General features: G+C 42.1%; 1 protein-coding gene across 1 annotated transcript; it reads left to right on the top strand.

The window, feature by feature from the left end:
* Nucleotides 1-23,849: 23,849 nt before the first annotated feature.
* Nucleotides 23,850-68,507, top strand: TOMM70 (translocase of outer mitochondrial membrane 70; the record flags this gene model as incomplete). Its single annotated transcript, XM_081086742.1, has 12 exons — nucleotides 23,850-24,176; nucleotides 37,453-37,626; nucleotides 41,287-41,413; nucleotides 43,978-44,087; nucleotides 47,923-48,071; nucleotides 51,873-52,080; nucleotides 55,048-55,182; nucleotides 56,246-56,353; nucleotides 58,787-58,903; nucleotides 62,407-62,504; nucleotides 63,922-64,044; nucleotides 66,413-68,507. 12 exons carry the CDS (start codon nucleotides 23,850-23,852, stop codon nucleotides 66,564-66,566), a joined length of 1,830 nt encoding a protein of 609 aa, XP_080942868.1. The 3' UTR covers nucleotides 66,567-68,507.
* Between the last annotated feature and the right edge of the window lie 3,582 nt (nucleotides 68,508-72,089).

Raw genomic sequence — 72,089 nt, 5'->3', positions numbered from 1 at the left:
ATCAGCTGCCTTCTGCATGTCCCCACTGAGGATCAAGCCCAAAATTTGACCAGGAATCATACCGTGACCTCCTGGTTCATAGATTGATGCTCAACCACTGATGACCTCCTGGTTCATAGATTGGTGCTCAACCACTGAGCCCATTTTTATCAATATCAGACACATGAGGTACATTGGCAAGATCTCACTCCTAGATGAAAGTCTGAAATTGCCCAAACTCCTTTGCAGCTAGGTTTCTGGATATGAATTCATTTCTGCTGATTGGATGCGCTTGCACAATATTTTGAAGGCAGAAGTGGGGCAGAGGCATCTTCCCGCAGTTTGGGCTGTTTGCTGCTGGTGATCATGTTTGCGGAGATGTGGAGGTTTCCTGCAGTGGAATCCAGGCTGTGTACAGGCAGTTGTGACAGAGGCAGTGCCCAGTGACCTGTTTTGTGGGAGCTGGAGGGCACTTGCGGGGGGCAGCAGTTTCCCAATCCCCGGGTCACAACTGTGCCAGAATGTCCCAGAATTCAGTTGTGGCTAAGGGAGCAGCTCCTCCCGCTGGGCAGGGAGCCTTTCCTGGGGGCCCAGCCTAATACCCACTCCTCCAGCTTTCCGATGGTTTCCCAAGCACCAGCTCCCTGTGCTACATTCTTTCCTGCCTAAAATAGCAAAGATCTGAAAACATTTCAGATCCTCTTCTTTCAATGAAAACAGTGCTGCACAGGGGCAGGTCTGAGAAGCGGGTGAGGTGTTGTGGGAGGCTCCCTTCTTTGAGTCTCAGCTTCCTCTTCTGTAGAACTGGGACCAAAGATTATCTGTTCATTGTGAAGACCATGGCAGCTGTGTTTCCCGAAGATGGCCACAACATTGCCCATCCCTCCTGTGGCCTTGCCACTTTCTGCCACACCTCCTCTCTCTTGAAGTGGGGCTGACTTCTGAATTCCAAGGCCAAGGCCTAAAAGGCGCGGGGCTGTAGCCCTGCCCACCCTGCCAGGGTTTCCAGCTCCAGCCCTGCCCAGGCTGGCTGCTCGGGGCTCTGTCTGACCCTCCTGGCTGGGTTCCCCTCCCATCTGCGGCCCAGAGCCTCACTGAACATCATGGCCCACCTGCTGGTGCTGCTGGGCCCAGCAGGTGGGGTAAGAGCCCACATTGGGTCTCGCACCTCCTGGCTCCTGTGTGCCACTGCCCCCTGCATCCTGTGGCCCCTATTCCTGCCTCTGTTCAGACCGCGGTCAGAGCCCGGTGCTGTGCGCAGCCTGCAGGGACTGCTGTGGCCGGCAGGAAAGCCTCCGCACCTCATCCCCAACTCCAGAGCCCTGATCCCAGGTTCAGTTCCACCAAAGGAAAACTTTGCCTGCGCAGCTGCCCAAGGCTGAGACGGAGCAACTCCAAGGTCCCCAGACCCCAAATTTCTGCCAGCCAAGGCGGTGGGCCGGTTGGTCCCGCCTTGATTGGGGTGTTGGAGGCGATCCGGCCCGGATCAGGCCGGTTTGCTGGCTGCAGTGGGTGTCATAGCGACCAGTTGTTAGGTCATTATAGTCGTGATGGGAGTTACTGTCTCTGGCTTTTTATATACATAGATTATCTGGCCTCCATTTTTTTTTTTTTTTCAAATTAGCCTATTTCTTTAAAAGTATGAGAGAAAGATGTTTTCCCACTTTGCCTATTCTATTTTTTAATACATTTTTATTGATGTATTAATAAAATACATCAGAGAGGAAGGGAGAGGGAGAAATAGAAACATCAATGATGAGAGAGAATCATTGATTGGCTACCTCATGCTTGCCCCCTACTGGGGATCAATCCCACAACCCTGGTATGTGCCTTGACTGGAATCTAACCATGACCTTCTGGTTCATCAGTTGACACTCAAGCACTGAGCCATGCAGGCCAGGCTGGACCAAGGTTCTCATAACAAGCCTGGGGCAGCAAAGGGGCAGGAGCAGCAGCAGGTGTCAAGTCTCAGGCAGATGAGGGAGAGCTGTTCTCAGGCTTGTCACCCTGGCCCAAGAGGAGGCCCTGCTCCCCGCTGGGAGACCAGCTGCCTCCCTCCCTGGCAGGGGCCTGGGCACCTGCTGTGAGGAGATGCTCCCAGGGGCACAGGACCCAGGAGTGGCTCTTTTGGCCCTGCCTTGCCAAGCCCCCAGGGTGTCCCCAAAGTGTGTCAAGTGGCAGCAACAGCTGCAGTTGAAATGTGCGTTTTTATTATTTTTTTTTAATCATGCTTAATGTGAAAGGTACTACCCTCTCTGAGGATAGGAAGCCTGAGGTGTGTGTGTTCTCATAAAGCAATCAGACACCATGGGTGCGCAGGTAACCAGTGAAAAATTATCCTTGGGCCCTGTGAAAATAAAGTGCTTTTCAACACATTCTTTCACATTCACTGCTTCAGAACACTGCAACAACAAAAAGGTGATTCTCCCTTTATTTCATTCTCTTTCTTTTACTTATTTCCCTTTTTTTAAATTTTATTCTCCATAGCCCCTGTTTTGCAGTAATTTAGTTTTTTAATTAATTTTTTTGCTTACACTGCCTTCAAACTTACCTAAGTCAGTCCTGTTCTGAAAAAAAAAAAAAAAGTTATGTACAGAAGAACTAAGAAGCTACACCATTTTTATATATATACAATCAAAATACATCAATGGTTTTAGACAGTTTTTACTTTCTAGAAAGCAGTGTTTGAATATTCGAAATTGTGCACTGTGCTCTATTTGCTCTAATATCTTGATTGTTAGAATGTTCTTTGGTAGGCAAAATGTCATAATATAATCATCCCTTTCCATGAATGTTATCGTTACACTATAAAACTTGCCACCCTTTTGAGATGGTCATCAAAGAAAGAGATTGTTTGTTGTTTAACCAAGTGTCCTAAAGCATGTACATGAGGGTACATCATCACTATTTTTTTTTAAAATATATTTTATTGATTTTTTACAGAGAAGAAGGGAGAGAGATAGAGAGTTAGAAACATCGATGAGAGAGAAACATCAATCAGCTGCCTCCTGCACATCTCCCACTGGGGATGTGCCCGCAACCCAGGTACATGCCCTTGACCGGAATCAAACCCGGGACCTTTCAGTCCACAGGCCGACGCTCTATCCACTGAGCCAAACCGGTTTCGGCAACTATTTTTATTCTTAAAAGCTATGCAGCCTATATTATGAAAACTATTTTCTTTTTATATTTTATTGATTTTTTTTTTTATAGAGAGGAAGGGAGAGAGATAGAGAGTTAGAAACATCGATGAGAGAGAAACATCGATCAGCTGCCTCCTGCACATCCCCCACTGGGGATATGCCCGCAACCCAGGTACATGCCCTTGACCAGAATCGAACCTAGGACCCTTCAGTCTGCAGGCCGACGCTCTATCCACTGAGCCAAACCGGTTTCGGCAATGAAAACTATTTTTAAAATATATCACTGTTGCCTTGGCCTGTGTGGCTCAATTGATTGGGTGTCATCCCATGCACTGAAAGGTTGGTTGCCAGTTTGATTCCTAGTCAGGGCAGATGCCCCAGTTGTGAGCTCAATCCCCAGTAGGGGGTGTGCGGAAGGATGGATGTTTCATTCTCACACAGATGTTTCTCTCTCTCTAAAAATCATTAAAAAATTAAAAAAGAGATAAATGAATAAATAAAATATACCACTGTCAATGTAAAAAATATATGAGGGTAATAATGGTGTGTTTTCAGAGGTTTGCCTATAAGAATCTTAGTCACTAGTATAGTGTGCTGGTGTGGGTCAGTGGTTGAGTGTTGACCCATGAACCAGGAGGAAATAGTTCGATTCCCATTCAGGGCACATGCCTGGGTTGCAGGCTCAATACCCAGTAGGGGGTGTGCAGGAGGCAACCGATCAATGATTCTCTCTCATCATTGATTTTTCATCCCTCTCTCCTTCTCCCATCCTCTCTCTGAAATCAATAAGAAAAAAATATTTTAAAAAGAATATCCTATCTAATAAAAGAGGAACATGGTAATTAGCGTACGACCGCTACCCTTCCCATTGGCTAAAAAGCGAGATATGCAAATTAACTGCCAGCCAAGATGGCGGCCGGCAGCCAGGAAGCTTGAAACTAACATGAGGCTTGCTTGCTTCAGTGACAGAGGAAACCAATGTTCCCCGCCTGCCTTGCCGGCCTCTGAGCCTGCAGTTTGAAACATTGTAACAAATATAGAAGCTAAACAAAACCCCAGAAACCTGCTTTCAGCGAGCTGGGATCTCAGAGCTGGAGTTGATACAGTGTTTCGATTATAGAATCCAAACAAACCAGATACCTGCTTTCAGCAACCGAGGCTTCAGAGCTGGAGCCAGAGCTAAAGCTGGCCCAGAATTAAAAAAAAAAAAAAAGAACAAAAGGAGCAGTTGGAAGCTTCAGTCACCCACCAGCGTGAAAACAGCCCTCAGCCCCTCACCCAGACTGGCCAGGCACCCCAGTGGGGACCCCCACCCTGAAGGGTGTGTGACCAGCTGCAAACAGCCATCATCCTCTCACCCAGGCTGGCCAGGCACCCCAGTGGGGACCCCCACCCTGATCCAGGACACCCTTCAGGGCAAATCAGCCAGCCCCACCCATGCACCAGGCCTCTATCCTACATAGTAAAAGGGTAATATGCCTCCCAGCACCGGGATCAGCGGAGCCGCAAGGCCTCCCAGGACCGGGATCAGCGTGACAGGGGGCAGCGCCCAAACCCCCTGATCGCTCTGCGGCTCTGTGTGTGACAGGGGGCGGGGCCACAACCTCCCTATCCGCCCTGTTCTGTTCGTGACAGGAGAAGGCGCCCCAACCCCCTGATCAGCCCTGCTCTGTGCCTGACAGGGGGGAGCTCCCCAACCCCCTGATCACCCTGCGGCTCTGTGTGTGACAGGGTGCGGCGCCCCAACCACTGCCCCCCCACACACACACAGGCCCTGCTCTGTGTGTGACAGGGTAGAGCCATAACCTCCCCATCGGCCCTGCCCTGAGTGTGACAGTGGCAGCGCCCCAACCCCCTGTTCCGCCCTTCTCTGTGCATGACGGGGGGAGCTCCCCAACCCCCTGATGGGCCCTGCTCTGTTCGTGACAGGGGGGAGCTCCCCAACACCCCAGATGGGCCCTGCTCTGTGTGTGGCAGGGGGGAGCTACCCAACCTCCTGATCGACCCTGCTCTGTGCGTGACAGGGTACGGAGCCCCAACCCCCCTGATGGGCCCTGCTCTGTGAGTGACAGGGGGCAGCGCCCCAAACCCCTGATGGGCCCTGCTCTGTGCGTGACAAGTGGTGGCGCCGCAACCTCCCCATAGACCCTGCCATGAGTGTGACAGGGAGCGGTGCCCCAACCCCCCAATCGGCCCTACCCTGAGCGTGACTGAGTGTGACATCGCAACCTCCCAATCCGCCCTGCTCTGTGCATGACAGGGGGTGGAGCCCCAACTCTCCAATCAGCCCTGCTCTGAGCCCAACCAGGGGCTGCACCTAGGGATTGGGCCTGCCCTCTGCCACCCAGGAGCAGGCCTAAGCCAGCAGGGCGTTATCTCCTGAGGGGTCCCAGACCGCGAGAGGGCACAGGCTGGGCTGAGGGACCTCTCCTTCCCCCCCGAGTGCACAAATTTTTGTGCACCAGGCCTCTAGTTGATTATATAAATATCCAGTTACTTTGGCACTTATATCATTAAGTTCTATAAGATTTTAGCTACTAGTTTTATAATAGTCAAAGTTGTTAAATGTTGGAATAGGTTTTTATGGGACAATATATCATCTCTTCCACAGGAGACCTTTAATCACAGCATTGATTCTCATCTGCCAGAGGTGAAAGATCATCATCACAGCTTTGCTTCTAGGAGTCATTAATTGTATGACCTCTCAAGGCCTTTTTGATCCCTGAGCACCTATTATTCTAAAACAGACTGAACATACTATTTGTTAAAATTTACAACTATGGCCCTAGCCAGTTTGGCTCAATGGATAGAGCGTCAGCCTGTGGACTGAAGTGTCCTGGGTTGGATTCTGATCAAGGGCATATACCTTAGTTGCAGGCTCAATCCCTGGCTCTGGTTGGCATGTGTGTGGGAGGCAACCAATTGATGTGTCTCTCTCACATCAATGTTTCACTCTCTCTCTCTCTCCCTCTCCCTTTCATTCTCTCTAAAAATCAATGGGAAAATATCCTCAGGTGAGGATTAACAACAACAAAAATTTACAACTATGTAAAAACTTTATCAGTCCAGTTCATCAGTATGTTATACATCATCAAAACTTCCTATGAACCCATAATCATCCTATCCCAGTTATTAGCTGCTATTTCACAGAATCTGAGAATTATGTCTCAGCGCCCCCTAAAAGAAGAGAAGAGAAGAATGGGGGAATTAGAATCCTGTCAGTCTCACTTCTCTAAGGGGCAACATTTCTGCAATGTACAGTAATGGAGGGCACCATCAAACATTTAAAGGAAAGGTGGCAAAATACTTATGAGATTTAGGAAAAGAAACTGGAAAGATTTGTTTGAGTAAATAAACAATGGAAAGTCTTCAGATTCTTTAAAATGTTGAGTAAAAGAGCCCAATCTCAAAATGATACATACTGTGTGATTGTCTTTATATAACACTAGAGGCCTGGGGCATGAATTCATGCACTGGTAGGGTCCCTTGGCCTTGCTGGCGATTGGGGCTGATTGGGGCCAGCCGGCCTGGGGTGGGGTGAGGGAACTGAGGGAGGTTAACCGTGGGAGTGCACTGACCACCAGGGGGAAGCTCCTGCATTGACCATCTGGCCCCTGGTGGTCAGTGCACATGATAGCAACTGGTCGACCTGTCTTTCGGTCGTTCAGTCACTTAGGCTTTTATATAAATAGATTGTTTAACTAACACAATCTGAGAGATAAAGAACAGATTAGCAGTTTCCAAAGTTAAGGGTGGCAGGGTTGTGGCTATGAAAGTTTAGCATGAGGGAGTTTGTGGTAATGAAACATCTCTGTTTTGATTGTAGATGTAGTTACACACAAAGATGTACATGTGTTAAAATTACACTAAACTATAACACACACACAAAGGAGTGCATGTAAAGCTGGTGAAATCTGAATAAGTGCTGTGGATTGTATCCATGGCAACTTCCTGGTTTGATATTGTCCTACAGTTAAGCAAGTTGTCAATATTTAGAGAGGCCAGGTAAAGGGTACATGGATCCTCCATGTACATGAATATGTAACTTCCTATGAACCCATAATCATCCTATATAATAAAGAGCTAATATGCTAATTAGACCAAACAGCAGAACGACTGTCCGGACATCCTTCCAGAGGACCATCTGGATGACCTATAGGATGAAACTGGGGCTGCGAGGGCCAGCCAAGGCAGCCAGGGCTGTGAGGGCTAGCCGAGGCTTTGAGGGGCTGCGAGAGCCTGCGAGGGGCTGTGAGAGCCGGCCAAGGCTGCAAGGGGCTACGAGGACCAAGCCCCTTGCATGAATTCCATGCATTGGGCCTCTAGTTTTATAATAAAAGTAAAAAGAAAAATGACCAGTGCCAAGAAAAGAAGATTTCTCTAAATGGGTAGCTACAAAATCAAAATGCTATTGAGCTGCCAGGTATTGTGGGAAGATAATGATGAAGGCAGCATTGGTTTTTTTATCTCTCTGAATCCCCACATAAAAACTAATAGAGGAAAGGAAACACCCACGGACAACTCTACATCAAATATGGGTGACAAGATGTTTCCACCCCCGGTGGAGGGTGTGGGATCCAACCACCAAAAGCTAAGACCTAATATGATGGTCCATGCCAGAGAAAAAAGGAGGAAGCAACCATCTGCCAGACCTGAGAACAGAAGAACCACGAAATAGCCAATATTTTAGAAAACACAAGGGACTCATTTTAAAAGTGTTAGGCTTATCCAGCAACATTACAGAGTTATTTTACTGCTTCTACTAGGTTATAGAGTTTCTTGGGTTTTCAAAGGAGATAACCATATGGTCTATAAATAAGGAAAAGTTACTTTTTCCTTGCCCTTTTATTTCCTTATTTTGTCTTATTATATTGACCAATACCTTTAGTACTATGTAATAAAACCTGGAATCTCTGCCTGCTTCTTGACTTCAAAAAGAAAACTACTAACATTTCACTGTTAGGTATGATATGTATTTAGACTTTCAAGTGGTCTTTATTGGGTTTTTTAATAAAACTAGAGGCCAGGTTCACGGATTCGTGCATGGGTGGGGTCCCTCAGCCTGGCCTCCGCCCTCTCACAATCTGGGACCCCTCAGGGGGATGTTCGGCCTGTGGGGATTGGACCTAAACTATCAATCCGACATCCCCCTGAGGGATGTAGCAGTGCCGAAGTGGCAGGCGGCTGGGGTGGGGCCCCAGCAGGGGTCCAGAGCAGCTCCACAGCCCCTCATCCTGGGCCCCCCGCTGTGCCTGCCTTTTGGTAGCCTGGCCACGGAGGAGGGAGAGGCTTGCGCTGCCGCAGATGCGTTCACCAGCTTCGAGCCCCCTTCTGGCTGAGTGGCACACCTGCTGTGGGAGTGCACTGACCATCAGGGGTTGTTCGAGTCATTTTGGTCATTTGGTCATAATGGTTGCATAGGCTTTTATATATAGACTAGGGGCCCGGTGCACGAAATTCGTGCACTGGGTGTGTGTGTGTGGGGGGGGGAGTGTCCCTCAGCCCAGCCTGCCCCCTCTCACATACTGGGAGCCCTCAGGCGTTGACCCCCATCACCCTCCGATCGCCTGATCAGCCCCTTGCCCAGGCCTGACGCCTCCGCCAGAGGTGTCAGGCTTGGACAGGGGACCCCCATCTCCCCCCGATCACTGGCTCTGGCCCCCGCCCAGGCCTGAGGCCTCTGGCCCAGGAATCATGCCTGGGCAGGGGACCCCCATCTCCCTCTGATCGCTTGCTCCACCCCCCGCCCAAGCCTGACGCCTCTGACCCAGGCTTCAGGCCTGGGCAAGGGGACCATCATATCCCCCCAATCCCCGGCTCCGCCCCCCACCCAGGCCTGATGCTTCGGCCAGAGGAGTTGACCCTCATCACCCTCCGATCACCAACCACCGGATCGGCCCCTTGACCAGGCCTGAGGCCTCTGGCAGAGGTGTCAGGCCTGGGCAGGGGACCCCCAGCTCCCCGCAGTTGCAGGCTCCGCCCCTGCCCTGGCCTAACACCTCTGGCCTAGGCGTCTGGCCCGGGCAGCGGGGACCTGCAGTGGCAGCGGGGGGCGCCGCGATCGTGGGCTTCACTTTAGGCCCAGGCAAGGGACCCCTAGCTCCCGGGACTGCCAGCTTCGACTGTGCCCAGCTCCCATCGCTGGCTCCACCCCTACTTCCTGCTATCACTGGCCAGGGCGGCAAAGGTGCCTGATTCTCCGATCATGGCTGAGGGGCCGCCTTTGCCCTGCCCCCCAGCTCTTAGCTCCCCACTGGGTTTCCGATCACTGTCAGTGGCAGGGGGCTTCTTCCTGCTTTCCCTTTCGCCTCCCTGCAATGTGCCTACATATGCAAATTAGCCACCATCTTGTTGGCAGTTAACTGCCAATCTTAGTTGGCAGTTAATTTGCATATAGCCCTGATTAGCCAATGAAAAGGGTAGCGTTGTACGCCAATTACCATTTTTCTCTTTTATTAGTGTAGACTAGAGGCCCAGTGCACAAAAATTTGTGCACTTGGGGGGGAAGGGGGTCCCTCAGCCCGGCCTGTGCCCTCTCACAGTCTGGGACCCCTCGGGAGATAACGACCTGCTGGCTTAGGCCTGCTCCCGGGTGGCAGAGGGCAGGGCCAATCCCTAGGTGCAGCCCCTGGTCGGGCTCAGAGCAGGGCCGATTGGGGAGTTGGGGTGCCACCCCCTGTCATGCACAGAGCAGGGCAGATCGGGAAGTTGAGATGCCACCCCTAGTCACGCTCAGGGTAGGGCCGAATGGGGGGTTGGGGCACCGCCCCTGTCACACTCAAGGCAGGGTCGATGGGGAGGTTGCGGCTCCTCCATGTCACACATAGAGCAGGGCCAATCAGGGGGTTGGGGCGCTGCCCCCTTCACTCACAGAGCAGGGCCCATCGGGGGTTGAGGAGCTCCCCCCTGTCACTCACAGAGTAGAGCCAATAGGGGAGCTGGGGAACCGCCCCCTGTCACAGAGCAGGGTGGATCAGGGGGTTGGGGCGCCGCCCTCTATCACCCACAGAGCAGGGCCAATCAGGGGGTTGGAGCACCGCCACTGTCACACTCAGGGTAGGGCTGATGGGGAGGTTATGGCTCTACCCCGTCACACACAGAGCAGGGCCCATGTGTGTGTGTGTGGGGGGGGGGGGGTGTTGGGGCGCCGCACCCTGTCACACACAGAGCCGCAGGATGATCAGGGGGTTGGGGCGCCTTCCCCTGTCACGAACAGAGCAGGGCGGATAGGGAGGTTGTGGTCCCACCCTGTCACACACAGAACCGCAGGGCGATCAAGGGGTTTGGGCGCTGCCCCCTGTCACGCTGATCCCGGTGCCGGGAGGCCTCGCGGCTCCACTGATTCCGGTGCTGGGAGGCATATTACCCTTTTACTATATAGGGTAGAGGCCTGGTGCATGGGCGGGGCCGGCTGGTTTGCCCTGAAGGGTGTCCTGGATCAGGGTGGGGGTCCCCACTGGGGTGCCTGGCCAGCCTGGATGAGAGGATGATGGCTGTTTGCACCTAGTCACACCCCCTTCAGGGGGGGGTCCCCACTGGGGTACCTGGCCATCCTGGATGAGGGGATGAAGGCTGTTTGCAGCTGGTCACACCCCCTTCAGGGGGGGGGGTCCCCACTGGGGTGCCTGGCCAGTCTGGGTGAGGGGCTGAGGGCTGTTTTCAGGCTGGCAGGTGACTGAAGCTCCCAACCTGTCCTTTTTTTCTTGTTTGTTTTTTTTTTTATTCTGGGCCAGCTTTAGCTCTGAGGCTTGGCTCCAGCTCTGAGGCCTCAGCTGCTGAAAGCAGGTATCTGGTTTGTTTGGGTTCTATAATTGTAACACTGTTGCAGTTCTGCTCACCCCAGCTCTGAGATCCCAGCTGGCTGAAAGAAGGGATCTGTGTTTGTTCTATAATTGAAACAATGTTGCGGTCCTGCTGGCTGAAGCCCAGCTGGCTGAAAGCAGGTTTCTGGGGTTTTGTTTAGTTTCTATATTTGTAACAATGTTTCTTAAACTGCAAGCTCAGAGGCCGGCAAGGCAGGCAGGGAACAGGGAACCTGGCTTCCTCAATCACTGAAGCAAGCAAGCCTCCTGTTCACTTCAAGCTGCCTGGCTGCCGGCCGTCATGGTGGTTGGCAGTTAATTTGCATATTACCCTGATTAGCCAATAGGAAGGGTAGCGGAGGTATGGCTAATTACCATGTTTCTCTATTATTAGATAGGACTAGAGGCCCAGTGCACAAAAATTTGTGCACTCGGGGGGGTAGGGGGGGGTCCCTCATCCCAGCCTGTGCCCTCTCGCAGTCTTGGACCCCTTGGGAGATAACGACCTGCTGGCTTAGGCCTGCTCCTGGGTGGCAGAGGGCAGGCCCAATCCCTAGGTGCAGCCCCTGGTTGGGCTCAGAGCAGGGCCGATTGGGGAGTTGGGGCGCCACCCGTCATGCACAGAGCAGGGCGGATTGGGAGGTTGTGATGCCACCCTCAGTCACGCTCAGGGTAGGGCCGATTGGGGGGTTGGGGCACCGCCCCGTCACACTCAAGGCAGGGTCGATGGGGAGGTTGCGGTGCCACCCCGTCACGCACAGAGCAGGGCCAATCAGGGGATTGGGGCGCTACCCCCTGTCACGCACAGAGCAGGGCCCATCAGGGGGATTGGGAGCTCCCCTGTCAGGCACAGAGCAGGGCCCATCAGGGGGTTGAGGAGCTCCCCCCTGTCACTCACAGAGTAGGGCCAATAGGGGAGTTGGGGCACCGCCCCCTGTCACACACAGAGCAGGGCGGATCAGGGGGTTGGGGCGCCGCCCTCTATCACCCACAGAGCAGGGCTGATCAGGTGGTTGGGGCGCCACCACTGTCACAGTCAGGGCAGGGCTGATGGGGAGGTTATGGCTCTACCCCATCACACACAGAGCAGGGCCCGTGGTGGGCTGGGGAGTTGGGGCGCAGCCCTCTATCACCCACAGAGCAGGGCTGATGAGGTGGTTGGGGCGCCGCCACTCTCACACTCAGGGTAGGGCCAATCAGGAAGTTATGGCTCTACCCTGTCACACACAGAGCGGGCCCGTGGGGTGTGGGGGTTCGGGCGGTGCACCCTGTCACACACAGAGCAGGGCCGATTAGGGGGTTGGGGCACCGCACCCTGTCACACACAGAGCCACAGGGCAATCAGGGGTTTGGGGAGCTCCCCCATATCAGGCACAGAGCAGGGCTGATCAGGAGGTTGGGGAGCCTCCCCTGTCACCAACAGAGCAGGGCGGATAGGGAGGTTGTGGCCCCGCCCCGTGACACACAGAGCCACAGGGCGATCAGGGGGTTTGGGCGCTGCCCCCTGTCACCCTGATCCCGGTGCCAGGAGGCCTCTCAGCTCCACTGATCCCAGTGCTGGGAGGCATATTACCCTTTTACTATATAGGATAGAGGCCTGGTGCATGGGTTGGGCTGGCTGGTTTGCCCTGAAGGGTGTCCTGGATCAGGGTGGGGGTCCCCACTGGGGTGCCTGGCCAGTCTGGGTGAAGGGCTGAGGGCTGAAGCTCCCAACCTCTCCTTTTTTCTTTTTCTTTTTTTTTTTATTCTGGGCCAGCTTTAGCTCTGGCTCCAGCTCTGAGGCCTCTGCTGCTGAAAGCAGGTATCTGGTTTGTTTGGGTTCTATAATCAAAACAATGTATAACTCCAGCTCTGAGATCCCGGCTCGCTGAAAACAGGTTTCTGGGGTTTTGTTTAGCTTCTATATTTGTTACAATGTTTCAAACTGCAGGCTCAGAGGCCGGCAAGGCAGGCGGGGAATGTTGGAGTCCTCCGTCACTAAAGCAAGCAAGCCTCATGTTTGTTTCAAGCTTCGTGGCTGCCGGCCACCATCTTGGCTGGCAGTTAGTTTGCATATCGCCCTGATTAGCCAATGGGAAGGGTAGCGGTTGTACGCTAATTACCATGTTTCTCTTTTATTAGATAGGATGTTTTTCTAATTGTGTCACAAGAAAACATGGCAAAATATTTATATTGGTTAAATCTTGGTAGAAGATTATGGTAGAGTAAAAATAATTTCAACATTCTTGCTGTTTCTCCCATTGAGAGTGGTCTTATTCACCTCCCTGTGAATTTGTGCCAGCCTTAGAAACATGCTTGACCCTCAGAATGTGGTAGAAGTGAGGTTTTTAGAAAGCTTTGTAGCTTCTGCCTGGGGCTCTTGGGACATGCTCGCTAGGAACCCTGAGCTGCCACACAAGTCTGACCACGCCGACTGCCATGCTGGAAAGACCACAAGAAGGTGCTCCCATGAGCCCAGTCTTCCAGGCATCTTCGGGGTGTCAGACTCCCAGTGAAGCCATCCTGACCCTCCAGACAAGCCCTTCCACCAGGAGAGTAAACTTGGCTGACATCAGCAGAAGAGTCAGCCAAGCCTTGCCCAAACTCCTGAGCAACAAAATTGTGAGATGTAATAAAATAGTTGTTTTAAGCCACTAGGTTGTTTTAAGTCACTACCTCTTGAGATGGTTTGTTAAGCAGCAATAGGAAACTGGAACATAGATACAGAAGCTATTTTTCATGGTTTTACATTTTTCCATAATTTAGTAAATTTTCCTACTCATTTTTGGTTTTGAGGCTATTTTTCACCGTTTAGGAAAACTTACAGGGTAGATATAGGGAAGCATAGAGGCTCTCGGGTGCAGTGCTACCCCATGATGCCAAGGCTAAGAGCAGGTCTGCATAACCAGCGCTACTAGTCGCATAGGAGTGAATTAGAAAATGGTGCCCTGAATAGGTGGGTATTCCACTGCAGGCCCACCCATTAGTGATGGCCAGCATCTTCATGGAAATCAGGAAAAGGGGCACCTTTCTCGAGGCAGACAGAGCCTGACACCTGACTGTGATGAACAAAGTGCAAGCTTGACCTCAGCATCCTTGTTCAGGTGACAATTTGTATAACCTCTATGTAATGTCCTTGTAATTTAAAGTGCAAGGCAACACTTCTACATTTGCAAATGACTCAAGTTCTTGTGGGTGGCAATGAACTAGGTTGATGAGGATGGAAAGATCTTATAAATCTGTGTGAGTGGGCAGAAAGGTAACAAAGGAGTGCATTGAACTATACATATGAGCTATCAGTCATAGCTAAAGAGCGGGAACTGGGGTTACTGTAGATTGTTCCCTGAAGATAAATGCAGAGGTTCCTTCTGACAGTAAAAAGAGCAGCCACTTAATTGAATCATCAAGTGACATTCCTCCTGAGAAGCAAAGCAGTAACACCCACATAACTAATGCTTTGATGGAAGTTGAATAAGGCAGAAACCATCAGGAGAAAGACTGGAGAATAGTTAACAGCACGAGGGCTCAGTGGTAACAGGGACTTCCATATATCATATGGGATATGGGACTTCCATGTCCCATATATCATAAGTGGGATACGAAGGAAAATCCAAGTATTCTTCAACAGGAACAGCTGCGGTGGTGGAGCTGGTAGCAGTGACTGCAGCCTGCTTCGGACTGGGAACTAGGATCATGATGATGGTGCTGCTGGCAGCAGCAGCAGCAACGAGCTGGTTTCCCAGCGGCACCAGTCCTGTTGGACAACAGCGGTGGTACCAGACCATTAACGTTGGCAACAGTATAATGGAGATAAAGCAGCAGTTGGGAACTTATGCAACAAACACTTGGTCAACCCTTTACTCAGCACTAACCATGTTTCACGTATCATATTGGGCAGATAAATAAGTTAACAAACACCCATTATATGCCCAGGCTCATAACAGATGTACGAGTACAAAGATGGATAGAACATGGTCCTCACCCTTCAGGGACTCAGAATTGAGTATTGGTAGCACACATAAGGACAAATAATTATGGCAATGAGGTCATTGTGGAAAAGAAATATGAACTGTATGTTCCAACACAAAAAGAGAAAATATATTCCTTTGCTCTGACATATAGCATTAGAGGAGGCACTGTATAAGATACAAAGTAAATCAGACATAGCTTCTATTCTGGGATGCTTATAGTCCAGTAGATGGAACAGTGGGTGGTGTCTACAGAAGTGATCCAAGCCCTCTCAGGGCAACCCCAATGTGGCCATGGCCTGGCTCTTTGCTAGGGTGCTCTCCTATACTCCCATGGCCTTCTCTCTGTCCCTGATGCTTCTTTTCTGAGAGCCCCATCCTCTCCCACCCACACTCCTGTGCTCCTTCGGCTATGGGCCCAGCCAGGCCCTGGCAGCCTCTTTCCTCCATCCCATCCTGAAACAGAGCAGCAAGGCTAGGGGACCGTGGAGACACGAGGCTGCAGGAGTCTTGCACATTAGTCCTGGACCACCCCCCCTCCCCCCTCTGCTACTCTGCTCTGCCTTTCACTGCCTGGAAGGCAGCCACAGGTGTGGAGTGACAAGGTCATTCACCTCATCCTCCCTTAAGACTGGTTGGGCTCTGATGTGGGCCTCCAGGCCCTTCTCATCCAGTGAACACACACCCTTTCCCTGGCAGAGCGGACGGTGACAGCCCTGGGCTCCCCTCCCACCATGGTGCCTTCACTAACACAGGAGCTGAGCTTTCTCTCTGTGTGACCTGCCCTGTCCAAGCTCTATGATCGGGGATTCAAGCTGCAATAGAAGAGAAAAAAAAGGACACTAAAGCGCTTGCTCTCCTCCTTGGTGAGCACACACACAGAAAAACAGAGGTCATGTGAGAACACAAGGGAAGGAGGCTGTCTGCAGGCCATGGATAGAGAGCCCTTACCAGAAACAGAATTGGCCAGAATCTTATCTTGGACTTCAGCTCTCAGAACTGTGATAAATAAAATATTTTGTTGTTTAAGCCACCTGGTCTATGGTATGTGGTTATACCAGCCCTAGCAAACCAATATAGATTTTGGTACAGGGAGTAGGGCTCCTAGTCCCCCAAAATGCATGTCTTTTCCTCGTGCAAAATGCATTCATTCCATCCCAACAGCCCTCAAAGTCTTAGCTCACTGCAGCATCCACTCTAAAATGTAACATCCAAAGTTTCATTTAAATATTGCCTAAATTAGGTATGGGTGAGACATGAAATATGATTCATCCTGAGGCAAAATTCTTCTCCAGCTGTGAACCTGTAAAACTAGTCATGTGCTTCCAAAATACAATGGTGTGACACTCCCATTCCAAATGGGAGAAGTAGAAGAGAAGGAACAGGTAGTGGGTCCTATGCAAGTCTAAAATTTAGCAAGGCAAGTTCCATTAGATCTGCCCTCCAGGCCCATGGAGGTAGTAATGTTACCTCCACTACTCTAGTGTGGGGTGGAGGCAGCCCTACCCATGCAGCTCTCTGCAAGGTTGGCCCTGCCCCTGAAGTACTGGGTGGAGGGTCCCACACTTTGAAATAGAGGAGGAACCTTCCCTGCCCCCTAGTCCTGTGGTAGGAATGACAGCCCTGAATCTGTACAACCTTTGAGTCATTTTTCCCTGTCTCTTGAAAGATAAAGCAAATAGCTCTATGGTCTTGTTCTGTAAAATCTCAAAAGTCTGACAACCTTCCTTCATTCTGTCCCATTCTTTAAGTCTTCTTTAGTTCCAACAGGTAGTGTTTCTGCTGGTATAATCCCATCTTTCTTCTTGGCTTCTGCTGACATGGATTATTAACTCCAAGAATTGCACTCATTATCTGTCAAATGGTTGTTTAGCCACACCCCTAGAGTTCTCTTCAAAACAAGCTTTCTCATTTTTTGCAATATAGCCTCAGAATTTTCCCAATTTCCCAGTTCTGGTTCCTTTTTACTTAACAGTTCCTTCTTCAATCCATCTCTCCCCTCTTGCATTATACTACAAGCAGTAAGGATGACCCAAGCAACACTTTCAATACTTTGCTTAGAAGTCTCCTCTGCTAAATATCCAATTTCATCACTTGCAAGTTCTACCCTCTACAAAACACTAGAACACAATTTAGCCAAGTTCTTTGCCACTTCATAACAAGTATCACTTTCCCCCAGTTTCCAATAACCCATTCCTCATTTCTGTCTCAGACCTCACTGGAATGGTGTTTAACCTTTGTATTTCCACCAACATTGTTTGGGATTATTTATATATTAGAGGTCTGGTGCACAAAATTTGTGCACTTGGGGCAGGAGGGGGAGGGCCCCTCAGCCTGGCCTGTGCCCTCTCAGGGAGCGGGCCTAAGCTGTCAGCCAGACATCCTTAGCGCTGCCGCAGAGGCAAGAGAGACTCCTGCCACTGACGCTGCACTCGCCAGCCATGAGCCTGGCTTCTGGCTAAGCGGCGCTCTCCCTGTGGGAGCACACTGACCACCAGGGGGCAGCTCCTGAATTGAGCTTCTGCCCTCTGGTGGTCAGTGCACATCATAGCGATCAGTCATTCCACCATTCGGTCTATTTGCATATTAGCCTTTTATTATATAGGATTTCTGTAGAAGATGGAAGTTTTGTCTCCAGTTCTTCTCTTTCCTTTCCAGGCTCTCACCAGAATCACCTTTAATGTTCTTATAACTACCAACAGTTCCTTCAAGAGCAATTGCAGCCTTTTCTAGCATGTACTTTAAAGCTCTTCCAGCCTCATCCCAATGAACATCTCCAATGCCACTTCCACATTTTAAGGTACTTGTTACAGTAGCATTCAATGTCTAGTGTAGAAATCTGTATTATTCAGTGTTCTCTGGAGAAACAGGAATAGGATATATATAAAATAATGAACAGACTCATGAAATTATGGAGACTGAGAAGTCCCAAGATCTGCAGTCGGCAAGCTGGAGACTCAAGAGAGATGATGGTGTAAATTCCAGTTAGAAACCTGGCAAGCTTAAGATCCAAGAACAGCCAGTGTTTCAGTTTCAGTTCAAAGGCAGGAAAAGATCAACATCGCAGCTCAAGGCAGTTGAAGTTCCCTCTTACTCAAGGGAGGATCAGCCTTTTTGTTCTATTCAATCCTCCAACTGCAGACAATGTGCTTTACTCACCCAAAAACACCCTCACAGACAAATCCAGAATCATCTGAGTACCTCATGGTCCAGTGAGGTTGACACATAAAATTAACTATTATAATGTCTATATTTTGGTCTCTGGGAGTACATGATGAAGAAAGTTTCTGTCCTCATGGAGCTTATATTCTATTGAGGGGGGTCACATAAATGATTTAAACACTGCTAAATGCTTACAATGTGGACCAAGGAAACAGTGTATGAGAAGAGGTGGGGGTAAGCAGAGACATTTAACCTTACAGAATTTGAGAGCGTCTAAAAGTCTTTGAGTTCAAGAATGAAATTTGAGTTACACTTTGGAAAGACTAATCTAGTGTCAAGGTGCAGAATGACACATAGAAGAGAGGCACTGGAGGCTGGGGAGCTAATACAGCATTCAGGAAAGATGAAGGAAATGGGAAAAAGAGAAAAAAGGGAAGAAACTACCATTTATGGAGCACCTATTGTGTGTCAGACATACTGTTAAGGGTTTTCACATATTTGAACTTGGAAGTGACAGAGGCATGAAAATGAAGAAAAATATTTAAGAGATATTGCAAAGAATCATCAAGGCTTCACAGCTAATTTTGTTTACATGTGTGTATATTGGTACATCCACTTGTGTTTGGGAAGGTAGGACTGGAAAAGAGAAAGGTCAGAAAAAGGTCTAATGTTTCCATTATGGTTATCCAGTAAGGTAATAGTAGCACTATAAGGGAAAAAAAAGGATTGCACAAACGGAAAGAATGAAAAGGGAACATGATAAGTTATACATTTTCAAATAAGGCATCCAGGGCTTCTGGTAAAGATGGCAGCAGAGGTAAACACTGTACTTGCATTCTCCCATAACCACATCAAAATTACAACTAAATTACAGAACAATCATCATCCAGAACTGTGAAGCTATTTAAATCAATTAAAATGAAAACTATAGTAAGACTAGCTATCAATAGCCACAATGTGGCTAGTGGCTATCATATTGGACATCATAGATATAAAACATTTCCAATACCCCAGAAAGTTCTATTGGGCAGCATTTATCTAGAGATTGGTTAGAGTAGAACCAAGAAAATTTAGTCTCCTGAAAGTCAGGGAAAACAGGGTTTCAAGGAGTAAATGACCAATGGTGTCAAGTGCTTCAATAAAAGCATATGAAGACCAAAAACAAATAATTTATTTAGTGACTTTAAAGCAGTTTCAGACTAGTAATAAAGTTAGAAACTAGATTATAAGAGATTTTGGATGATGGGTGATAAATAAGTGGAGATAACAAGTGTAGACAATTCTTTCCAGTAAAGAAAAACAGAGAATGGAAACCTAAGGAAGAGTTCAAAGAGAATCGAACTGTGTATGTTTGTACTAATACTTAATATAAGCATGCTTGTGGGCTCACTGGAGGACTTAGACACCAATTAACCAGCTATCCACCAACTTTCCCAATCAGAAAGGCTTTCATGTAGCAATAACAATAGAGGGTATATAATCATACAATTTTAAAGCTATGAGGAGCCTCAGAAATAATCTAATCCACGGGCCTCATTACATAGAAAGTAGAGGTGCCCATAACCACACAGCTCAGTAGTATTAAAATCTAGAATAAGACCTCAGATCTGCATGCGCCAGTTAGACATTTTACCTCATTCAACTGACCAGAGAAGAGGTGAAGAAAGCTTTTTATATTGAGTTCCATTAATCTAGAAAAAAAAAAAAAGGAGAAATGTCTATCTTCACATATACAAAACTTCAATTTTTTATAAAGGAGACAGTTTTCTTCTTTAAAATTTAGAAACACAGAGAACAAAGATTTGAGTGTCTCCTATTTTATAACAAACTAGAGGCCCGGTGCACAAATTTGTGCATAGGTGGGGTCCCTCAGGGTGGCCTGAGGGGATCTAGCCCCAGCTTGCACCCCAGCCTTGCAGCCTCACAGCTCCACCTGGCACCCCGCCGTGGCCTGGTACCACCCTCTCACCTGCTCCATCATCCTGCCTGTGGAGTGATCAATCGGGGCTGAGGGGCCCCCTCACCTGGCCCCCTCAGCGCCTAGGAGACCAGCAGCAGCCCCACCCCCTGCCACTGCCACTGGTCTCAGTCTGTGGGGCAATCAGCGGGGCAATCAGGCCCCCACTCGCACCCACCTTGGCCTGGTGCCGCCCGCTCACCTGCTCCACCATCCCACCACGGTCCCATTTTTGTCGGGCCCATTTTGGCCAGCAGCGCCTCCACTGCCGCCCACTGCCAGCACCACATCACCGACACCCACCATGTTCCTCACCGCCCCCTGGTGGTCAGCACACGTCATAGCGAGTGGTTGAACTCCCGAACTCCCAGTCGAACAATTTGCGTATTAGGCTTTTATTATGTAGAATTACACTAAAAAGACTTTAAATATTACCTATCTAAATCTTTATTATAACCTGAGAGGTGTTATGTTTTTGCTGTTTCACATGTATGCATCAGATCAGGAAAGTAACAAAGCTAGTGACATTCTTGCTCAGTTATGTACTCTAATCAATTTGGAAATGATGGAGAAAATGGGAGGACAGATGAACAGGCTCAGGAATGGAAATCAGATTAACAAAGTATAAAATCAAAAAGAACCAACTCATTTATTGATGTTGATCTTAAAAGTAAAGTCCCCAGCCTGGAAGCCCAGCTGGCATGGCTTAGTGGTTGAGCGTCAACCTATAAACCAGGAGGACACGGTTCAATTCCTGGCCAGGGCACATGCCCAGGTTTCCAGCTTGATCCCCAGTGTAGGATATGTAGGAGGCAGCCAATCAATGATTTTCTCTCATCGTTGATGTTTCTATCTCTCTCTCCCTCTCCCTTCCTCTCTGAAATAAATAAAAATCTATTTTTAAAAAATTAAGTCTCCAAAAACAGCCCTTTAGATAAATCTTAATTAAACAAATGTTTCAAGAACCTCTAACACTGATTGCCTTTGGAGAGAGGAACTGGGTGACTGGGGCAGGGGTTGGAGAAAGACTTCACAGTAAACACTTTGTAACTTTTGGGTTGTAACTATAACAACCTATTATCTATTTCAATAAATAAATACGTCTTTTTGAAACACTTTAAATGTTTTAGTTCTCACCAATAGTTTGTAATAGCATTTGACAATCCTGTATGAGGCTGCAGAAAAATGGAAATTTTAGGTAAAAAAGTCATAATTTTCTGAAAAGGAAAGGGAAAAATCATGTAAAGGGGCACAAGACTTGCTTTGTGGGGCTGGGAATCAGGGACAGACACCCTTTGCTGCAACAATTACTACAATGTATTTGATCAATTCCATTGCTTTCATCTTTTTTAAAGTATGTTTCTATTGATTTTTAGAGAGAGAGGGAGAGGGAGAAGGAAGAGATAGAAACATCAATGAGAGAGAAACATCATCAACCAGGACAGGTGCCCTGCTGGGTAATGGAACTAGTGACTTCTTGGTGCATGGGTCCACGCTCAACCACTTAGCCACAGGTGGACCCCTATCATCTTAGCTCATCTTTCAGTCTGTTGCTAAGGAAACTTGTTGCCTAAAAGCAATTTACTAATAGGAATCTGTATGAAGCAAAAGAAAAGCAATGCTTCTGAAACTTTCAAATTAAGCCATGCTAATTTAATCTATTTTGGTGCCACTTAATACATTATCTTTCATTTGTATGCAGTGCTACTGTAATGCTGAACATCCTCCATTGTACCCTAAAGGAAATCGATCACTTGTAAATTTTTAATACGGAGGTCTTGATAACGTGAGAAAACATTCAAACCTGTAAAGAATTTTTGTGAGTTTATTTGGGCCAAATTGTCGGTAATTGACGGGAAGCAGGATCTCAACATATTGGGATAATGCTCCTCAGAATGGTGGTCTTTCTCCTATTTTATAACTTACCATCAAAGATTGAGACGTAAATGGATTACATGAAATCCATTGGTGATAGATTAGGGAAGTAAGAGAAAGCAACCTTTAACCTCTTAACTCTGGAATGGATAAAAAGTAAAAGGATAGACACATGCTTCTTTTACATAGACGGGTATAGGACAGTTAACAGTCAAAGATTAACACGATAACAAAAATAAGGAAATTTGTAGTCTGCACCCAGGTGCCATTTGTTGTGCCCTGAGGGATCCAGAAAAGGGAAGTTACAAGTTGCCCTGACATTCCACAGGTATGTTACCTTAGATGCAAAAAGACAACAGGCTCAGTAAAAACAGAAGTTGATCTTTGTCAGGGAAGATACTAGCCTAGAACATGACTACCCACTATGAACTGTCTACTTTTATTTTTTTAATATTTTTAAGTTGATTTCAGAGAGGAAGGAGAGGGAGAGAAACATAAATGATGAGAATCACTGGCTGATTCCCTTTATAATTGTTTTTATAAACTGCTTTTTAATTAAAGGTCTTAATTTCAGGCCATCCTTTAGGTAACTTTAGGTCTCGAGTTTGCAAGGCGACCAGGCAGGACTTCCCTGAGTTAGTCAGGTTAGCATGTGGTCCCTCTTCATCCAGTCTGCAGACTGGCATACCTGAAACGGGGAGCCACAGTTCTGAATTCTGATTCTCTATTAATACTTGCCTTTTCTCCTTAAAAATACTGTGAATTCCACATAATTCCTGGCTAAGAGAATTTTTGTTTTAAGAGATCTCAGAGCACAGGGAGAGGAAGACAAGGCTATTAAATATGTGAAAGCTCTGAACTAAAATTTCTATTTGGGAACGAGGTAAGAGGACTGACATTTAAGTGCAAAAAAGGTGACACTGGGCAGATCAGTGCACTGGGGAGGGCGGCGGGTGTTTTAAGGAGGGTGGTGTGAGCTGGGGTGCCAGGCGCAACCCAGTACAAGATACAAACTCGTAAAGAAATGGTGGTAACTCAGCCTTCGCGTTTCTGCCCACTCAGTTGGAGAACCAGGTAACAACACACCGACTCATCGCTTTCCTAACTTGCGCGACGGGGAGCCGCAAGGACCCCATTCAAGCCATTCCGACAGAGCCAGCCTAGATCTGCCGGTTTCCACCCAGTCTGATTGCTGCCATCTACTCTGGCCCCGCGTCTCAAATTCGTCCAAACTAAAATCTGGACGATCGGCTACACGGCGGGTTATCTTCAGCTTTGAGCTCTTTTCTCTTACATCTTTAATAAAAGTCCTTCCAATCCCTTAGTTTCCAGGACACACAGACAATCGAGCAAAAGGCAGCGAGATCCTAAGAAGCGCCAACGTGGCGATAAGTAGAAAACGAGGGGTCCAAAGTCCACCAATAAACTGGGCAACGCTGCCTACGCCCCGCCCACCACCCCTGCCAGCCAATAACCTTCACAAATCCTCTGCCACTCTCGCCCATTCTTGGGGCCCCTCCGAGCTCTCCTCAGCTCTGATCGCCCGCTCGCCATAAAACCCTGGGTAATTGCGCCGCTCCTCGGCTTCGCCGGACATCGGCTACCAGCGGAGACCCAAGACCCCCGAAGACAGGCTCACAAACAGCAGCGGGGCGAGAGCAAGGAGAAAGGGCTGCCCGGGGCGCCCACCGACACCTTCTGGCCCCTGTTTCCCTTGACCCGGAAGTGGTTCTCCCTCCTCTCTCTCCCGCCCCCCGCCGCCGCCTCCTCTACAGTTACAATGGGAGGAGGAGGGCGGCCGGGTCTGGCCCGGCATGCCCTGGGCTTCCGGTGACCTCTGGCCCTTTCCTGTCGTATGCTGTGGCTTCCTAGCGTGCTCTCTCGCTCCCAGCCTGCCTTCCCTCCCTCCGGTTTTCCTGCGCACGCCGGCTGGTGACTGTGGCGCCCGCAACCAGCAGGGAGGCGGTGGCGGAGGACTCTCGTCATGGCTGCCTCTAAGCCCGTAGAGGCAGCGGTCGTCGCTGCGGCAGCGCCCGGCTCCGGGAGCGGGGTGGGCGGCGGCGGGGCGGCTGCGGGCCCGGGCACGGGGGGCCTGCCGCGATGGCAGCTGGCGCTGGCGGTCGGGGCGCCCCTGCTGCTGGGCGCGGGGGCCATGTACCTGTGGAGCCGGCAGCGACGGCGCCGAGAGGCTGGGGGTCGAGGCGACGCCGGCGGCTTGAAGCGCAACAGCGAACGGAAGACCCCGGAGGGGAGGGCCAGCCCGGCCCCGGGCAGCGGACACCCCGAAGACCCCGGCGCTCACCTGGAAATGGTGAGCAGCGGCCCTGGGCCGCGGAGGTGGAGCCCGGCGGGCGCAGCGCTCCTGGACCCGCGGTGCCGGGCAGGGGCCTTCCCTGCGGACGGCAGCACGTGGGCTCGGGGAGAGCCATTTCTGGCTGCCTTCGGGGAGCGGAGTAGCTCGAGGGCACGGGCTGGCGACGTTCTTTGACAGTTTTCTTTTGGTTTCAGAACAGTGTTTTGCTCGGTGACACAGCACTTACCGCTAGCGTTGCAAATGTGACATTATTGAATTAAGTAGCGAAGGAAACCAAATTCCATTAACGATGGGTACATTGTAACACGAATTGCTTCGGTGATTCCCAAGGCCTGGCACTTAATCGGTAATGACCTTTTAAGAACGAGCCACTCCCCCCTTTTTTTGAAGTGTTGTAGGTTGGGGCTGGGTAAATACGGTGAGTGTAGGTTGACAGTAAATGGTGTTCATCGGCTTTTTTTTTTTTTTCATCTGTGAGAGTGAGTGCTTAAACCTTTTGGATAGATGCAACTTAAATTCCTTTTTTTTACTTCACCTTGACATTCACATGACCAAGCCTGACATGCCTGAAACAGAGTCTCCGACGTTAAGCGGAGCATTGGCGTATCCCCTGAGATGCTTTGTATGGTTCTGTTGAACTATTAAATCCTTTTGGTATCCGACAGCTGTGCGGGGAGTTGGCCAGGCTGCATTTAACACTAGGATGGGGTGGGGTGGAGTTTTATCCCTGACTGGGGTTATACGATGGTAGCTCCAGAATAAACCAGAGGTCAGAGAAACCTGTGGTCAAATAACTCCAGTTTATATACATTTACAAATCATTTCCATGTACTGTTCATGTTCAAGACCTGTTTCGCTAAGCCAGTTTAGCTTTGCAGGAAGTTTGGTGTGGTAATGAACTACCTTAGTTTAGTGCTTACTATACTTCGTCATGCCAGGCCAGGAGAGAGCCAGAGGTTTTTTCCAATAGGAGAGGAAAACATAGAAAAGATGCACAACATTATGGTGGAAGGACACATGGACTGTGAGCACTAGGAGATGTGCCCTTTATATTGGGCTCTCCATCATAGTTACCTTGGGAAGGTCTTTTTTTCTTTTTTCTTTTTTTAATCCTCACTCAAGGATATTTTTCATTGATTTTTAGAGAGTAGAAGAGAGAGTGAAACATCCATGTGTGAGAAACACATCAATTGGTTGCCTCCTGCACGAGCCCCAACCAGGGCCCTGGCCGGGAGGAGTCTGCAACCGAGGTAGGTGCCCTTGACAGAATCGAACCCGGGACCCTTTGGTCTGCAGGCTGAAGCCCTATCCACTGAGCCCAAGCTGGGTAGGGCGGGAAGATCATTTTCTCTCTCTGGTCTTCGTGTCATCCTGCATAGTAAGAGGATTAAAGGTTAGATCTCCTGCATTTTTTCCAGCCCTAAATGGTGATTCTGAGTGCTGCTAATGGGTAACCCGGGGATTCTTTGAATTAGTCATCACTTGTCTGATGTCTCATTTTCATGTATCTGAAATTATCTGGCCTGTCCTAGTTCATCTTTAAATTTTAATCACAGAAGAATAGTGGATGAATGACAAATACATAAAAGTTCTCAGTTATATAATAGTCACCAAAAATATAGTTTCTGTACATGAAACTAGACTTTGACATTTCATTGCATTTTCTTTCCTTTTTTTTCCCGTTGCATTTTTCAAATAGTACCCCACCTCAGTCATTTGGTATTTGATAGAATCTAGTAAGCTCTTTCATTTTCAGCATTGTCTGGGTCAACACTGTGATGATTTTTAAATTTCATGGTGTTTTGTAGTTTCATCAGAAAAATTTTTTTATTCACCTGACTGCCATTAAAAAATGAGGCCTTTAGATTAACTTCTTTGTGTAACTTGAACTGCTTTGAAATAATTTAATATTTTTTATCCAAAATAAAACTGTCACATACTGTTGTACACCTTGTGGCATTTGTGGGCTTGTACTTATATTCTTGCTTTGAATTACTAGACGATACTTTAGTAAAGCAACTATAAGAATGTCTATTTAAATTTTGTTCATCTTCACCCCAGGATATGTTTATTGATATTTTTTAGAGGTGGTGAGGGGGGAGGGGGAGAAACATCAATGTAAGAGAGATGTCTATTTCATTTTTAATACAAATTTGTATTTTAACTATTTATGACAAATACTAGTCTTATAACCTGGAGTTATTATTAGACTACCTAAATATAACTGGCCCTAATTGTAATTTTATTTTTTGTGGTTGGAGAAATTGCTCTGTGTTTGAATAGCATTTTTAAATTGGCAACCTCAGTAGGTTTTGTAGTTAAGCATTCGTTTCAACTAATTGAAAAACTGGCAGAATCCTGATACCTTATAGCTGTTCTTTCTCCACCTGATCAATAGTAAAAATTTTTAAGAGAATGAAGGAATGGGCAAATGTTATCAGTTCAGGGGTCGCTATCAGTGAATGATAATGGAAAACCAGTGTTTTTTGTCTTTGGACTTAGTTTGCCTTTATGTAAAATGAACCAATAAAATTACTGGGCTTTTCTCTATTGGGTTTCAGATTTCATGTGCAGTGTAGACTAATTCCCGTTATTTTTTGGGGGGAGGGTAATAGCAAATACTTGTAATGGAAGAGCAGACATTTATATTTTGTTTAATTAATGGAGACTTTAGGATTTCACTAAAGAAAAGCACCTAACCACAGTTGACAGCATCTGAGATTGAGGTGCAGTCTGGCCTCATCCACAAAGGATATGTTCCAAGACCCCCAGTGGATGCCTGAAGATAGTACTCAATCCCATATTTACAGTTGTTCAATTTAATGATGGGTTTACATCAACATATACTCATAAGTTGAAAATAATATAAGTTAAAAAGTGAATTTAATGCTATGCTGTAGAATATCAGTTTACTCTTGTGATGTGTGGCTGACTGGGAATTGTGGCTCACTGCTACTGCCCAGTATCAAGAGAGTATCTTACCATATATCGCTAGCCCAGGAAAAGATCAAAATTTAAATTTGAAGTACAGTTTCCACTAAATGCATATTTTCATGCCTTTGTAAAGTTGAAAAATCATAAGTCAAACCATTGTTAAGTCGGGAATCATCCATACTATGTTTTTTCTTTTAGATACCTATAATAAAGCTTCATGTATAAATTAGGCAAACTAAGAGATAATAGTAACTAATAATAATATAGAACAATTACAATGTACTATAATGAAACTTATGTAAATGTATCTCTCTCAAATATCTCATTGTACTAATCTCACCCTTCTTGTTACCATGTGAAATGATAAAATGCCTGCATAGTGAAATGAAATGAGGTAAATGACCAAGTCTTTATGACGTAACATTAGGCTACTATTGACCTGACCGTACATCGGAAGGATTATTTGCTTTGGGTGATCCTGACTCATTGAGTGGATGTCAGGAACTACGATATTGATGCCTGGGAAAATTTTCCCATGCAGTTACTGAAAATGAAAACTTAGAGAGGGAAACCATTGATAAGGAGGGACTGCTGTACTGAAAGTATTAACTCATATTATATAACGGGCCATTATAAAACCTACCATGATGTGCCACGGATTCAGTAATTAAAAAAAAACACAAAAAACTTGAACAATTACAGATACTCAAAGTCAGAAAGTTGTTTGAAGATCTTCTTGTCCATAGGTCTTCTCAGTCTCTGGACCTGAATTATCACAAGAGACCACCACACCCACATATACACCAAGCCTGGTATCCTGACTGCACAAATGTTTTGGACATTTCTTTTTTCAAACCTGTGATAAAAAAAAAAAATGCATGTATTTAAAAGCATTTTGAGCCCTAACCGGTTTGGCTCAGTGGATAGAGCGTCAGCCTGAAGGGTCCCAGGTTCGATTCCGCTCAAGGGCATATACCTTGGTTGCGGGCACATCCCCAGTCGGGGGTGTGCGCAGGAGGCAGCCAATCATTGTGTCTTTCACATTGATCCTTCTCCTCTCTCCTCTCTTCCCTCTCCAGTGTCCCCTGTTCCCTCTCCCTCATTCCCTCTCCCCTTCCACTCTCTGAAATTCAATGGATAAAATATTCTCGGGTGAAGATTAACAACAACAACAAAAATACACTTAGAATTTGATAGAAGGGAATAAAATAAGAAGCATTTTCAAACAACCTCATACATTTTAACTGGTTACTCATTTTTCTCATGTGGATTAATGTGCCTAATTCTAGATCATCTTTCACAGTGACTATATGTGATTATCAGGTAATTTACAAATACTTGCTAAGAGTTTACAGTGACTCCTTACTGCCAAATGGATGTCAGTGAAAGCTTTCTGTAATGGTGTCGTATTATTAGTGCAGGGCTTGTTTTAGAGGTCCCTTCCTGGTCTTCTGCAGTTCTGTGTATGTGCTGAAGAAACTTTTGAGGGTTGTTTTTCGTCTTGGAGTATTTTCTTGACTGTTCTTTGTTAGACATTTTTGTTACAGAGCAGATTCTTGTTAAGTAACTTTTCACTGACTGTCAAACTGTTTTCTTACTTTATATTTCACTAAATTATACTTTAATATCCGTGGTTCTGATCTTTAAATGTTACTTGTTTTTTTCCAGAGTAGATTTGCCTCTGCAAGAGATGGGGGCAGGTCCTAAGTTTGCTTCTTGTTTGACCAGTTTCAGCACAGTGTTTGTTGAGAAGAGAGGAGATATACATATTAACTGTTTCTCATTGTTACTTTTTAGATTTATTACCTGAGTTATTTGTTTTTAAGTCTTGTGCTTTACCCAGATAGTTTTGAGTGTACTGGTATTTGTGTGTGTATGCAGTTGCTACTTACTCTTTGGACTAAATTTTTCTGGTTATTAGTTATACTAATACTAATATACTAATCACCTAATGTACATTTTCTGTACATGTGAACGGGGGTTTCTGTGTTTTGATCAGTAATAGTTCTTTTGAGAGGCTGCCAGTTTATACTCTTATTTCCTGCACTGGCCTCTTGTGTTTTTTCAGGATAAAGACTATCCTCTTGGTGGTTGTACAGTTGAGTCATATCGAAGGTGCTTTTAACTCAAATGAATTCAGTTAATATTTCCTTGGCAAAAAGAAAAAGATCTAATTGTGCTGATGATTCTCTTTTCAGTTAATGATCTTTTCGCCTTGGAGTCAACAGTGGTGAGCACCATATGATACCTAAATCTGTTTTCTTTGTTTCAGTTCAGGAGTGTGAATCTGGGTGTGATTCTAACGGTAAAGATTCATATTAATAAACCATGGATAACAATCCATGCACTGTAGAAGTCAAGTTTAGGCAATCTGGAGTCTAATTGCTTGAGTTTGAATCCTGCCTTTGGCATATTTCTCAATCTCTCTGGGTTTCATATATAAAATGAAGATAATAGCACTTACCTTGCATCTCCTGTGCGGTGCTTTCCTAAAGAAATAAAAAAATACACACCACCAAACCTCATCACCAGAGACTACCACAGACTATTGTATGGTGATTACCAGAGGGAAAGCGGTGTTGGGAAAGGTAGAAGAGGGTATAAGGAGGAGATAAAATGGTGATGGAAGGAGACTTGACTTGGGTGGTGACCATGCAATGCAATATACAGATCATGTATTATAGAATTGCACACATGAACCCTATATAATTTTTTAAACCAATGTCATCCCAATAAATTCAATTAAAATTATTAAAAAATTAAAAATTTTCAAAAATAATTTTGACAATTAATGATTTTTGCTTCATGTGTTAACTTCAGGATTCCCCATAAAATTTGCATCCAAATGTTTGTTGAATTTGTTACTCAGAAGTATAGGGTCATTGACTCAGTTATTCATTATCAAGAGATGAAACTTATTCAAATCTTGGATGGAAAAAGCTGTCTTCTAGTAGTTTAAGTAATGCTTTGATTGTTTGACATCTAAGCAGAAATGGATGCCTTTTTTTTTCTTTCCATAATTTACCTGTATTCTTACCAGTATTCACTAAGTTTAAATTTATGCTTGTTGCTCATAGAAATTGAATGCACAGTACCTAATTCTTTCAACTATTTTCTTTTAGAAAGAGATTAGTATTTTTTAAAAAGATTTTAAAATTGATTTTGAGAGGGAGAGAGAGAGAGAAACATTGATATGAGAGCTACATCAGTCCTGTAACCCAGGCATGTTCCCTGACCAGGAATCGAACTGGCAACCCTTCAGTGCACAGGACAAGGCCCAACCAATTTAGCCAGTCAGCCAGGGTGAGATTAGTATTTTTTGAACCCACCAAAGTTACATGAAGGAGGCCAGATTGGCAAGAATGGAGTAATGTGAGTTTGGAGTTACTGTGTGTAAGCAATGGTAGCGGGAAGTTACTAGGGGGTTTCTAGCAGGGATTAGAAACTGATTTGTTTTAAGAGATTCAGGGGAAAGATGCATTTTCACAGGAATTTAATATCAACTATTATGAATCACCAATTTTAACGTTTAGAACCTTAAAAAAACTACCCAAACCAAAAGTAATTTCCAGTAACAAATTGCTTTATCGTATAAAAAATCTCTTTAGTAGCTTTAAACTTTTTCTTCCAGTGCATTTACTTAATTTCTGCCTAGTTTTGGTCTCACAGTTTAAGGTCTAGTTCCTGACATACTAGTAGTTGGTGTTAACTGATAATCTGGCATTGTGCTAATAAGCAGCTTTTTGTCCTAAATTCTTTCAGTGGAGCAAAATAATGAGCTTTTCTATACCATCACTATTGCAATGTTACTCTTTCTTGTTTTTTTGTTTTCCTTTTTAATCCTCACCCTAGGATATTTTTCCATTGATTTCTAAAGAGAGAGTGGAAGGGAGGGGGAGAGATAGAGAGAAACATCAATGTGAGAAAGACAAATCAATTGGTTGCCTCCTGCAGGCACCCCAACCAGGATCCCAACCAGGACTGGTGATTGAGCCTGCAACCAAGGTACATGCCTTTGACTGGAATCAAACCCGGATGGTCTGTTCACTGAGCCAAAATGGCTAGGGCATGTTATTCTTTCTTTGTCATTTATTAACATTTGCACAGAAAGTAATGGGGTGAGAAGTGGGGTGAGCAGAAGGTGCTAGAGATGTTAACCAAGATCAAGAGCTATGCAAAAGGAGTTTGGATGCTTGCTGAATGGGCAGTGGTGGAGCCATGGAAGACAATTTGCAGTAATTTGATCCTTTTATGCTCAGTGTCATTCATAGCATTGATTTTTTCTTTCCTTCTATAGTACAACTAGAGGCCCAGTGCACGAAATTCGTACACTGTGGGGGGGGGGGGATCCCCTCAGCCCGGCCTGCACCCTCTCACAGTCCGGGAGCCCTCAGGGGATGTCTGACTGCTGCGGAGGCGAGAGAGACTTCTGTCACCGCTGCTGCACTCGCCAGCTGTAAACCGGGCTTCTGGCTGAGCCGTGCTCCCTCTGTGGGAGCACACTGACTACCAGGGGGCAGCCCTGCATTGAACATCTGCACCCCTGGTGGTCAGTGCACGTCATAGCGACTGGTCGTTCCACCGTTTGGTCGATTTACATATTAGCCTTTTATTATATAGGATAGGGAAAGGAAATTAGCAGGTTCTGATTTTGGCCTTAGGAGTTAAAGAATTTGTAATAATTTTAAAAAGGAAGCTCATAAAATTTGACTAAATGGAGGGAAATAGCTAATTGAAAGGTTCAGTTGCGCCCTAACCGGTTTGGCTCAGTGGATAGAATGTCGGTCGGCCTGTGGACTCAAGAGTCCCAGGTTCGATTCCGGTCAAGGGCATGTACCTTGGTTGCGGGCACATACCCATTAGGGAATGTGCAGAAGGCAGCTGATCAATGTTTCTCTTTCATCGATGTTTCTAACTCTCTATCCTCTCCCTTCCTCTCTATAAAAAATCAATAAAATATTTTTTTTAAAAAAAAAGAAAGATTCAGTTGCCTGATTTTAGGTTGATTTGAATTTTGCTTAATAAGTATCCATATTTTTATGCAAAGCCTTGTATGTCTATCTTATCTGTATTCTATTAATTTTCAGCCCTTGCTATGACTGCCTCTCCTTGTGTTCAATGTGTTATCATTTAGTTTTTTTTTTCTAGTGTGATATCATTTAGACTTTAACTTCTAGTAGACTGGAAAGAGTGTATTACTTGTTTATGCTAATGAAACAAGGTCATTACTCTGCCCAGAGAATGTTCTATTTATTCTGTAAATCTTTAGTAAAAATGCTGAATAAATCTTCAGTGTGTTTGTAGTCAAGCATACTTCTATGCATTCAATATACAATTTTTTTTCTTTTTTGCTCAATTCCTTCACCACCACCACCACCCAGACTCCCATTCCCCCAGCTGTCAGCCTGCTTTCTATCTATGAGTCTGTTAGTTCATTTTGCTTGTTAGTTCATTTTGTTCATTAGATTCCACATATGAGTGAAATCATATACATGTCTCTCTCTGACTAGCTTGTTTCACTTTGCATAATGTTCTCCAGGTCCATCCATGCTGTCGCAAAGAGTAGGATATCCTTTTTTTAAAGCCGAGTACAGTATTCCATGCCACATTATCCTATGTAATAATCCTATATAATAAAAGGGTAATATGCAAATTGACCCTTACAGTGGAACAACCAGAATGCCTGTTCGACCAGTCACTGTGAGGTGCACTGACCATCTCTTGGTCCCTTTCCCTGACCAGCAGGCTCTGATTACTATGGCAAATGGGGTATTGGGGGTGGGTGGCATGGGACACAAGTGGCCCCAGGCCAAGACCGTCACCCGACACACAGAGGGCAACCCATGGCGGGGTTGGGGCCAGCGGGCGGAAACGGCCGACCTCTCGGTTCCTCCCCCTAGCCGACAGGCTCCGGTCACCCGATGGTGAATGGGGAACCAGGGGTGGGTGGTGGTGGTGGGAGGCAGGGCTGACTGCAGGCAGCTGGGGAAGATGGCCCTGATCGCATGCCAGGCCTAGGGACCGTACCCACACACGAATTTCATGCACCAGGCCTCTAGTTTTCTATATAAACAGACACTAGTGTTTTAGGATATGTATTAGTCATGTTCTTAGTGACTTAGAAACATTTTAAACATTTTGCAAGAAGTTGAAAGTGTTTTTCTTTTCTTTATATTTAAAGTTAAAAGTAATTGTTTCATTATTTTGAAGTTTGATTAAGCACATAAGGTTCCTGATTGATGTGTTCTTGACAAGTTGTACGTTTTACCAATAAAACTGCTCTTCTGTGCTCCAAGGTTTCTGAATGGTATTTTATTTGATACTGACTTCTCTTTGTTAGCAGTTGCCTTCTATAACTTTTTTTACATTCCTTTTTGGCTTGTAATTGTCATATTTAATGCTCTTGCCATAAGTACCTTGCTTTTTGTTTCTTTCTTTACCCACCCATCCCCCTCCTGCTTTTTGTTGTATTGATCACCTGCCCCACTTAGGAGTTTGTTTTTAGTGGTAAGGAAGCAGTAGACTATTTCTGTTCTTGTTCAACCATAAATATTAGTTTGGGCAGGTATATGATTTTAGATTTTAAGATCAAGATAATCTTCAGAACTTTGAAGTTGTTACATCATTGTTTTGTGTGTTTTTTTATTTTGTTTACCTGATGTTGGTGACATCCTGACACCAGTTTGGTTCTACTGTTTCCTTAGATACTCCTTTCTGTGCCTCTCCTTCTAAACTTCAGATAGATAAATGTTGAAACTTCTGAATTTACATTCCATGTCATTTAACTTTTCATCCAGGATTCTCACCTCTCTGTCTACCCTCTTTTTTTAAAAAAAATATTTGTATTGATTTCAGAGAGGAAGGGAGAGGGATGGAGAGTTAGAAACATCGATGAGAGAGAAACATTGATCAGCTGCCTCCTGCACACCCCTTACTGGGGATCGAGCCCGCAACCTTGACATGTGCCCTTGACTGGAATCGAGCCTGGGACCCTACAGTCTGTAGGCTGAAGCTTTATCCACTGAGCCAAATCGGCTAGGGCTATCCTCTTTTTTTATTGCATTCTGGCAGACCTTCTTGACTTCTTAGTCTAATACACAATCTATCCATTGAGTTAATTGTTATCATCTTTTTTAATTTTCAAGATGTCTAATTTGTACCTTTAAAAGCAACTTTTTAAAAAAATATTGATAGATTCATATTCTACTGATGTTAACTTTTGTTTGCTTGGTTTATTCTATCATAAATACTAGTTTTCTCTTTGAGTTTGGTACCTCTCTTTATGGTATTAATTTTCCTTTCTGTTAGCAGTTCTTGACAGTGTGCTCTCTTGGAAGACAATCAAGGTGTACTTGACAGTTGTCTCTGGTCGTAGGAGATCTCCACTCCTGGATGACACCGCCCTAGTACAGTCAGACTTCTGCTTTTCTCAGTGGAATGGAAGGGATGTTGAGTTTGCTTTAAATGCAGTTTTCCAGAAATCACCTTAATAGTTCCCTCCCCCCAGAATCATAACTACCTAAGAGATTCCTAGTCGTCTTCTGTTATAGATGTTTTGTGCTTAGGATTTTTCTGTCATAGTTTATAGAAGACTAGAGGCCTGGTGCACAAAATTTGTGCATGGGGGAAGGGGGGAGGTCCCTTCAGCCCAGCCTGCACCCTCTCAAATCCAGGACCCCTTGGGGGATGTCCAACTGCCGGCTTAAGCTGATCCCGGGGATCGGGCCTAAACCAGCAGTCGGACATCCCTCTCACAATCCTGGACCGCTGGCTCCTAATTGCTCACCTGCCTGCCGGCCTGATCGCCCCTCACTGCCTCTGCATGCTAGCCTGGTCGCCCCTAACTACCCCCACCCCCCCACCCCGCCAGCCTGGTCACCCCATGAAGTCTGCTTGTTCAATCATTTGGTCATCCCTCACTAACTCCCTGCTGGCCTGGTTACCCCATGCAGCCTGCTTGTTCAGTCGTTTGGTCATGTCTCACTGAACCCCCTGCCGGCCTGGTGGTAGGCAGCCATCTTGTGAGGGTGTGGCGGTCAATTTGCATATTACCTCTTTATTATATAGGATGATTAAAGCTATTGACAGAAGATAACATGAAGATTTATATGAAGATATATGAAGATTTTATATTAATCTACTAATTTATTTGTGTTTTCTTTGGTTTCTTTTATCCTCACACATACTAGTTTTAAAATACAGTGGGGCCTTGACTTACGAGTGTCCCAGCTAACGAGTTTTTCAAGATACGAGCCGTCTCTCGGCCGATTTTTTGCTTTGAGTTGCGAGCTAAAATTCGGGTTACGAGCCAGCTTCAGATACCCCACCGCTAGTTGGCACAGCGAACATCACAGTGAACGCCACAACATCAGCCCAGCATCACGTGTCTCACTCGTTCACTTTATGATTTGACATACGAGTAATTTGAGTTACGAGCTCCGTCACGGAACAAATTAAACTCATAAGTCAAGGCCCCACTGTATGCATGTTCCTTGTTGACATTGGCTAGCTTAAATTAGCTGTTTTTATATTCTGATCTTAGTTTCCTGCAAATTCTTTTTTGCACACTATACTTAAAAAATATAACCATAGCTGTGGTTAGACTAAAAGAGAAGGTAAACAAAAGGTAAATGGAGGGGGGAAGTAGCAAAGAAAAATGAAGCAAGAGTAAGGGAGAAATGAACAAATAGAAAAAAGGGTTGTTATCTTCTCTTTGTGATTGAGATGTCCTGGGGCTTTCACAGTTCTGTAAGTTGTTTGAGGGAGCAGCCACTTCTGCTTTTGCTTTGTCAGTGCTCACCTGTTGGAGATATATGGATTTTTTCCCATAATCACATATTTGCTCAAGTTAGATGATGTTGACAACAAAGTTTTGAATAGAGACATGCCAACAAAGCTCTTGGACCTAATAACAAGACTCTGGACAACTAGATTTGTCTATAGCAGCGGTTCTCAACCTGTGGGTCATGACCCCTTTGGCGGTTGAACAACCCTTTCACAGGTCTCCTAAGACCATCCTGCATATCAGATATTTACATTAAAATTCATAACAGTAGCAACATTACAGTTATGAAGTAGCAACGAAAAAAATAATTTTATGGTTGGGTCACAACATGAGGAACTGTATTTAAAGGGCCAGAAGGTTGAGAACCACTGGTCTACAGAGATGTTTCCCATATGTTGATTAACATGTTCACAACTGTCCTCAATGGATATTAACTACCATCTCTTTTGTATTGTGCACATGAACTGTGTAAATTGGGTGTTCCAGGAATCAGACTCTGAGACAAAGACAGTACAAAAAATGTATTGATGAGCAAACTGTACATTTGGAATAATTGTAATAAAAATGACAGTGTTTCTAGTGTCTGTTCTATACTGTTGACAAACAGTCTAACAAAAATAGTAACATGCATAAATAAGTGGTTTTTAAAATAAGAAAGACAAATGACCAATGAATATGAATATGCAAATTAAATAATAGTGAGGATAATGCAAATTAAAACAATATTGGAATATTAGTTTATACCCAGATTTTTGAACCTTACTACAGTTGACATTTTGAATGTGGTAATTCTTTGTTGTGGGGGCTGTGTTGGCATTGTAGAATGAAAGTCTGTCCATTAGATAGAGTAGCTCCCCTGCCCTCAGTTGTTAGTCAAAATGTTTTCAGATATTGGCAAATGTGCTCTAGAAGGTAAAATAAAAGATAGCAACCATACCTTTTACTGGTAGGAATGCAGGAAAGTGGTACATTAAAGCACTTCAGCCTTTTTGGGGGAAAGTCTGAGTGGTTTTGAAATTAAAAATATGTAAACCTTTTGATTTAGCAATCCTGTTACTGAGACTAGAGGCCCGGTGCATGATCCGGGCCTGGGAGGGATGCGGGAGGTTGGCCAGCTGGGGAGGAACTGTGGTAGGGCTCCAGGGCGTGCCCAGCAAATCTAGTTCAGTCCCCATCGGCCAGACCCCAGCAGCAAGCTAACCTGCCAGTGCACCAGCCCTGGTGATCAGAGCACATCATAGCAACTGGTCGACCCGTCAACTGTCTGGCCCCTGGTGGTCAGTGCACATCATAGCGAGCAGTTAAGCGGCCTTAGCATATCATTAGCATATTACACTTTGATTGGTTGAATGGACAACTGGACACTTAGCATATTAGGCTTTTATTATATAGGATTATCCTGCTCTGCTTAAAACCCTTAAATGGTCATTCAGGTACATGACCATTCTGAACACCTTCCTGTTTTCCTTCTGTCAGCTTATCATTTAAGCACTGTGATCTGAATCTATTCCTGACTATTGATAAGTATTTAATCATTGTTTCCTCTCGTTTTAGAACTCTCTTGATAGAGCCCAAGCAGCCAAGAACAAAGGCAACAAATACTTTAAAGCAGGGAAATATGAACAAGCTATTCATTGCTATACAGAGGCGATCAGTCTGTGCCCTACCGAGAAGAATGTTGACCTTTCCACATTTTATCAAAACAGAGCCGCTGCCTTTGAACAGTTGGTAGGTATCCTAGGTGTTTTTTTCTGGGTTTTTTATTTCTCTTTATTTGTATTATGTTTCAGATAATGCCACTTAAATAAATCCAATGACTTTTTTGAAGTTGTCTTGAAATTAAAGGATTTTTGTTTTGTTTTTATATCCTTTAATTACGTAAGTTTTTTAAGAACAAATTTTAGTTTTGCTTGTTTAAAATGTAATCCAAAGTTATATATATCCGATTTTATAAAATTAGACAGTACAGAAAGCTAAAGTTTCTGGTGACACTATTCTCAACAGTTTGAGGCTGTTTCTTAAACTTTTTGTCTCAATATATGTAGTAGCAAAAGTGGGGGTTAGAGGAGGGGGAGGCCCTGGCTGGGTAGGTCAGTTGGTTAGAACATTGTCCTGATAAGCCAAGGTTGTGGGTTCGATCCCTGGTCAGGGTACATATAAGAGTCAGTTAATGAATGCATAAATAAGTGGAATAGCAAATCAATGTTTCTCTCTTTTTCTCAAATCAGTAAATAGAAAAATAAAAAAGACCAAAGATGAGTTCCTATTACACATGTTGTTTGCAACATATTTTTTCAGTTACCACTATATCTTGTATAGCTTTTCATAACATATGTAGATCTGTTTCATTTTTTTTAAAGGCTGTATGTAGTAGCTGTTGTATGATTGTATAATGGAAAACATCTCACTATTGTTGAACATTTGGATAAGTTTTTGTGCATACTTTTGGGAGATAAAATTCTAGAAATTGAAATATAAAAAGATAGCATCAATATCTATTTTCAACAATAATGTGAGCAGTGAACATGCTTGATTTTCAGTATTCTTGCTGACTGATTATCACTCTTTTTTTATTTAATATATTTTTATTGATTTCAGAGAGGGAGAGAGAGAAACATCAATGAGGAGAGAGATCATCAGTTGGCTGCCTCCTACATGTCCCCAACTGGAGATCGAACCCCCAAACCAGGCATGTGCCCTGACTGGGAATCGAACTGTGACCTCCTGGTTCATATGTCAACACTCAACCACTAAGCTACACTGGCCAGGCTGATTATCAGTCTTAATAATATTTGCCACTCCTGTAGAAGAAAAATACTGTCTCATTACTTTAATCTGCAGTTTTTGAGATGTTGCTAAAGTTGACCATCCTTTTCTATGCTTATTGGGCATTTGTATTCTCTGTGTTTATTTGTTCAACCAAATTTTATTAACTGTGTCATATATGGAAGGTTACTATGGCAGGAGCTGAGTCTATATAAAAGCAAATAATTATGCATAGAACTTTACAGCTAAACAATGAACTACTAAATGACATTTTGCTAAATGCTTTGAAAGACACATGATTCTATAATAGAAGAATGACTGGAGATGGAATTGGTGCATAGAAAAGTAGGGAAGAGAGTGTTACAAATAGTGGAAACGCTATGTGTAATTTGAGGCAGGGAAGAATTTGGTGTGATTAATGAAGTATGAAGGATCCTGGAATATAAAGAGATGAAATTGGGAGAAATAGCAGAGGCCAGATCAAGCAAAGCCTTGCAGTGGTGAAGAGTTTGGATTTGATTCTGAGTATAATGGGAAATATTTAAGGGTTTTAAGTAGAGCAGGAACATCATCTGTTGCTTTTGCCATTCTGTCAAGACTATATTGGAGGAAGGCAAGGGTGGAGGCAGGGAGACCAACTAAGGATGTTGTAGTAGCCTAGATGAGCCATGAAGGAAAGCTGAAACCCAACAGCATTGGATGTGAAGGGTGAATAGAAGCAGGAATTTTAGTAACGATGGGTTGGGAAGGCATGGACAGCTAAGTAGACAGTTGACTTGAGAAATGTCTATTTTAGGAGAGCGGTTTGGGCTAAAGCAATATACTTGGGAATCATTTAGTTTTAGATGTTATGTAATACCAGGACAATAGATGTGATCACCTAGGGCAGTGGTCAGCAAACTCATTAGTCAACAGAGCCAAATATCAACAGTACAACGATTTAAATTTCTTTTGAGAGCCAAATTTTTTAAACTTAAACTATATAGGTAGGTACATTGTTATTAATTTAATTAGGGTACTCCTAAGCTGGCCTTTGCTAAAAAGTCCTCAATCTGAGGGGTCGACCTCAGTGAAAGTACCCCCATTTCTTCTAATGCCACTTCTTCAAAATAGACTCGCCCAGGCTGAAAACCGACTTCTGCGCATGGGCCACGAAGTTTCAATCGCACTGTACCTGCGCTCCCTTACGTGGTATTTTGTGGAAGAGCCACGGTCAAGGGGCCAAAGAGCCGAGCCGCGGTTTGCCGACCACTGACCTAGGGAAAGCGATGAGGCCTTGACTATTCCAGCATATAGAGATCACGTAGAGGGAAAATTTAGTGAAGGAAATTGTGAAGGAGGAGCCAGTGAGGTAGGTGAAGTCAGTTAGAGTGGCAACTCTTTGGAGTTTGGCAGTAAAGAGGAGCTGAAGAATGGGGTAAAAGCTGCAGGGATTTATGGAATCAGTGGAGGGTTTTTAAAAGATGCTCATGGGAATGTTTCAGTAGAGGGGGCAGATTGATGGAGAGGTAGATTGGCTAATAGAGTGGAGTCCCTAAAGTGAAGAGAGTGCAGATCCATAAGTGGAGGGTTGGCCTTTGATAAAGAAGGGCGCTTCCTCAGTTCTAGCAGGCAGGAAGAAGAAGATATGGGCGCATAGATGCAGGAAGGTTTGTAGATTTGGTGGTAGAAAGTTGGCCTAAGTATGTCCTTTGCCTAGTGTTTTTAAAAATCAGTTTGCTTATCTTTTTTATTCTTTTATTATTTAAAGTATTACATGTCTCCTTTTTCCCCAGTTGACACCCCCCATCCACTCCCACCCCCGAGGGCAAGCCCCACCACCGCCCTAGTGTCTGTGTCCATTGGTTATGCTAACATACAAGCTTACAAGTCCTTTGGTTGCTCTTTAACTCCCTCCCCTGCCCCTTGTCCCTGGATCTATTTTTGTTCATCAGTTTATGTTGATCATTATATCCCACATATGAATGAGATCATGTGATATTTATCTTTCTCTGACTGGCTTATTTAACTTAGCATAATGCTTTCCAGTTCCATCCATGCTGTTGCAAATGGTAAAAGTTCCTTCTTTTTTATAGCAACGTAGTATTCCATTATGTAGATGTACCACAGTTTTCTTATCCACTCATTTGCTGATGGGCACTTTGGCTATTTCCAAATCTTAGCTATTGTATCCTTTCTAATTGGTGTTTCTGGTTTCTTGGGATATATTCCTAGAAGTGGGATCAGTGGGTCAAATGGGAGTTCCATTTTTAACTTTTTGAGGAAATACCATACTGTTTTCCACAGTGGCTGTACCAGTCTGCATGCCCACCAGCAGTGCAAGGGGGTTCCTTTTTCTCCACATCCTCGCCAGCACTTGTTGTTTGTTGATTTGTTAATGATAGCCATTCTGACAGGTGTGAGATGGTACTGCGTTGTTGTTTTGATTTGCATCTCTCGGCCTTCTGTACGTCCTTGCTTATCTTTATTAGAGATATTTATATGAGCTATAGATATTCTTTATATGTATTGAAAATACTTTTTTCTATTGTCAGACTCTTAACACTCAGCCTGTTAAGTTTGGAAAACTGATTTCTGTCAAACAGTGCTTTAGTGTGACTTAAAAATTACTTTCAATTGCAGCAAAAATGGAAAGAGGTGGCACAAGATTGTACAAAGGCTGTTGAACTTAATCCCAAATATGTGAAAGCTCTCTTTAGACGTGCAAAAGCCCACGAGAAGCTAGACAATAAGAAGGAATGTTTAGAAGGTGAGGATATTTTTGTGTTTCCATGTGAAAATTAATGGTTTTGTAATCATTGGTAAATTTATATGAAACTCTGCCTGTAAGTAGAGAAATCAGTTGTATTTAAAAGTTCAACTCCTTCCCAATTGAGACTTTGTTTTCTGGTTTAAACTGAGATAGCTGATATTTGAGTATTATCTCTGTCCATTTATGGAATTAAATGATTATTATGATTCGGATTTAATACACCATACATTTTAAACTTGGCAACTAATGAGCATCAGTGTAATTCCATGAGTAAAAAATCAGGAGTTTTAGTAAGTGGTAGTTTTTCTAAGATTCTACATGTTTTCGGTTAATATCATATATAAATCTGAAATAATTTTGAAATGACTCATTAAAAGAAAATTTTATTTTGCCCTCAGTATTTTTCAAACATCATTTTATACCCAATTAGACATTACGTAATTAGTACATAGCATGAAGTGAAACTGCCATTCTTAGTAAATACTATAAATATTCTGGTACCAAAATTTCAATTATAGTATAGACCACTGGGTTTTTTATTTGTTTGTTTGTTTATACAGTACATTTGTGTTGGTATTTTTAAGATATGTTTTATTGATTTCAGAGAGGAAGGAAGAGGGAGAGATAGAAACATCCATGATGAGAGAGTATCATGGATCAGCTGCCTCCTGCAAGTCCCCCATAAGGGATCGAGCCCACAATCCGGGCATGTGCCCTTGACCAGAATCGAGCCTGGGACCTTTTAGTTCGCAGGCCAATGCTTTATCCACTGAGCAGAACCAGCCAGGGCTAGACCACTGGGTTTTAAAGTACATTCTTCTGGGTGACGTGGAGCTAAACCAAAGTGTAATTTCTACCATCTAAAATTGTTCTCCAATGCACATTTAAATCTTACATAATTAAAAACATAAAACACTCAGAAGATTTACCCATAATTATTATTTGTTTAAAAAATAGATATTATTTTATTGATTTCAGAGAAACAAAGGAGAGAGAGAGAGAGAGAGAGAGAACCATCCAATTGGCTGCCTCCTACATGCCCTCAGTGCCTCCTACACGCCCCCTACTGTAGACTGAGCCCTCAACCCAGACATGTTCCCTAACTGGGTATCGAACCATTACCTCCTAGTTCATGGGTTGACGCTCAGCCACTGAGCCACACCAGCTGGGCTAGCCATAATTATTATTATTTTTTTTAAATTTATTTTTATTGATTTCAGAGAGGAAGGGAGAGGGAGAAAGAGAGATAGAAACATCAATGATGAGGGAGAATCATTGATGAGTTGCCTCCTGCCCGCCCCCCACTGGGAATCAAGCCTGCAACCCAGGCATATGCCCTTGACCAGAATTGAATCTGGGACTCATGCTCTATCCACTGAGCCAGATCGGCTAGGGCCATAATTATTTTTAATAGTATTATTACTTAAAAGTGCTGTTTTATTTTTAAAAACCTGCATTACCAAGTGAGAGTGGTTTACAGAACATTTCAGAAAAATTTGAAGTTTAATGGCAGTGATGGCGAACCTTTTGAGCTCGGCATGTCAGCATTTTGAAAAACCCTAACTTAACTCTGGTGCCGTGTCACATATAGAAATTTTTTGATATTTGCAACCATAGTAAAACAAAGATTTATATTTTTGATATCTATTTTATATATTTAAATGCCATTTAACAAAGAAAAATCAACCAAAAAAATAAGTTCGCGTATCACCTCTGACATGCATGTCATAGGTTCACCATCACTGTTTCATGGTGTCATGAACTTTGGTGGTGGGTGGAAGTGTATTGCTTTGGAAAAGAGAATTCTGAGTTTTGAATGAAATCTTGAAGTTATTCATAGATAATTTATAAAGAGATGGTTAAATGGATTTTAATAGGAAAAATGGGATGGAAAAAAGACATTGATACTGGCACTAGCCAGGCTTTTGGGAGCATAATAGCAGAAAGACTTCTTTGGAGAAGAGAGGATTTGGAATTGTAAGAAAGTGAGTTCAGAAAAAGGGAACAGCCATTGTTTTAGTACTTTGAATGAAAAGTTAGTAGATTAAGAAATCACTGATCTTTTAAATTACAAACTAATATATCTGGGAACTATGGCATGACCAGATGAAAATGGTATTTTGAAGTATATTTAATTGAGAGCCTTGGCAAGATGGCTCTGGAAATAATAACTCTGAGGCCTATAAAAAAGACCAGATGTGAGAGCGCCTCCTTATGTTAATTTAGCCTATAGTTACTGGCCCAAAGAGAATGCTCCTGAATTCGTTTTATTTGCTATGTAAAATGTTAGTGCAGTGCGAAACATCACAAATCATGCACTACAGTCTCTTTCACTTCCAGGTGAGGAAAGTGAATCCCATAGAAGTGGAGTGACTTTCTGAGCTTTGAATTTGGTCATAGAATATATAAAATAAAATTTAGGAATCAATTTATTGAAAATGAAATTGATAGCCACATACAGCTATGAATTTAGTTTCGCTTTCTGTGTTAAGATTGTGCCCATTTGATGCTGCTAATCATCTTCACAGTAATTTCATACTTTATTTTTCAATTATTTCTAGACGTCACTGCTGTGTGTATATTAGAAGGGTTCCAAAATCAACAAAGCATGCTGTTAGCTGATAAAGTTCTTAAACTTCTTGGAAAAGAAAAAGCCAAAGAAAAATACAAGGTAAATTAATCTGAGTTGGTTAATAGAGGGTGATTATACATTGTGAGTGGTCATTTCTAATATATAGTGTTTAAGCTTGAGCATGATGGTAATGATAACTGCAATTAGATCTGGATTATATTTATTTTTCCTTTTAACTTGGTATTTTGTGGCTTATCTTTTTTAAAATAAGATGTAGGCTGTGTCCAGTATTGAACCTGGAGAACATTGAAAGAATTTGTCTATATTAGGAATTGTCAAATGGCCCACAGGCCAAATCTCATCTGCCATTTGTTTTTATAAATGTTTTATTGGAACTCAGCTGCTCACACATTATTTTTGGCTGCTTTTAAGCTACCACAGCAGAGCCGAGTGGTTGTGACAGAGGCTGTCACAAATATTGACTAAATATTTACTCTCAGGCCTTTTACAGAAAAAAATTGCCAATTCCCGTTTTATATCATTAAAGTTTTTAAAAGTTGTACTATATAAGTAGCTATTAATTTTAAGCATTCAGTAATAGATAGTTTAATTCAAGAAACATTTATTGACCAAAGTTCCATGGTGGGCATTTTAGAAGAGTGGATACAAAGACTGGTCCTTGCCCTTACGGAATTATAGTTTAGTGAGGGAAACCATGATAAGTATAAAAGGCATCATATGGTTAAGTGCCAGGGAAGAATATGAGTAGAGTGGTATGGGAGTACCACAGTCATCACTAAATATCCCTAGAGATTTTCTGCTAAATGTCAGTAATTTAACAGTTGTTCCTTTTTTCTTTAATAATAACTCGCTTTTTAAAAAAAATAATAATAATTTTAACAAGTTGTGTATATTTTTAACTTACCATTTTCAAATATTAGCTGAGTTAAACAGTTAAAACAGCTTTCATCATGGTAGAACTTTCATATGCTCAGATGAGTTATGAATCTGTAAGAGGAATATAGATGTAGTGGTTCTCAGTCTCTTTAAACTAATGATCCTTTGTCTCTCATTGAGCACTTTATAGAACTGGTGTTCCTTAAAACACTGTAAAATGGAATCTTAAAGGAACCTGGTTTCTTTGTGTTTACTTATATAATACTAGTGACCCAGTGCACGAAATTTGTGCACATTAAAAGGGAATTAATGAGAGGAAATATGTTAATATTGCTATTTGCCCTTTCTCTGTAATAGAAGTGTCAGAAATGAAAGAAAATTAGTAAAATGTATATGAAAATCTTCCTCCTGTCAGAGTTTGGGGCACACCACGGGAACGAGAGTCAAATCCCCGCCCACCCACATGCGCCCCAAAATCGCACGAGACCCAGACCCAGTTGGCCCCACCCCCGTCAAGCCCCACCGAGTGGGGGGCATGGCCTCAGGTTGTCTGGCCTGGCACTGGGGCAGGGGGCGCACCTTGAGGTCCCCTGGCCCCAGGCCAGAGGACGTGGCCTGAGGTCCCCCATCAAGCCCTGCCAGGCGGGGGGGGGGGGGTGGCCTGAGATTCCCTGTCAAGCTCCACCAGGCGGGGGTCGCAGCCTCAGGTGCCTTGCCCTGGCCCAGCGCCACGCAGCCTCAGGTCCCTGCTGATTGCTCATTAAGGCTCGTTATGGGAACTCGGCCTCCGCTGTGGGTGCAGCCATCTTGTCAGGATGCCCGCCTTTGCTGTGGGCGCAGCCATCTTGTTATAGCGTGATGGTCAATTTGCATATTCCCTCCATTAGGTAGGATTACTGTTGAGGAATTGTACTGGTTGAATTGAAGGGTGGTAAGAAAATATAAGGTAACCTACATTTACAGACTCCATATCATTTTCCAGGTGTATTTTCTAATCTGGTTGTATGTCACTTTATAAATCACAAAATACTTTATATTACTGTTTTGATTTTTACAACAACCCTGTAAGATAAATAAGGCAAGTATTTTGTTGCCATTTTAGAGATGAGAAAACTAAAAATGACAGGTGCAAGGTCACATAAGCTCATAAGTGGCAGAGCTAGAATTTACATCTTATTCCTTTGATACTTAAGTCCATTAATTGTAACATTGTCTTTATTTAAATTTGTATCCCTGGGGAAGGCAGGGAGGTGGTGATAGTTCTTTTCTACTCAGAAATAGAAAACTAAAAGACATTATTTACTTGGCCTCCAAAAGTGCTATTTAAATTTCTATTTAAGCTTTTCCCCTAAAATGCTAAATGATCATCACTACATATTCCTACTCGAAATCTTTAGTGAAATACTGACATTGGGCATATTTGTCACTTGATGGATTATCATTTGACTTAAATATTTATTTGTATAATCCTAAATTAAGGCATACTCAATCTCTCCCCCAGAGAGAGCAAAGATAGGTTTTTCCCTTTGATTTCCTATTTAGTTTCCTTCTTTTCCAATCTCATCTATCCTAGATTAGATCATCTACTTACATACTAGATTCCTTATTTTTCTCCTTCACACACAGATATTAAATCTATCAATATAGCCCAGCTCGCATGGCTCAGTGGTTAAGCGTCGACCTATGAACCAGGAGGTCACAGTTTGATTCCAGGTCAGTGCACATGCCCGGGTTGCGGGCTCGACCCCCAGTTTGGAGCGTGCAGGAGGCAGCCAATCAATGATCCTCTCTCATCATTGATGTTTCTATCTCTTTCTCCCTCTCCCTCTCTGAAATAATAATAAAAATATGTTCTCAAAAAAAATCTACCAAAATAACAATGATTTTTTTAAAAAATATATTTTATTGATTTTTTACAGAGAGGAAGGGAGAGGGATAGAGAGAGTCAGAAACATCGATGAGAGAGAAACATCGATGAGCTGCCTCCTGCACATTCCCCACTGGGTATGTGCCCGCAACCAAGGTACATGCCCTTGACCGTAATCGAACCTGGGACCCTTGAGTCTGCAGGCCGATGCTCTATCCACTGAGCCAAACCAGTCAGGGCAACAATGATATTTGATATACATTTTAAAATACTATATTTTCATTTAAAAAATTTTGGGTTGAGTTTTGTACATAAAGGATCCAATATATGTTATGAAAGCCCTTTGGCTGTTACTTCCTCTTCTCTCTTCTTTTAAAACTTTATCATCTTAGTTGTACTACAAGGAAAAACAAAATACTCCTATAATTATGAGATTACGAGTGAGTTTGCCATGCCAAAAAGCAATAATTTAAACAGGAAATGTGATCTCATCTGGCTTTCAATTGGCACCTACTCTAATGGAGATGTTCAGATGAAGTACAGAGGACCAATGTAGGCCCATGGGATGTGGACTTTACATGTCAACGCATTTGTAAGACATGGTCTTGAGTGGTAAACTGGGATGCTAGTCGTCTAGGACAGGGACCAGAAGGATATCATTTTAACTCAGCAGTTATTTGCCTCCTGGATTCCAGATTTTACCTTCTTTTACTTTTAGTGAATGGGGTATATATATATATATTTCAGAGAGGAAAGGAGAAGGGAGAGGGAGATAGAAACAACGATGAGAGAGAATCATTGACATCCTGCCTCCTGCATGCCCTACACTGGAGATCAAGCCGACAAACCGGGCATATGCCCTGAATTGAACCACCTCCTGGTTCATAGGTCGACGTTCAACCATGGAGCCACGCTGGCTAATGAGTGGTTCTAAGAGTTCTTAACATTTTACATCTTTGGAGAGGGGAAGTGTTCTCACTTAAAACCTGCTTTGAACAGCTAGGGCTGACAGCTTTACCATTTCTGCTGTCTTGTGGCATTGAACCTAATATTCCTCAGTTATTTAAAAAAGAGATTCAAATTTTTATGTCATTCTCAGTGTTGTAAAATGTGTGGTTTTTTGGTTTGTGTTTTCTCATTTTGATGTATTTAAACATAATTAAATTTCAGAATCGTGAACCTCTGATGCCATCTCCACAGTTTATCAAATCTTACTTCAGTTCTTTCACGGATGATATAATTTCTCAGCCCATGCTTAAAGGAGAGAAGTCCGATGAAGATAAAGACAAGGAAGGGGAGGTTTTAGAAGTGAAAGAAAAGTAAGTGTGTTAAGTATAGTATCTGCTTATTGTTTTGAGGGAGATTTTATATATATATGTATAATGTGTTTCAATGATTTCACACAGAGAGGAAGGGAGAGAGAGAGAAACATCAATGATGAGAGGCAATCATTGATTGGCTGCCTTCTACACATCCCCTGCTGAATCTTAGATGAATCAAGCCCTGACCAGGAATCGAACTGTGACCTGATTCTTGGGTCGACTCAACTACTGAGCCACACTGGCTGGGCTGGGGGAGATTTTTTGGTTTTGTTTTATTTGTGTTTTTTTAAAATATATTTTTATTGATTTCAGAAAGGGAGGGAGAGGGAGAGAGAGATAGAAACATCAAAGATGAGAGAGAATGATTAATCAGCTGCCTTCTGCATGCCCCACACTAGGAAATCAGGTCCACAACCTGGGCATGTGCCCTTGACCAGAATCGAACCTGGGCTCTTCAGTGCACAGGTCAACACTCTGTCCTCTGAGCCAAATCAGCTAGGGCTTGTTTTTGTTTTTTACGTGCATAAATGGAGCTCTGACTCCTCTAAAAAAAATTTAAATATCATGATAGCATTGTTATAATAAAAATACTTCTCTTCTCACATGTGTCTTTTTTTTTTTAATATTTTATTGATTTTTTACAGAGAGGAAAGGAGAGAGACAGAGAGTTAGAAACATCGATGAGAGAGAAACATCTATCAGCTGCCTCCTGCACATCCCCCACTGGGGATGTGCCCGCAACCCAGGTACATGCCCTTGACCGGAATCGAACCTGGGACCTTTCAGTCCGCAAGCCAACACTATCCACTGAGCCAAACTGGTTTCGGCCTCACATGTGTCTATTACACCCTGAGAGTTATTTCGCTGTTGGTTTAAGGTTTTACTGGCAGGAGTTTGCCCTGCTTTTAGGGTCCTGGTGATATTCTCAAGAGAATTCCCAGTGAGTGAGGCGCTCAACTGTATTCAAATAGGGACACTAACTTAAAAATTATTATGTAGTTGAATATCCAAATGTTTAGTGCTGGGAAGTTTATAATTTATAAACTGAGATGCTTAGGAGTACCCAAAAATGACTTTCTTCAAGGTTTTTTTCTGCTTGCCTGGGAAAATGCCATTCTCTAGGCTTCTTGTGTTTGCTCTTGTGGAGAACAGTATAGGATGCCATGTTTACAACTGGAGATCAGTCTAGTACATAAGCCAGCTAGCCTGCTTGTCCTTTTGTCTTTATCAGTACTTGTGTTTTGATGTTAAAGCTAGCTGTCCTCTCCAGTAAAAGGTACAATATTGTTACCAAAATAACATTTCTAAATGAATTTGGAAGAAAAGGAAATATTTTTATAGCAAAGCATAGTTTTGCATCTATAACAGATTAGAATGTTTAAGGAAACAGATTGCTCTTTGTTCTTTTTTTAAGAGTCTCTTAACCAGCTTTTTATTTTATTTTAATTCATTGGGGTTACTGGTTAATAAAATTATGTAGTTTTCTGGTGTACAATTCTATAATACATCATCTGTATATTGTATTGTGTGTTCACCACCCAAGTCAAGTCTCATTCCATCACCATTTATTCCCCCTACACCCCTTTCGACTCCTCTTTCCCTCTGGTAATCACCATACTGTCGTCTGTGTCTATGAATTTAGTGTTTTTTGCTTAATCCCTTTACCTTTTTCACCTGGCCCCCTGGCCTCCTTCCCTTCTAACATTGTCAGCCTGTTGTCTGTATTTTATGAGTCTGTTTCGGTTTTCTTTGTTAGTTTTATTCATTAGATGCCATACGTATGTGAAATCATATGGCACTGTCTTTCTCTGACTGGCTTATTTCACTTAGCATAATTCTCTCTGGGTCCAGGAAAGAGATCTATCTCCCAATTTTTCCAGCATTGTTGGCCACCTTTTAAGGAGGAAGATACTATGCATAATGGTACTAAGATGTTAAAATCTTAGTTAGTTGATACCCAGTCTTTTCAGAAGATTGTTGTTGGGAAGTAAATGTTTAAAATGATGCCAATAATTTCCTCTTCTGGTTAGGAAAAAGGTCATTGTCCCAGAAAAACTACAATGATGTTAATACCATTATTCTAAAAGTTACATTGAGGTGGCAGGACATAGCTACCTCTCGCCAGAACACTAGCTGGAATTGGGCCTAAGTTTTTGAATCCCATTTTACTCTGAACCTTAGCTTCATCATTTTTTAACTGGGGCTGATAATACTTACCTTTGAGGGTTATTGTGAGGTTTAAAGGTTATATTTGTGAGCATGCACTTAGGTTCTCAATAAGTAGGAGCCATTATTATTTCCATACTGATTTAATAATTATGTTTTCTTAGCCTGGTGACCTGAGGAACAAAACTAGAGTATAAGGGGGTTTTAGAATGTGACTGTAGGGAAGGTTATTAGCATAGAATTCGTAGGATTTTGACCAACAACTTTTTAAAAATATGTGTTTTTATTGATTTCAGAGAGGACAGGAGAGGGAGAGGTATAGAAACATCAATGATGAGAGAGAATCATCGATTGGCTGTGCTCTGCATGCCCAACACTGGGGTTCAAACCCACAACCCAGGCATGTTCCCTGACTGTGAATCAAACCATGATCTCCTGGTTCATAGGTCAATGCTCAACCACTGAGCCACACCATCCAGGCTTGACCAACAACTCTTAAGTCATTTGCCAGTTTTCTCTATTCAAAATATATAACAAGTGGAATGAGAAAATGCACTTTCATTTACAATACTTTGTTTATAATACCCCTTATAAGCTCATCTATTATAAATTCCTTTTCAGTTCGAAGAAATCTCTCCTGTAAGCGCCCTTGATAATAGCCATCATCTTAGATGAATAATGATATTGTGGTCACTGAATTTTAAGAAGTAGGGAAGGATGTCTTTAAAGTTTCTTTTATGGGAGAATCTACCTTTAAATTTGCTTCTTTGATATTTCCACCTATTCTTTCTAGGTCTGTTCTTACGAGTAAAACAACACTTCTGGATGAGAGCCTTGCAGATAATTTCTCTGCTTCTAGTCTTGTTCCCTTGCTCATCTTTACAAAGCACAGCTTTGGTCACACCTCTTCCCTGGGCTTCTGTGGCCCTGAGCTGAGTTATTTCCTACTAGAGGCCTAGTGCATGAAATTCGTGTACTTGGGGGGCTGGGGAGTGGTGGAGGTTCAGCTTGGCCTGCGCCCTGTCTCAGTCTGGGAGCCCTCAAGGGATATCAAACTGCCACGGAGGCGGGAGAGGCTCCCCCACCACTGCTATGTTTGCCAGCCGAAAGCCTGGCTTCTGGCTGAGCGGCGCTCTCCCTGTGGGAGTGCACTGACCACCAGGGGGCAGCTCCTGCATTGAGTGTCTGCCCCCTGGTGGTCAGTGCATGTCATAGTGACTGGTTGTTCCACGGTTTGGTCGATTTGCATATTAGCCTTTTTTATATAGTATTTCTCTGTCCTTTCTGTTAGTCATAAAATAACTGTTGCATGCCATCAATGTGCCACAGATAAGAAAGTGAATAAGACTTGCCCTTTTCATTTCATGTGTTTAAATGTTGAAGCTTGGGCAGTAACCGCAGGTTTCTGCCACTGACTGCTGATTCCTTTTTAAAAATTCTTCAAGGCATCAAGAAAATCTCAGTCTGTATCAAGATTCCCATTACCTCTTGCCCTGCTGCTGTCCCACACTGGCCGACTAGCTCGTTAAGGGGAAATGGACATTTTCTTAACTCAGGTGTACTAAATGTGGCAAGTTTTAGCATTTCATCTTCTCTTCGTAAATGATTTCCTATGTTCATTTTTATTTTCAGCTCTGGATATTTAAAGGCCAAACAATACATGGAAGAAGAAAACTATGACAAAATCATAAGTGAATGCTCAAAAGAAATAGATGCTCAAGGCAAATACATGGCAGAAGCATTATTACTACGAGCTACCTTCTACCTGCTTATTGGCAATGCCAACGCAGCTAAACCAGATTTAGACAAGGTCATCAGTTTGAAAGAAGCTAATGTGAAGGTACGTTTTTAAAATGTGCTTTTGTGCGTGTGCAAAAATTAGTAAAATGAGGCTTTTGATGTTTTGCCAAAATTTTGGCATTTCAGTTGTCATTCTCCAGAAGGCTACTTTCGCTTTGGAAGAAACTACACCTAATGAAGATTGAGTTGGTGTAATGAAACTGCAATATAAATATCAATGATGTTTATTTTTAGCTAGGAAAGGAAAAACATTTTTTCTATAGCATTTGGTAGCTTCACTTCTCGTTTGTAGCACTGCCTATGTCAGTGATGGCGAACCTTTTGAGCTCGGCGTGTCAGCATTTTGAAAAACCTTAACTTAACTCTGGTGCCGTGTCACATATAGAAAATTTTTGATATTTGCAACCATAGTAAAACAAAGATTTACATTTTTGATATTTATTTTATGTATTTAAATGCCAGTTAACAAAGAAAAATGAACCAAAAAAAGGAGTTCGCATGTCATAGGTTCGCCATCACTGGCCTATGTAATGGACTATATTTGGTCAGGATAAGGGTGTAGGTAATGCTGTAAGTAATATGCTACAGGTAGTACAAGGTTTAAAGTGCATTTAATAAAAATAAACACATTTAATAATATATTCTGAAAGATTTTATGATGCCAGTAATTTTTTATCTTTAACATGAAGAAAAATAGAGGTTCTAAAAATATGATATAAGTACTGAAATATACCAGAAGTTTTGCAGTGTGTCATTGGAATAGCTTTTCATTTTCCAAGTGTTCTTATGTGTATGTAGTTATTTTCATAACTACATACTGTTGAATTTTGAGAGCTCTCTACGAAGTATAACATGACAGAACTCAGCCACCAGCTAACTCTCTTCCTTACCAATTTGCTCACTCTGACCTGTTTCCTCATGAAATTAAGTAAACTCTGGCTTTTTCCACCTACAAAGAAATCATTCATTTATAAAAGTTGTTATAAAGACTTAAGTATTTGTCAATAAATATCTAAACTTTTTGTAAACAAAAGTAATTATAACAGTATTTGTTTAGTTTCTTTTAAAATGAAATTTTAAGCCAAACCAGTTTGGCTCAGTGGATGGAGCATCGGCCTGCAGACTGAAAGGTCCCAGGTTCGATTCCGGTCAAGGGTATGTACCTTGGTTGCGGGTACATCCCCAGTAGGGAGTGTGCAGGAGGCAGCTGGTCGATGTTTCTCTCTCATTGATGTTTCTAACTCTCTATCCCTCTCCCTTCCTCTCTGTAAAAATCAATAAAATATATTTTAAAAAAATAAATAAATAAATAAAAATGAAATTTTAAAATTGAAGATACCCTAAGTAATATTTTTAATTTTATTTCCTAATGATTTTCCTACTGATTACAAATATGTTGTTAGGTGTTCTTGTTAAAATGTGGGAACATTCCTGTTCATTTCATTCAGGAAGACATATGTAGTTTTGTCTTGAAAGAGTTTTGGGGATCTCTGTATCTTGCTTTATTATGATCATGACTTTTTGTTTGAATGGCAAATAGTATTGATGTCTATCATATGCCATGTACAAAAATTAACTCAAATGAATCAAAGACCTAAATGTAAGAGCTAAAACTATAAAACTCTAAGAAAAAAAACCAGTTGGATTATGTAGTGATTTCTTAGTTATGACACCAAAAACACAAGTAACAGCAATAAAAAAAAGACTTCATCAAAATTTTAAACTTTTTTGATTGAAAGGATGCCATCAAAAAAGAGAAAACACATTGCACAGAATGTGAGGAAATAAAAATTCTATATCTGATAAGGGGCGTGTATCCAGAATTAACTCTTCTTCCTAAAACAATTCAATTTAAAGACAGGTAAAGGCTCTGAATAGACATTTTCTCTAAAGAATCTATAATAATAAAAGCATAATATCCTAATAAGTCCGGATGTCCTTCCTTCTGGACAAAGCCTCAGTGGCGGGCCAAGACCCTTGCACAAATTTCGTGCATTGGGCCTCTAGTATATTAAAATGGCCAATATGGACAGGAAAAGATGCTCAGCATCATTAACGCTTAGGAAAATTCAAATCCAAATCACAATGAAATTTCACTTCACACTCACTAGGATGACTATAGTCAGAAAGTGGGCAGTGAGAAGTATTGATTAGGGTTGTAAAGAAATTGAAACTGTCATACATTGCTGGCAGGAATGTAAAATACTAAAAATCCTTTTGGAAATTAGTTTGGGAGTTTATTATTGATAAGTTTAACAGAGTTACAATATGACCCAGCAATTCCTCTCCTAGACATATACCCAAGAGAAATCAATATATATGGCAACACAAAAACTTGTACATGAATGTTCATAGCAGCATTATTCATGATAGCCAAAAAGTGGAAGCAGCTCAAATGTCCATCAAGGGATGAGCTGATAAAGAAAAGTGGTATACAATCTGTAATAATAAAAGCATAATATGCTAATTATACCAGATGTCCTTCCGGATGACCTTCCATATGAAGCCGGGGTCCCGGGTGCCAGAGGGAAGCCGGGGGAAGGAAGGCCTACTCTTGCACGAATTTCATGCATTGGGCCTCTAGTAGAATAATATTCAGCCATAAAAAAGAATGAAGTACTGATAACATGCTATAACACAGATGAACATTGAAAATATTATACTAAGTGAAAGAAGCCATTCCATTTTAATGAAATGTCCAGAATATACAAATTCATAGAGATAGAAAGTAGATTGATGGATTAGAGAGGAAATGAGAAGTAACTGCTAATATGTATAAAGTTTCTTTTGGGGATGATGATGAGATTCTGGAGTTAGATAGTGGTGATAGTTGCACAACTCTGAATATACTGAAAACAACTGACTTTAAATGAGTGAGCTTTGTGGTATGTGAATTATATCTCAATACAGCTATTTGTTTGTTTGTTTGTTTGTTTGTTTGTTTGTTTTTAAACTACATTGGAATAAAAAGTAGTAATGATGACCCTTTCTCATTTGTGGCATGTAGCTTCGAGCAAATGCACTCATCAAAAGAGGCAGCATGTACATGCAACAGCAGCAGCCTTTGTTATCCACTCAGGATTTTAACATGGCTGCTGACATTGATCCGCAGAATGCAGACGTTTATCATCACCGAGGACAGGTACATCTGTTTCCTTACCAGGAGTTCTGACCTTGGATTGAGGAATTTGATACCCATATTTGAGAATGTCTTAAAGTTTTCTTATATCAATTCTGATAGTTCTGAACAAATTATCACAGTCTCTTGAACATTTGTCCTTATAATATCAGTATTTACTTATTAAAAAGAAGAAAAGGAAGGCTACAGATATTGGCTTGCCAGGTTAAGTTTGTTTTTCAGGTGTTTCTGATTCATAGGTTTTCAATGAGTAGAACATTAAAAACATTTAATGAGCATTTTGAATTAATGCCAGAAGCAACACAATGGTTTTTGTGGGCTTCTTGCGGTCAAGAAGTAGTTAGCCTGGACTATCCAAACAATACCAAAAAAAAAAAAAAATCTTGTTGGAGATTTACAACCTGCATATTTGGTTTTTAGTAAAAAAAAAAAATATATATATATATATATATTGAAATAAACAGTTCCCAGTTTTAGCCTCATCTGGGGAAAGCATGGCTTTTTAATCTGCTTGTTTAACATGACTTGGTGGAACGCATTATGGTAGAAAGTATGGACTATCCATATAATAACAGAAATGCTGAAGTTCTAATGGAGAATTGTACCTAATATTTCTGTCTGAAGAAGGATTTGAAGAAGAAACCCTTAAATAACACTCTTAAAATTCCTGACATTTTGATCCTTACTGATAGTATCTTAAGGTTAATTTGAAAGGTAATTATTGGATGATCTGATTTGCTTTGAAATGTGAAAGTACAGAAATGTCTATCTTTCTAGAAGAAAAGGTTTCTTGTTTAAGAGTGGTCAAAATTGCAGTGCAAAAATGGTGGGCTTATAGTGCTTTTTAAGAAATTGGACACTAGTTTTAAGTTGTAGAAGCTTTCCTTTAAAATTACAAGATTTTCTAGTTTATTGTTTTAGAAAGTAATTCTATATTGAATAATTACTATATGCTATTAGCATTATACTGAGCTTTGATAAGAGACAGTACGTCTCTTAACTGGGGGTGGGTGCACTTATTATTTTGAGTTGTGTTTAGTTATGTGTGTGGTGTGTTTTTTCTTAGCTGAAAATACTACTTGATCAAGTTGAAGAAGCAGTGGCAGATTTTGATGAATGTATTAGATTAAGACCTGAGTCTGCTCTGGCACAAGCGCAGAAATGCTTTGCATTGGTAGGTTCTGCTTTCTTTTTATATTCCTACACATCATTTTTACTTCCCTCATTGTCTATAAAACAGGGGTGGGCAAACGTTTTGACTCGAGGGCCACAATGGGTTCTTAAACTGGACCGGAGCAAAAGCATGGATGGAGTGTTTGTGTGAACTAATATACATTCAAAGTAAACATCATTACATAAAAGGGTACAGTCGTTTTTTTTGTGTGTTTTTTTTAGTTTTATTCATTTCAGACAGGCCAGATCTGGCCCGTGGGCCGTAGTTTGCCCACGGCTGCTCTAAAATCATCTTTTTCTTTTTCCCCCCAAAGGATACCCATAGGGGGAAAACAAGTTAGTTTAGAGAAAGAAATGTATACATACATGAATTGAGATACTCCTTCTGTATTTCTCTGGCTGTATTATTTGAGTTCATCTTGATAGATGTTTATCCCTGATTTTCATGCTCCCCTGTATAGCACTGTTCTTCCTGTTCCTCCACCATAAACTAGTACAGAGAACAAAAGCATTTTGAGGAACTAATAACTGCAATCGTGACACTACATTAACTGCAATTTCATCTCGCCTTTGTAAAGCTATTAATAATCAGAAATGCTGAAAATCAAGTAAAATAATTCAATTTATAGTGAAATGAGGTACTTCAGTAGCTCTTGTGAACCATAGGAAATGTCCAAACCTGTAAGAATTTTTATGAGTTTATTTGAGCCAAACTGACAATTGCCAGGAAGCAAAATCTCAACAGATTGAGAAAATGCTTTGGAAAATGGTGGTTTTGCACCTTCCTTGTACATTACCATATGGGTTACATGGAATTCATTGATGATAGATGAAGGATGAAGGAGACTGGAGAAAACAAAGTGGGGAAACCTCTGGGATTAGATGAAAAGTAAAATGATAGACACATCTTTTACATAGCTGGATACAGGGTAGTTAAGAGTCAACAATTAACATGATGCTTGAGGGATCCAGAAAAAAGGAAATTACTTTGTTATTGCAAAGGCATGTTTGTCAGCATGCTATTCTAGATGCAGAGAAAACAGACAAGCTCAGTTAAGGTGAAGATTGACCTTTGTTAGGGAAAAATACCATCTTTGGACATGACTACCCACCATAAACTGCTTTTAATTAGAAAGTTTTAATTTCAGACCATCCTATGTGGATACTTTAGGTCTCACACAGGCCTCCCCTGAGCTCGCCAGGTTTAGTGTGTGGCTCCTTTTCGTCCACACTCTATAGTTTGAGTCCTAAAATAATTTTCCTTTTAGATCACAAACACATTTACAGTTAGGCACTGCTTAACAATAAGGATACATTCTGAGGAATGTGTCTTTAAGTGATTTTGTTATTGTGCGAATATCACAGAACATTTACACAAACCTAAGTGGCATAGCCTACTAAACACCTAGGCTATATGGTATAGTCCAGTGGTCAGCAAACTCATTAGTCAACAGAGCCAAATATCTACAATACAACGATTGAAATTTCTTTTGAGAGCCAAATTTTTTAAACTTAAACTATATAGGTAGGTACATTGTTATTAACTTCATTAGGGTACTCCTAAGGCTTAGGAAGAGCCACACTCAAGGGGCCAAAGAGCTGCATGTGGCTCACGAGCCGCAGTTTGCCGACCGCTGGTATAGCCCATTCCTTCTAGGCTGCAAACCTGTACAGCAGGTTACTGAATAAAAGAACATGGTGTTGAATCAAGCACCAGAAAATTATGCAGTTTAAGAGATGCAGTAAATTTGAGGTCTATGAGGCTGCACCCTGCATAACACGGCATATGTACTTTTGACAGCAAACTTTTTTAAGTAGAAAGACTGTACTCAAAGATAATGATAAAGTGTTTAGTCTTTTAAATATATAAATCAGTAACATAGTTGTTTATTATCAGTATCAAGTGTTATGTGCTGTACATAATTGTATGTGCTATACTTTTACATGACTAGTAGCACACAGGTTTGTTTACACCAGCATTGTCACAAATGCGTAATGCATTGCATCATGATGTTGGGGTGGCTAAGTCACTCGGCAGTAGGAGTTTTTCAGCTCCATTATAATCTTATGGGAACCATCATCGTAATTGCGGTCTGTCCTGTATATTATAGGTGAAAAATGATATTAGATAAAGTAACATAACATTGTAGTAAAGTGATAATAAATAAGGTTTAAAACTCCCCCATATATATGCAAAGTTAAGTTCTGACACATTAGAATGCCCCCTTCTCATGAACATCCACGGTTGCTCTAACCACTGAACAACACCAACCAGGGCTTCCTTGTTACCCTTGTAGATGCAGCAAATTATGTTAGCATAACACCTGTCTTTCTGGAAATATTTATGTAATTTTGTGTAACTTTTATAATATGTTAACATTCCATGAGTTTTGAATCCTTGATTTAACAGACTTGTTTTGATTTTTTTAAACAGTATCGCCAGGCATATACAGGAAACAATTCTTCACAAATCCAAGCAGCTATGAAAGGGTTTGAAGAGGTCATAAAGAAATTTCCCAGGTGTGCTGAAGGCTATGCACTATATGCCCAGGTAAATGTGATTTTTCATACTTTATAAGTTGCCAGTCCTTTTTTTAAAAGATCTGTACTTATGTGCTGAATCCCAGTAGAGAAAACAGAAAATAATGCTTTGTTTCTTCTGTGATTCTCTGGGGCCCCCACGGTGGTCCCGAACCCCTTCAAGAGGGGCTCCTGTGTGACACAATTTGAAAACCATGACCCTAAACTCATAATGTGGGGAAGTGTAAGCAGAACATCTCCCTTATGTTTTTATTTAGATTGGATTTATCAAATTAGGAAAATTTACTATATTCAATTGGAAGAGGAAATGTCTATGGAAGCCTTTTGTTTCTATTTGATCATTATCCTTTTAAATGATTAGATAGGCTGTAACAGTTCATTTTAACTCCTCTTTGGTTTGTCTAAAATTCTTGGCTTAGGATTGAAGCTTTGGGGGAAGTATGATTTAAATTTGAATTATTTCCACTGTATAATTGAAATCTTTGAAAACTTATTAATTTTAAAAAGTTGCTTTTGGTGTCTGCATAAATCATCTATCTCAATACTCTATATGATTTCTCTTTTTTTATTCCAAAGAAATGTTGTCACACCCACCCACACATCTCAGAAATAGAAAACATTTAAAAATGACCATCTGTGGTAGATTTCTACCTCCAAACCATTCTTAGGTTGCTTGTTTTTCTTTTAAAGTTCCTTCATGCAATCTTCAGTTAAGTTTGGGGTGAAACTTTCTTTGAGGATTTATTGTAAGGGAATGTGAGAAGACTGATTTGTGTTGCATCTATTCTTTAATAGTTCTACATATCCATGTATTATCAGAAATTGAAATTCTCTAATAACTCTCTGGGGCATGAAGTAAACACAAGTTCTTTAATCTCATTTAGAAGTAATCTTATCTCTTCAGTCTTTGTCCTAACAGTTGCTAGCAGGGTGGTGATAATAAAAAAAAAGGAAACAATAGTTGCTGACCACCTGCTCTATATTCATTGTGAAAGCATCCTATATAATAAAAAGCTAATATGCAAATTGTCCCCTTGGGAGTTCAACCAGGAGTTCTATTGCTCGCTATGATGTGCGCTGACCACTAAGGGGCGGGGGCCGTAGAACATGGTAGGTGACCAGCTGCAGTGGCAGGCTGAGGGAGCGAGGGAAGGAGGAGGCGGGGAGGCCGGGAGGTGAGGAACCTGATCGGACCTGATCGCCCACCAGGCCTAGGGACCCTACCTGTGCATGAATTTCATGCACTGGGCCTCTAGTGTACTATATAAAATTTTGTAGAATGTATAGAGTTTAAAATAAGAAAATGCACATTTTAATTGTGTAACCTTTGTATTGAATAGGTACACTTGGGTTTATGCCTTTTTTTTAAAAAATATATTTTATTTATTTCAGAGAGGAATGGAGAGGGATAGAGAGAGAGAAACATCAATGATGAGAGAGAATCATTGATCGGCTGCCTCCCGCACAGCCCCCACTGGGGATCGAACCTGCAACCCAGGCATGTGCCCTTGACCAGAATCGAACCCGGGACCTTTCAGTCCACAGGCCAATGCTCTATCCACTGAGCCAAACCGGCTAGGGCGGTTTTATGCCTTTTATTAGGAACAAAGCAGAAGGGACAATACCATCAGCATCAATGAAATGAAGTTTTAAAAAGCCTTTTTGATGCAGATTTCTATAATCAGCTAAAAGAACAAAGGCCACTGAATAGCTTTTTAAAAAAACCTATTTTAGGAACAGCTCTCACAGAGCTTTCTTAATTGCATTGTCTTGTCACTGTGCTACCTTCAAAATAGGTTTTGGCTTACTTGAGCTATCTTTATTAGCACTAGTATCATCACAGTCTGTGCTAAAATGTCTATCCTTTGGTTTTCTTATTTTTGCTTCACTATATACATAGTTATATGTCATTTTATATATGTACTAGAAGCCTGATGCACGAATTTGTGCAAGAGTAGGCCTTCCTTCCCCTGGCTGCCGGCACTGGCTTCCCTCTGGCACCTGGGACCCGGGCTTCCCTACCAGCCCCAGTTTCATCCAGAAGGACGTCCGGTCTAATTAACATATTACCTTTTTATTATTATAGACTAGAGGCCCAGTGCATGAAATTCATGCACTGGGGGCGGGGTGTCCCTCAGCCCAGCCTGCATCCTCATCCCTTGGGGGATGTCCAACTGATGGTTTAATCATGAGATCAGGCCTAAACCGGCAGTCAGACATCCTTCTCACAATCCAGGACCACTGGCTCCCAACCACATGACTGCCCCTAACTGCCTCTGCCTGATCACCCCCTAACCACTCCCCTGCCAGCCTGATTGACACCTACCTGCTCCCTTGCTGGCCCGGTCGCCCTCAGCTGCCCTCCCCTGCCGGCCCGGTCACCCACAACTGCCCTCCCCTGCCGGCCCGGTCACCCCCAACTGCCCTCCCCTGCCGACCATCTTGTGGCGACATGAAGGTGGCCATCTTTGTGCGAGGGCATGACAGTCAATTTGCATATCACCGCTTTATTATTTAGGGTATGCACACTATTTACATATATAAAAGCCTAAGCTACCATTACAACTAGTTGACCAGTCACTATAACACACACTGACCACCAGGGGCAGACACTCAATGCAGGAGCTGCCCCCTGGTGGTCAGTCGCTCCCACACCGCCATTCAGCTTCTGGGTCAGTGCGCTCATGGCTGGCGAGCACAGCTGTGGGGCAGGAGCCTCTCCCGACTCCTCGGCAGCGCTACTGAGTGGCAGTGGCAGGTGCAGCGGGCTAGGATGAGCGCGAGCGGTGCGGCACCAGCTTGGGCTCCTCCCTGGCTGCCTGCAGGGATCAGGCCTAAACCAGCAGTCTGACATCCTCCAAGTGGTCCCAGATTGTGAGAGAGCACAGGCCAGGCTGAAGGACCCCTCTCCCCATGCACGAATTTCGTGCACCGGGCCTCTAGTAGTTATATATAATTAATCCTTACCTGAGGATATTTTTCCCATTGCTTTTTAGGGAGGGAGGGAGAGAGGGAGTGACATGGTATAACTTAAAAAAAGAAAAAAAAAACACTCAAAGTTACAGTTTGAGTATGATCTGGTACCCACATAACCAACCCTTTGATTTCTGCCATGGGGTTTGCTTTAAAATAGTTCATTGTAACTGCTTTTTTTTTTTTTAATCAATTTTTAAAGAATGACTGATGACATTTAACACACATACCTGAATTTATCCTTCCAAATGAGTATTGCCTTTAAATTCCTTTAGGATATATTTTGATAAGTTATGAATAAGTGACATAAATGTACCTATGAAAATCTGATATTAGAACTGGCACCAAGAATGGGGTTTGTGGACAGTTAAGATTTCATGTTTATAACATAATTAAGTTGTAGCATTTTATATCCTCCAAACATCATAATTTGTAAAGAGATGGATAAAGGAAATAAATTTTCATAATTAATAAGCAATATACTTTTAACTGTTTAGGTTGACAGTTATGTTAATATAACTGAAGTATCTCCTCACCTAGGCATTAACAGATCAACAACAGTTTGGTAAAGCTGATGAAATGTATGATAAATGTATTGATTTGGAACCAGATAATGCCACAACATATGTTCATAAAGGGTATGTATTTTTGTGCTTCTGTTTGTTCCAGTAAAAAAACCAAATTTCTTGCATAGTAATAAGATGGATTTCTTTTGGTCACTGAGGAAAGTACTGTAGTGTAGAGTATCACTGAGTTAATAAATTTATTAATGGTATGGATGCTTCACTGTTAATTTTTTAAATTTTACTTATGTTTCATTCTTGTATAGCAATCAATAAATGTACTATTTCACTTTAGCTTAAGGATTTCAGTTCTGAACATCCTATCAAATGTTACTTGTGTCAAAATCGGAAACATGGTAGGTACTTGAACTATAATAAAAAAGAAACTTCACTTAAATTTATACAAAGTAAAACAATTAAGCTTACAGGTAATTTATAGAGCCCAACTATTGGACACTTTGTCCTTTCTTTCTTATTGAGATATAATTGACATAAGATATACTAGTTTCAGGTGTACAACGTAATAAATCAGTATTTATAGTTATTGTGAAATTATCACAGTAAGTCTAACAGGTCTTTGTACATAGTTACAATTTTTTTTTCTTATAATGAGAACTTTTAAGATCTGTCTTAGCAGCTTTCAAATACACAATACAGTATTATTAACTATAGCCGCCATGCTATATATTACATTATCATGATTTACTTATTTTGTAACTAGAAGTTTGTACCTTTTGACTCCTTTCATCAGTTTCACTCAACCCTCATCCCTGCCTCTGGCAACCATCACTCTGTTCTCTGTATGAGTAGGTTGGTTTTGGTTGTTTTTGTTTTTTTCTTTTTTAGAATCTACGTATAAGTGAGATCATACAGTATTTGACTTTCTGTCTGACTTATTTCATTTAGCATAATGCTCTCAGGATCCATCCATGTTGTTGCAAATGGTAGGATTCCTTTTTCTTTTAATTTTTTTTTTAATATATTTTATTGATTTTTTTACAGAGAGGAAGGGAGAGAGATAGAGAGTTAGAAACATCGATGGGAGAGAAACATCGATCAGCCGCCTCCTGCACATCTCCTACCGGGGATGTGCCCGCAACCCAGGTACATGCCCTTGACCGGAATTGAACCTGGGACCCTTCAGTCCGCAGGCCGACGCTCTGTCCACTGAGCCAAACCGGTTTCGGCAGGATTCCTTTTTATGGCTTAGTAATAGTCCTCGTGTGCGTATGTGTGTGCACCAAGTTTTTTTTATCCATGCATCCATCAATGGACACTTAGGTTGTTTCCATTGACACTTTTTTCATAAGGAATTTAGAATACAAAACAAATGTAAATTGAGAAATAAAAACAATTTGCTGATTATATACTGTTTTAGGTTTTGCTTTCTTTTTGTAAATAAAAATTCATTGAGGGCAGAAATTGAGTCATATACTTACATTCTTGTTGCTATTGGCCCATGGTCAGTCTGACTGCCTTTTTGCATTTGCAGTTTACTTCAACTTCAGTGGAAGCAAGACCTGGATAGAGGTTTGGAGCTTATCAGCAAAGCTATTGAAATTGACAGTAAATGTGATTTTGCCTATGAAACCATGGGAACTATTGAAGTACAAAGGTAACTTCCAAAGTCTGTTCTTAGGAAATTTAAGGCAGCTCTGTAGATATTTTATCTTTCCATCCTTCTCATTACAGATAAGATATTGTCAATATCCATTAAATTTTTAAGTATTTAATATGTTATGCCTTTTGAGGCGCGCTTCCCTCAAAACTATGCAACTTTTATTTGCCTTATTGTATTCTTTTTCCAATTTAAAAGTTGTTTAAGTCAAGCATATGTATTACAAAGGAAAATTTCATCTTTTCCAATTCCTGTTGTGTGTTCTTTCCTCTTTGGGAAAAAAAAAAAAAAAAGCCTGCAGAGGGCTTAGGCAGTACAGTGTAGCAGCATAAGGAATGGTAGCCAGGTGGCCAAGAGAACTAGAACCTGTTACAGAGAAGCAACCAGCCAAGTTGCAGGATCAGCTCTGAGCCTGAGTTTTCTTTAAAATCAGGGACTTAGGTAAGATTTTCTTGCAACTCTTTTCATAACTTCTTGTTTTGTGTATGTTTATCCAGAATTGCACTTGAGATCCACCATTAACAGGTGACAACTGCTTGTGCCATAGAGTTCAGTGTATACCATCTCTTAATACTGAAATTGCCATCCACTTGAGCACCTACTCTATGGCCAGGTACAGAACCTTAGGTGCTTTCCAAATATTATTTCAACTAATCTTTACACCAGTCTTTATCATTAGAAGCTGGAGATTATATGGTTCTTAGTGTAATTGAAGAATATAGAAACTGATGCCCAGATGGGTTAAATTGACAAGTTACACAAGTGAGCCAAGTAGACAGGAAATGAGCCCGTCTTTCACTGACATCAGAATAACTGATCTTGCCACTTTGCTTGTTAGGAATCAGTAGGAGTTGTAATTTTCTGTCATTCAGCCCTTCCTGGGGTCCTCTGTCTGCTCAGAATAGGCAGATTATAAATACAGGCTGATGAAAATTTTTATGGTTCTTTTTAACTATTCTGTACTAATGGTTGCATGTAAATATTAAATTATTTCTTAATTGTCAATTTGTTAATGTGAATAAAATATTCTTGTATTAGAATAGGTTGGAAAAGCAGTTCTTAATCTTTTTGAGCAGACCTGTGGATTTTTCTTAGGATGATGCACATATAAAAGCACTTTGCATTTAAGTTGTTCATAAAGCCTGGGTTAAGGACCCCTGGGTTATGAGGTTTGATGGCTTTTATTTGTGAGTTAATTTTAACTTTTAAGAAATTCATTCTAAATCCTGTCTTAAAAATAAAGACATATGAATGGAGTGAAATTGCTCATTACCCTATGATTTAGCAAACCTGTTGTCTACCTGATATCTGAACTCAAGTTTTGTTGTTGTTGTTGTTAATGTCTATCTGTTGGAATAGGAGGTTAGTCGCCCCACAGGTACACTGTACTTCTTAGTCTAACTGGCATATATAGAGTAGGGACTTAATATTTATTGTAAGATGATATGCATGTATTATATACATAGCTAATACTAGTTACTTAACACAGCTCTTGGTTCTTAGTAAGTTTATATAAAACCAAATCACACTTAGATTGTAAACGGTAAATTATATTTTTTGACCAAGCATATTTACCCATTTACTAAAAAATAAGATACTAATTATCAGGTATTGTACTAAGTTCTAGAAATTGAGGGGTGTCCACTAAGGATCTACTAGGATTGTGGTGTATATACATCTATTTATGCATAGAATGACAACAGAACTATGTGAACACTGGGGAGGGAGTGGAAAATAGTTTTCATGAAAATGCTAGATTTGAACTGTGCCTTAGAAAGGTGAGGAGCTGACTAGAATCAAGCAAAGAGGCAATAATGCAGGTATGGGTGTATGTAGCACAGTCAAGGAATTCAGGTAGACCTGTGTGACTGGAGTGAGGTGCATAGGATGGGAACATGGTGGTAAGAGGTGAGAAAAGGAAGTGGACTCACAGATCTATGAAGGTGAGGCCCCTAAGTGCCACTACTATTCTGTGAGGCTATCACTTTTCTAGAGCAGGGCTGGGGAACCTTCCCTGCCAAGGGCCCTTTGGATATTCATAACATCATTTGTGGGCCATACAGAATTATCAACCTAACAGTTAGCCTGCTCTATTTGGTCAAACATAGGAATTAGGAAGATTAAAAACAAGTCATTTAATTTCTCTACTCTCAACTGTTATCTGTAAAACAAGACTATAACAGGTATAATAAGCACACAGTAATTGTAATCAAGCACTTTCTGTGTGCCTTGTTTTACTATAAAGAACCATTTTATTAGAGCTGTAGTTGAAATTTATGGGTCAGACTCAATATAACGTCACTAACTTCATTGCATTCTGTGAGGAGCTTGTTGAATGAAATGTTTAAAATTTTTGTTCTTTTAGAGGAAACATGGAGAAAGCCATTGACATGTTCAACAAAGCTATTAACCTGGCCAAATCGGAAATGGAGATGGCTCATCTATACTCACTCTGTGATGCAGCCCACGCCCAGACAGAAGTTGCAAAGAAATACGGATTAAAGCCACCAACATTATAAAATAGGGGAAGGGAACATGACTCTCTTTTTAGAAGAAGTTTACCCCCTCTGCAACTGAACTCTAAAGACACTGTCATGAACTGTGTTCGATGGTGGAACTTGGTATTTCCTGTTTGTGCTGCTGTCATTCGTTACATCTGTTTCACATTTAAGTGTTGTGGGAGTGACTGTTGGAGGAAGTGTGCAGTGTTGCAGCTTTTATTCCCTGTGCAACAAAAGCTTAAGACCTGTTCAAGGATTATTAAAATGAAGTTGCAAAGAGTACAAATGATAATTGGCCATGCAAATAAAACTTTTATTTGTTGATTTGGCACTTTTTTTTTTTTAGGAGGGCGGGGAGATGGATGCTTTTGTCTTTATGTGTGTGTGTATGTGTGTAATATAAGTATTTTTACAGCATGTTGGTTTTTAAAGTAACAGAGTAAATGTTGAAAATTGGTTTCTTTTAGATCCAATTAATCCCTTTGAGTTTTGGGGTTTTTTGAAAGAAATAAAGCCTACATGGGGATTTTGTTTTTAAGGCAGCAAAACTGGGAGCACCCTTTAAAGTACTGTCAGCATGCACAATGCCTCTAATTCTGCAGAATGTTTGACTCAGTGGCAACTGTTCAGCCTTTTTACCCCTTCAACTCTGATGGATAATGTACATTATTCTTCAAGTCCACAACAGCTGGTTTTCATTGTAAATTATGCAGAAGCAAATATTATGATTGATGTATGTGCTGGAAGACTGAGTTAATGGAGGAATGGACCAGGTAAGAGGTAAGGTGAAATGAATGTGTTTTTAATTGCCCATGACTATTTTCTGTAATTACTATTAAATAGTGTCTTTTTAAAAGAAAATGCAGGTTGGTTGTATGTTAAAGATGGAGTGTGATACATGGGAGTATTTAATTAGCTTAAAGTTTCTAATGAGAAAATGGGGCTAAAGGTTCAAAAATGAAGTAATTCTTAAGAGCCAGAAGCATAGCATTTTCTGAAGCTTAGTGCTTCAACTGTGGCTAAATGTGCTTAAGGAATTGGAGCCAATCTTTTCAAAGACGCTAAGGACCTGTGGAGTGCTTTTATTTTTCAGTTAATCTTGTTCTCTAAGGCCGACTGACTTCATTAGGGATACTGACAGCAGGTTTTTGTTTTGTTTCTCTTTACCTTACCTTTTTACTTAGAAATCACTTTACATTTGGGTTTTTTCCCAGTTGTCACTTTTATGGACCATCCCTTTACTTTTATGCTGCATTTTTCTGGTGGCTGTGTTCTTAAGGGGTCTCTTGTTTTGAGATGTTCTGGGTAGTGACAGGTTTATTTAAGCCCTAGAATAAAACACCAAGCCTTTGGTTACACTTTCTTGGAAATGAAGTCTAATTAGAGTTTACATTGTTGGGAGTAAAGGAGCATTTTACCCCCCTTTTAAAGGGTGCTTTATCCTATTGAAACCAAAAAGATTGTTTATAAATGCTATCTTTTAAGAAATTATTAGAAATGACTCCCTTCCAAAGTCAGAGTCTGCACAATACTGAGGGCCTCTAACTAATGAGTGGGGGCAGATAATACAATTTAAGATGACTTGGATAATGGAAAATATGAAAGCTCTGCATTTTAGTTATTAGATGATGCTCTTACAATAACCCCTGAACACAGAAATGCTCTACATCTCTGAGTAACCTGTGACTTAGAGAGCACAAAACACCACCGTTTTTATTTGCATGGCTGTATTTACATTAACACTAACATTCTCTCCCCCTTTCTACCCCATGGGGCGGGGGTAAACACACAAAGGAAACGGAAGCATGTGCCATTCAGTACTGTCATTCCAGTCCTCGGGGACTACTGCCTGTTCTAAAAAATATTTGAACCTGCACTGAAAGTTGCATCTGTCTGTATCTTTACTTTTGTAAATGACCTCATATGTAAATTCACCAAATAAATATTACATTCAAGCTTTCCTATCTCTTCTTGAAGTCTGTTTACAAGCCATCACACAGAATGATGGTCCTCCCAAAAATATCCACATCTTCATCTGTGGAACCTGTGGCTGTTACTTTATATGACAAAAATAAGCTTTGCAGACATGATTCAGTTAAGGATCTTGAGCTGAAAAAGTTAACTTGGATTATGGAGAATTTCCAGTTTGGGTGCCAAAAGTTATATACAGTGTGGTATGAAAATATAGATGAGAAGAATAAACTCCTCTAGGACTTAGGTAATGATCTTCTTTCTATAGAATAGGGAAATACTCATTCTTTTTTTAAAAATACATTTTTATTGATTTCAGAGAGGAAGAGGGAGACAGAAACATCAATGATGAGAGAGAATTATTGATTGGCTGCCTCATGCACACTCCTTACTAGGGATCGAGCCTGCAACCCGGTCATGTGCCCTTGATGGGAATCAAACCTGGGACCCTTCAATCCACAGGCCAATGCTCTATCCACTGAGCCAAACGGGCTAGGGCAACATTTTCTTTAAAAATATAAGTGAAGGGACATGATGAGTTTGAGCTAAAATAAGCCATCCAAGTTAGTCTGGCAAGATGAAGTCCTTTTTTCCAATTGGTGAGGAGACACCAACAGTGAAACTACATGTTTGAGAATTAGCATGTATTTAAGACCATGCATGTAGATGAAATTACTTCAGGACAAAATTAAAAATAAAAAGGGTAGCCTTAGCCGGTTTGGCACAGTGCATCGGCCTCTGGACTGAAGGGTCCTGGGTTCAATTCTGGTCAAGGGCACATGCCCGGGTTGCGGGCTCTATCCTCAGTAGGGAGCCTGCAGGAGATAGCCAATCAATGATTCTCATCATTGATGTTTCTATCTCTCCCTTTCTGAAATCAATAAAAATGTTTTTTTAAAAAAAATGAAAAGGACAAGGTAGCAGTGTACTAGTAAAAGTGGTCAGAGCCGAAACCGGTTTGGCTCAGTGGATAGAGCGTCGGCCTGCAGACTGAAGGGTCCCAGGTTCGATTCCGGTCAAGGGCATGTACCTGGGTTGCGGGCACATCCCCAGTGGGAGATGTGCAAGAGGCAGCTGATCGATGTTTCTCTCTCATCGATGTTTCTAACTCTCTATATCTCTCTCCCTTCCTCTCTGTAAAAAATCAATAAAATATATTTTTTTAAAAAATAAAGTGCTAATGCTACTAAGGGTGTGAAAGAAACAACACAGGCAGTTGAAGAGAGAAAAACGGTTGTTGATTTGGATAAATGAAAGGTAGTTAGGCAATGACAGCATTTTGGAGGCAATGACGTGAAGATGCTGCATACTGACTTCCTGAAAGACACCCCTGGAATGAGTACTGAAAGTGATTCACTTAAGGCTGCAGAGGGTGGTTCGATAAATTTTAGGATTGTTTGCTTATAGACATGTGCTGTATAAAAGAAAAGTTAAAACGCAAAATCACTTGAGGGTCTGGGATGAAAAAATGATTTGGTTTTCAAACAAATTGCTTCTGGAACAGCTCCAGAACGAATTAAGTCCGAGAACTGAGGTTCCATGGTCGCTGAGCACAAAGGAATACATGTGTAGACTTTACAGTAACAGCTTTCAGGAGAAAGTGGAATCAAACACACTGCCCGCCATGCTCCACCTTCCAGACTCCTGTCCATCTGAACCAGATATGAAGTAATCAGTAAATACCCTTGTATGGATGTGTTTTAGTTATTTAACTATAGATCTGGGGCTTAACTTTTGTTTTTTTGTTAATCCTCACCTGAAGATATTTTTCCAGTGATTTTTGAAAAGAGTGGGAAGGGAGGGGGAGAGAGAGAAACACTGATAATTGCTTCCCACAGGCCCCAACCAGGGCCAGGGATCAAGCCTACAACTGAGTTATGAGCCCTTTACTGGAATTGAACCCAGACCGACGCGCTATACACTGAGCCAAACCAGCTAAGGCTTAACTTATTAATTCCTGATTTTAACAAGCCCATTTTATCCTGAAGTGCGTTCTCTTCCAACAAGTAGCTTTATTCTCCAATCTTCACCCAAGAAGAAACAGCTAAATAAAGATGATAGTTTGACCAAAAAAATAAACTGCATACAAAAACAAGGCACAGAGGAGAAAAGTCTATGAGGCCTGTAGCACTGACAGTGTGTTTGATCAGTGCAAACACCACAGAAGGCACATCTCCCTTCCCATCCTCACTTCATCAAGCCCACTCGCCACCAAACCTCCCAGCAGTGCTTCAGAGGCAGCATGAAAGACAAACTAGAGCCAGGAGAGCACTTCTTGTCAGCCCTTTTCCACTTGGTATACTCGTACTCTGCACAGACCTTTCGGTGGCAGCAAGGAGTCCTTCCCTAAAAACCCACTTGATGTCACAACCTGACTAAGTCATTTAAACCCTGCAATGTTAGTAATTTCTTCATTGCAACCACTACACCTATTATCTGTTAGCTCTCCACTTCAAATAGCTGGGTCAAAGTCAAGCAGCACCCTCTGATGTATTTCAACATACATTATCATCCCTGTCAGGGAGTCACTTAAATTAGCTAAATGAGTTAGCGTTATCTAAATTGCAGGTGACAAATTTCCAACATGCAATACCAGACTTCAAAGTATTAAAAAAAAAAAGAAAAAAGAAAAAGCATTGACTGACTCATTAGAAAGTCAGGGAGTACAGGGCAATGAGTTAAAACATTTTTAGGGCCTTAGACTGCAATGTTCTCCCCCTTCAAATGGACCAAATTCAGGGTTAAATTTGGTCAGCTATCACGTTCTCAAAAGTGAAATCAGGGGCCATGTTATATACATTACATAGAGGAATAAAGGATAAGAACTCCAGGAATGCAATCTAGTGCATAATACTGCAGCAAATTTAAGTGTCACAAGAGGGAAGGGGGGAGGGGGTGAGTCTAGAATACTATAATCAGTATAAATAGTTTCTTAAAAATGAATGCCAAGCCGAAACCGGTTTGGCTCAGTGGATAAAGCATCAGCTTGCGGAATGAGAGGTCCCAGGTTCGATTCCGGTCAAGGGCCTGTACCTGGGTTGCGGGCAAATCCCCCGTAGGAGATGTGCAGGAGGCAGCTGATCGATGATTCTCTCTCATCGATGTTTCTAACTATCTCTCTCTCCCTTCCTCTCTGTAAAAAAATCAATAAAATATATATTTAAAAAAAAAAAATGAATGCCGAAACCGGTTTGGCTCAGTGGATAGAATGTCGGCCTGTGGACTGGAGGGTCCCAAGTTCAATTCCAGTCGGTGGCATGTGCCTGGGTTGCGGGCATATCCCCAGTGGGAGATGTGCAGGAGGCAGCTGATTGATGTTTCTCTCTCATCGATGTTTCTAGCTCTCTCTCTCTCTCCCTTCCTCTCTGTAAAAAATCAATAAAATATATTTTTTAAAAAAATGAAGGCAAAATTAAAATATTTTCAGACACACTAAAGCTGAAAACCACCAAGCAGACCTACATTACAAGAAATGCTAAAAAAAAAAGTCCTTCAAGCGGAAGTTTAATAGACCTACACAAAATAATGAGTACTAGAGATAGTAAATATGTTGGTAAATGTAAGGTACAC

The sequence above is a fragment of the Myotis nattereri genome (genome assembly GCF_964212035.1).
Source record: "Myotis nattereri genome assembly, chromosome: 3".
In the NCBI taxonomy this organism is placed as follows: domain Eukaryota; kingdom Metazoa; phylum Chordata; class Mammalia; order Chiroptera; family Vespertilionidae; genus Myotis; species Myotis nattereri.
The sequence above is the reverse complement of the archived record's forward strand: the minus strand, read 5'-3'. Positions and strand labels throughout refer to the sequence as shown.